Raw genomic sequence first — 69,299 nt, 5'->3', positions numbered from 1 at the left:
AAGTCTTTCTAGGGGCCGTTGTAAAAAGTTATCGACTGCTTTGCGTCAAAAGCAGAAAGATGGCTTTAGAAGTTGCAGTCCTGAGCAAATAGAAACTACAAAAGCAATAAATCACAATCATAAGTCAGCTTAAATGCCTTAACGCTAGCTACGGCCACTGGCTTCAAAACTCCGTTTCTATGAACATCTTTATTAGTATTAATGGTCAAGTTAATGCTAAAACTACTGTTTAACAATTAACTTCGTGTCTGCAGTGTGGAAACTAATTAATTCTTGAGAAAAGTAACTCCTTGACTGTGCTTCGAGAGGGCTGAGGGGGAGTCCTCCCTGCTGTACACTGTCCTGGGTGGCAGCTGAAAATGATTCCCCCCGCCGAATTTGGAGGTTTTCTTTGCTCCACTACTTATGATCACGGGTTTACAAACATGAATTCAAAGGACCGTGTAAGTAGCAGACGCTAGATTTCCTCCGGCATCCCATATATTACTTTGTTCCTGTTCCTGGACATTCAACGCTGTGTTTTATGACCTCGATGATTTGGAGACCTGAAACATTGTTTCTGGGAGAGGAAAAAAAAAAAAAAAAAAAAAAAAAGGAAAAAAAAGAAAACGTGGCGTTTCTCAGTGAGTCTGCTGCTGATTTTTCTGTGCTTTATACACATGGCTCCGAGTTGGGCTGAAATTCCAGCCTCGGTAACAACAAACAGATCTGAGTTCGTAACGTGCACTCGTTATGAGAAACCCTTTTGCCAGCTCTGGCACCAATAAACGCTCCTAGCATTAATGTGATTTAAAGTTACCTTCAGTACAAATAAATTTCGAATTTCTGCCGTCTTTCATGTTTACGTTTATGGCAGTCGTTAAGAGGTCAGGTTGTCACTCCCATGTGGAGAGGACATGGGAATCGCCGCACTACACGAGTATTTATTTCCTCGCTTCCTCGAAAGAGTTGGGATCTGCTGGGATGCGGAGCTGTTTACCTACATCTGCGAGGCTGATCGAGATAAAGTCGCCCTTTGATCACTTCGAAGCAGATAAAAAGAGCAGAGCTAGCGCCTGTGTCCTGATGGAAGCTGCCCCGAGAGGCAGCTGAGGCTGAGCGCCGGGGCACTTTAGGAATCCCAAATATCTCCGCACGAAATGCTGCGGGTGCCACAGGAGGAAGGTTCCCTCGCACCGTGTTTTCGCTTTTAAATTTCCATGAGTGGACGTTCACAGCACTTTTCTGTAGTTACGATTTAAGCAGCTCATTAAACCGACACAAAGAGCCCTTGTATTCCTGTAATTTATGACCGCTTTTAAAAGGTTGTAAAATACACTAATTGTACATCAGCGTCCAAAAATAAGCAGGTAAATCTAGCAGGAATTTACGCTAATTCTCTCTAATCCTCCCTTCTCTGCGGCTGGCAGGGGAACACGATGACTACGGAAAGCATCGCCGGCCTCTGCCAGAGCACCAGGGCTCGGGCACCAACCGCATCAGCCCACTGCCGGGGCGAGGCGGGCCGGGCCGGGCAGCTACCTGAGCTTATTGGCGGTGTGAGCATCCACGCACAGCCGTGTCCCGTGGCAGGGCATCGCCGCACGGCCCCTCCAGGAGCCGCCGACAGACCGGCAGCGATAAGAGCTCAGCCCCGCCGTGCTGCCGCTATCTCCCTCTCTCCCTTACGCCTTCGATTTTGAAAGGAGCTCACAACAGACGAAGAAATCCTCAAGCACTTTGGCTCCTCAGCCGACTTCGCATCCTTCCTGTTCCCGGCGCCTTTATATGCCTGAGCACTCGGGTCCCGCACGTCGCTTTGTCTGCCCGGACACGCGCATTCGCAGCGGCGGAAGATGAATAGAGACGAGCCACCGAGCCCCCTGCTCGGTTAAATATTTCTCACCACCCCTCTCAGGTACGAGGCCGGCACATGGCCGGTCCCGACTCTTACCTCGTTCCGCCGCCGAGGCCGGGGCCGGAGCGCTGCCGCCGCCCGGAGCGGGGCTTTTCGGGGCGCCGGGCGCTCTGCAAACAAGCGACAAACAACGCCTTAACGGGGGCAGCGGGGCCGGCGCTCGGCCGCCCGCGGGCGGGGTGGGCTGTGCCGGGACGGCCCAGCAACTCTCCGGCGGGGCGAGGAGCGCTGCTAGCTGAGAAATAAAAGCGTGGGACTCTTTTTTTCTCCCCCCCCCCCTCCCTCCCGTAGACAGCTATGCCTTCTGTCTCCAAGTGTTTGGAAATATTGTCATTCCAAACTCTTGTTACATGAATGTCTGCTTTATTTTCCTCTGGGAAACCTTTGTTTAGGATCATTTAATCAAGAACAGACATTAAACACAACCAGTGGTGTTCATCTCTGTTGAATAAAACGCGAAACGAGTTCCAGTTTCAATACGGAGAGTATTGTGGTTGGGCTCTCATTCAAACAGGGAGCGGGGCCCGATCCTGGCCCCAGTAGCGCAGGAAGAGCCTGATAATTGACTTCGCCGAAGCAACATCGGGCCCGAAAGGCTTAAGAGGGGAAAAAAAAGAAAAAAAAAAAAAGAACAACGCGAGAACACTGAAAGCCAACAGACGGGGGGAGAAAACTGGACGGCCTCTCTCCCCCTAAAATAAACAGTATTGCACAATCCAAAGAGACAATAGTCAGATTATTCGGGTGCCACTTACTGAATCACGTTTACGTATGAATTTGTCAGATGTAATAACGTGCCCCCTCTATTCATTCTCGCTAATAAAAGCCGTCTACCGCGTCTGAAAATTGTCAGTAAATGTAAATGCTAATAATTAAATAACACAGTTCTCGTAGAAGAACGTCTTCTGAGCCCTGGAAATATTAAGTCTGTCTTGGGAGAACTTTTCCAGCAGATACTTCGCGTTGGTAATTTAGTAGTCCCATAATTACTCTAATAATTTTAAATTTGGTGTTGAACTCCAGCCTACATAAAATCATGCAATAATAGCCTCCTAAGCTGTTTATTGCCGTCTCATAAATTTCAGAGCGCTGACTGCTACAATCTCCTGGCAAACACCGAAGGACTCGGCGAGTTCCGCCGCCATCCGTGCCGCGCTGCCCCCGGCGCTCCAGCCGCCCCTCTCGGAGGCGCCCCGCACCGCGGGCTCAGCCCGCACCTCCCTGCCCCGACCCCTCATCGACAGCCGCGCCACGAGCGGCCATCAGCATCGATCAAGAGAGCCGGGACCGGGCTGCCCCACTCGTGTTAAATATGGAGTGTGTATCTGCAAACGGTGCCAGCGACTTTCTGTTATTTATTTTGGAGCTATTAAGTCACACCGCCATATATTACGCTGCCACGGCCCTTTAAACTACGCTTCCTCTTGAAAGAGTTGCTAAGTAGCAATAAAGCACTTTACAAACGCTGCGACATTTTTTTTTTAATTTGTTGTTATCCCAAACTCTAATATTCATTGCGCCACTTTAAGTTCCTACATAAATCGTTCAGACTAATGAGTCATAGAGAAATTCGCCCGTGACTTTTCCTTTACAATGCTCGCCGCCTCTCCATCTCTTTTTTGGCCTCGCATTAGGAGCCGGTGATTTATTAGCGCCGGGAAAATGGAACAAAGCAGGTCCTCCTGCACGGTGGCACCCAGCCCTCCGCTGTGTGAATTAGAACATTATCAAATGTGTTCGCCTCGGTAGAGCTTAATCACCAAACGCCGTAATGTGACCACAAGGCAGAGAAAACAAAGATTCAACATTTCTAAATATTAAACTTGTTAAGCAAAGGCTCAGCAGACAAAGCAAGCACAAACAATTAAAGTCATCAAGCTAGAAAGACGCACTCCCTACTTACCAACACAGACCCTACTGCTTGCTTAAGGAGTTTAGAATCTTTCAAGATAAATCAGGTGGGTTTTTTTAAAGGGAAAAGAAAAAAAAATTGGGAAAAAAAAAAAAAAGAAAGAAAGAAAGAAAGAAAAACAAACTCCAGTAATAAGGAGTTGAGTTTCACTTGTGAGAGAATCACTCCTAGTGAGGACTGACGGCCACAGATCCATTCCTGACTATCTGCATTAATTATTTAATGAGTCACGTGACCCTAAAGATTAAAATTTCAATATCTCCCCCAGAACAGACGCAACACCTTTATCTGCGAGCGCAGGGATCCTGTACTCGGTCCCCTATCTCTGCTGCCTTTGACAGCTCCTCAGTTTCTAGGTAGAGCGCTGGGACATGAATAATATGGGCTCGTCCCGCTCCTTGGCGGGACGGGGCAGCCCCGCAGCACCCCCCCAAGCACACACACACAGCAGCCAGCCGATCCCAGAGCCTCGGTGCGCGGGGCAGTGTGCAGTAGTGTGGGGGGGATGGGGGGCTGGATGCTGCTGGCGATGGGAGTACTGGGGGGGTGTCGTCCCCCCCCGAACCCCCCGGCTACCTTCCAACGAGGGACAATCTCCCTTCGCACGGTCCCGGGCGGGGCCAGGAAGGCTCCTGGGCGCGGCGGGGGTTGAGGTGGGGGGGGATCGTGGAGCTCCCCCTACCCACGATGGGAGTCCCGGACCTCGGACCAGCGTGAGCCGGGTTAGCCCGAGGGGACGGCCCCGGGAGACCTCCGTGTGGAGCGCCGCTCCCGGGAGGTTGCGGTCCCGTCCCGCGCCCTCTCTTGCCCGAGGAGTTAAGGGGAACTGTGGGGGCAGCGGAGGGACAGAGCTGCCCGGATAGGGTCCCGGTGCGTGGCCCCGGGGGGGAGGGAGGGGGGCCGAGATCTCTCTGTCAAACCTCTGCCTGTGTGAGGGCTCCCCCCATCCCTGTACTGTTATTAACACCGAAAAACGGTCCGTTGGACGACAGCACCCTGAAAAAAATATATAGTTAAAAAATATATATATATATCACAGGATTGAGTAATCCTCCAACGCAGAATGGCTCTAGTTATTAAATACCACGAGGCGCTTGTCACAGCCGAGTTCCCCCTGTAATAAAACACCAGGTATAGCAGAGATTGCGGGAGAATGGGGAAGGAGACCTTGGCAAACTCCCATTTTTCTTGGTGGGTGGAGGGGAGGTGGGGAGCGGGGTTAACGGTGTGGTGTTCCCTGCGGCCATTAAATTGACTCCGAGGTGATTTTGTCTTTCTTTGAGATATTGACAAACTTCCACTTGCGGCGTTTTGGGCCGCTCTCGCCTTTGTGGCGAGAGCAGATAAATACGTGTGTGAGAGACAGGGGAGAGCGAGGGAGAGGGAGGGAGAGAAAGAGACATTGCGGTCCGAGCTCCGGCTTAGAAAGAATACTGTCTTTAAAGGTCAAGGGTTTGAAGGGTCAGTCTGCTCCTCTAAAAAAAACAATTAATGGGATAGAAAATTTGTCCTCTCTGTGAACTCCTGGTTGCCCTAGCAAAGGGAGCACAATGCGAGAATTTAAGGCGGACGACGTAATTTTGGAAGTTATTGTAAGCCGGGTGGGATGGAAGTGGGAGCGGAGGGCTCCCGGCCCGGCAGCATCGCGCAGCTCCCAGAGGACCGGGGGGGGCGGGGAAGGGAGAAAAAGGAAGATTTACCTTAAACGACGAAAATCGGCCGTGGGGCATTTTGCAGTCCGCCGCTCTATCTCCACCGACAGAGTGTGCATGTTTTTAGCAGACAGCCGAGATGAGGTGTCTTTACACATGACCACTCTTTTTTTTTTTTTTTTTTTTTTCTTTCCAGGAAAATCCTTTGCGTCTTCACAGACTTTTCCAAGAGAATGCCTTTCAGAACCGCTGTTGAATTACAAAGAAGTATTTATTGTAGGAGGTGATTAATGGTTCTCTCTAAAAATGCTATTTGCAGCGTGATTTCATTTCTCTTTTCAGTGGGACAAACCAGGTTTATATGCACAGGCTGCACACCAAAGCAACCCCGCGCTGCCAGTTAATACGTTTCAGCTGGAATTGTGCTCGCTTGTGCTAATTTTGGCTCGAGATACGCGAAGGGATTTGAGCAATAAACAAAACGAGGAGCTGCACGCCCGCAGATAGCGGCTGCCCGCTTCCAGCTGTATCCCTCTCCCTCTAGGAGGAGGCGGCTGCGACGTGGGGCTCAGCACACAGCGCTGAGTGGGAGCGCTCCCGGGGCCTGCTCGTTGGCCAGGCTCGGAGTCAGCAGTGTTTGCTCAGCGTGTTTACAACTCCGTATCTGCTGTGCTGAGCATACTCCCGCCAGTGAAACATTACATTTCTTACCGAGGCGCTCCGCGCTCCTCGGGCCGGCAGCAATGCTTGCGGGGTCCCACCGGTTGCACCCCCGGGCCGATGGGCACTGGCCTCTGACGGTGGGATCCCAAATCCCTGTCGGATGGATGCGGTAAGTATCTGAGGCCCGGCCTCCGGCCCTTCTTTGGGGGAGGTACAGCACTGGAGTTCCTTTCCAGACCTGTGCTACCATCTCTCGGGCTGAGAAAGCCTTCGGGGGCAGCGAGGAGCCGCCTCCCCTCGCACCCCATTTTGTCCTCGTCGTGAAGAACCTCGGTCAGATAAACATCTGAGCTGTGCCCTCTTTCGTGTCACTGGTAAGGCTCTCTCAATACAGTTCGAAACTGTCTTTAAAATGAAGAAAGAAGGAAAGAAGAAGGAAAGAAGGAAGGAAAGAAAGGAAGAAAGGAAGGAAGGAAGAAAGGAAGAAAGGGAGAAAGGGAGAAAGGAAGGAAGGAAGAAAGGAAGAAAGGAAGAAAGGAAGGAAGAAAGGAAGAAAGGGAGAAAGGAAGAGAGAAAGAGAAAGGAAGAGAAAGGAAGGGAAAGGAAGAGAAGGAGGTAGCTAGAGTAACTTTAGGTTACCGCCCATGTATTTCCCTTCAGAAGTGCTGCCAGTTGAGGAATCACAATAGGAAGAAAACGGACGAATAAATCACGGCCGGCTACAGATTTACAGTGTTATCGTGGCGAGCATGTGGGACTTCTCCTCCAGCACAGTCCGCCATGGGAGCTCATTGGCTCCCAGCAGCAGCTCAGTCCCTCTGCAGCGCGGTGCACAGAGCCCAGAGCCCAGAGCCCTGCGATGGACCGGGTCGGTTCTGCCCCGAGTTCTACAGAGAACCCGGCTCGCTGTGCGGTACAGACAGCTTTCCCCGTCCCCCAGCGCTCTCCTCGCAGACGGCAGTTGGGACGGGGGACGCTTTGCACTACATTTAAGCAACCATAACCGTATTGACAAAACGAATCCTAAGTTACACCAACAAGTTAGGCCATTGTTTTCCACTCCTGGTGCCGAGAGCGGCGGAGCACAAGGTGCACGAAACAGCACGGAGTGGACGCGTGTGTGTTTCAAGCGTTTAATTCTTTTGTACAGAATAATCTTTATTACCAGCATCTGGCACTGTATACATTACACCAAAAATCCACAAATTGTACATGGACCCAAACGATTTAGACGGTGCCAAATATGAAGACAGCCACAGCCTTTATAGCTTTTTTTTTTTTTTTTTTTTTCTTTTTTTTTCTTTTTAAATAAATGCAATTGGGAATGTGGAGAAAAACTCATATCACAGCTACTGCGGGGCTACACCGAAACCCAGCTAAGTTAGCGCCGGTACACCAACACGGCGGGAGGGGACGCTTCCCATAAGTTTCTAACCCGAGGTGAACGTGTCCGCTCTGTGCCTCGTGGGTCCGTGTTTGCCCCTCACGGCCACGCTCGTCCCACGCCACTCGAGTCACTGCCTCGGGCGGGCGTCCCCCGAGCTCCTGGCTTTGTCTGAACCGTCTTTTATTTTGTAAAGCGTTCTCTATTTAAAATTAAAAATAAAAAAAAAAAGAGTCCGTCATAGGTACGGAGAATTCGTCCGTGACAGCATCCAGCACTCTTACAGCGAGGGCAAGAGAGGGTTTCCATAAATAGAAAAAAAATGATGGGCATGGAACAATTATCTATATACAATGTAGGCAATCGTCCGGGTTTTGGTTTCAACGTGTGCCCGTCCCTGGGCACGTCTCGTCCTCCTTCCCTGCTCCTGCTTTGTTTTACACAGTTGCGTGGTCCCAAGGGCCAGCCGCCAGTGCGGGTGGCCGCACAACCCCAATAGATAGGTAAATAGAGATCTATATATTAAAAAAAACAAAAAACAAAAAAAAAAAACCGATAACCCCCTTATAGCGCAGCCGCGTTGGGCGCAGCCCCGTCGAGCGGGCGGGGGTGGCCCTGTGTCTGTGCCTTGGCCTGCTGCTGGCCGAGCGAGGGCTGGTTGGAGGAGCGCATCTTGGTGTTGGGCAGCTTGTGGTCCTTCTTCCACTTCATGCGCCGGTTCTGGAACCAGATCTTGACCTGGCGCTCGGAGAGGCACAGGGTGTGCGCGATCTCGATGCGTCGCCTCCTGGTCAGGTAGCGGTTGAAGTGGAACTCCTTCTCCAGCTCCAGGACCTGCTGTCGGGTGTAGGCGGTGCGGGACCGCTTGGGCTCCCCGCCGCTGTAGTTGGGGTTGACTGAACGGGCACCCACGGCCACGCGGAGAGGAGAGAAGGGAGGGAGCGATGGAACATCGTCATTAGAGGATAACTTGACACCGGGTTCAAATCAGATACATAACGGCAAGAAAAATTGTTTCGCAGCCTATCGGCAGCGGGGACAATCGAGGAGCAATAAAAAATGGTGATGGGCATTTGGGTTAGAAGAAAAGCTTCAAAGACACATGGCCCAGAGCCACTGAAGGGCAATTAAATTTATGGGGGCTATAATTACTGCCCTAACAGTTTGGCGTCTCGTAAATCTTTTGATAAAGGACCCCGGATACAAAAGGTTTCTCACTTTTTTTTTTTTTTTTTTTTTTTTTTTTTTTTTTTTTTTTTTAATTAGGAAACGCGGAGGGAGGAAAAAAAAAAAAAGCCACACACGCACCGACCCATCCCGGCCCCAGCAGCTCCCTCCCCCCTTCCCTCCTTGCAGGCGCATCCCGGCCTCCCCCTGCCCCGGGCGACTCACCCGTGCTCACGTGGATCTTCTTCATCCAGGGGTACACCACCGGCTCCTTCCCCTTCAGCCCGGGCAGGCTCTTGTCGGGCAGCAACGCGCAGCCCGGCCCGGTGCCGGCCCCGGCGGCGGGGGCCGCTTCGCAGCGGCGCTGCAGGGCATGGCCGGGGAGCAGGGGCTGGGTCGGCCCGGGGTGGCCCTTGGAGGGCGGCGGCGGCGGCGGAGAGGCGCCCGGGGGCGGCTGCTCGGGGCCCGGGGCTGCGCTGCCGGCGCTGCTGTAGCTGTAGGGCGCCTGGGGATAAGAGGGTGCCTGCGCCGGGTACAGCGCCTCGGGAGGCGGCCCCGGCGGCCCCGGCGGCGCGGCGGGAGCCTGGTAGCCGGGTTCCCGGCGGGGCCGCGGGAAGTACTCGGGCAGAGCGGGACCCGGGTGCGCGGCGTGCAGGTGCGGCGGCGGCGGCGGAGGCGGCGGTGGTGGGGCGTGCGGGTGCGGGTGGTGCGGGTGGTAGCTGGCGGAGCTGCCGGCGCTGCCGCTGTGCTGCGTGTACTCCTCGCAGGGAGGGAATTTGGGCTCGATGTAGTTGGAGTTTATCAAAAACGAACTCATGGTCATTAATTTGTGAAGTGCAAAAATACTAATTTTTCTCGCGTTGTCGTTTTTCTGGGCTCGGCGAGGCCCCTCCCCTTCCCCCCCCACCCCCCCCCTCCTTCCACTCCCTCCCTCTCCCCCTCCCGCCGCTGTCAAGTGCTCGCCGCTGCCAAAGTTTGGGCCTCCGGCTTCCCCCTCCCAGCCGCACTCCCCTCCCTTCCTCTCTTCCCACCCCTGGAGCGCGCACAACGCGCACACACACACACACACACACACACACACGCACGCACCCCGACACACCATCACCACCTGACCGCCAGCGCCAATTACCGCGCGGGGCCGCGGACCCCGGATCAGGAAATGGAAGGAGGGAGAGCGGCCGTAGGGCACCTCCGCGCCCACGGCCCCACCGCGGGGCCGCTCCCGGCGCCTCCTCCCCGGGCCTCGCCGCGCCCGGTGCCCGCTGCTCAACGGCATCGCCGCCTCCTCTCGCCCGGGCTGCGACCGGCACTCGCGGTGTCAAGAGCGATAAAACTAATCCAGAACTGACAGTCCTCACACTAGTCGGTTTTTTTTTTTTCTTCCTTTTTTTTTTTTTTTTTTTTTTTTTCCTTTCGTGTCAGAAAGCGGGCAGGGGAAGCAGAGCGCAGCCCGAGAAGGGAGGCAGGCGCTGAGCGGGGAGTTGCACAATAGCTCTCTACGCACCCATCATCCAACACCTTCCATCGGGGCTGCGGGGTGGAGGTCGCCTCACCCCCTCCCTTCTCTGCGACCTCTCCCCGAGCCGAGAGCCGGCAGCTCCCGTCCCCCTGCAGCCTGCTTGCCGGAGGAGCAGATCCCAAAGTTAGCGCGGACGTCGCGGGAAGGCCGAGGGGAGCCCCTCCGTGTACTGTGGGGTGCGGGGGACACGGGGAGCGGGGAATAACGGGAAGGAGAGGGAGAGCGGCGCAGTGCTATAAACGCTTCCTACCGGCTGCCGCGGGGCTCTCTGCGAACATCCCTCCCCGCAGAGCTGCGTTTTCCAGCTACGAATGTAAGACTGTCTCTTCGCTTGCCTGGTGCTGGCTCAATTTCTGAACTCTCAGTTCCAAGAGAAATCTTTGTCGCCTTCGCAGAACGCCTGGCGAGGGAGGGAAAGGGCACCCGGCCACTGCTGCGTTGCTGGAACTGAGACTGTTAACGATATTTTCAGCTCACAGGGAAAAGAGGCATCCGCCCTGACCTTAGGTAATTGAAATTTGATGGTTAAACTAATTACGCTCTTATTCTAAGGGAAAAAAATACTATCGAACGCCATCTACTCTTGCAGATAGGAAGTTAGAAGCAAACTTATCCGATTTTTTTTTTTCTTTCCCTTTACAGGAGAGCGTATATACCCACAGAAATGTTTACTGCATCCTTTGAGAATATAATTGCAGAGTGGGTAATCTCACTCTCCGGTGTGGGAAAATGCATCTAATACAGCAGGCTTAAGTACGACGCGTTTAGATCTCGCCCTCCTAAAGATAGGACATTAACAGCTACTCTGCTTGAAATTCAGATTATTGTGTTTAGCCCTTTTGTAGATAATGGGAACGTGTACTTCCACTTGAAGCTCTATTCTACCCAAGTAGGCGCACGGAGTATCGATCTGTATTTGACACACACGGACACACGCACATTGCAGGAGGATCGTAAGATGTTCGAACATTTGCAGCACTTGGGCATACTGGACTACTTATCTAAACAATCACTCATTTCCTGCTCATATATCGAATGGCTAATTTGTAAAGAGAGTTAAAACACATTTACTTACTCATTTCCAACAGAACATCTATGGAACTCTTTAACTGGGGTAATAGATAAGTTCCTCTATTTACTTTGCGTGGAGAGGAAATGCGGTTACACACGCACACAGACGCAGCCGCACACTTTGGGCAGAAACGAGGAGATTGCTTTATTAAAAATAACAACAACACGGCAACCCAGATTGGAAAATCAGAGCTTCCACCTGCATTATCTTAAAAAAAAAAAAAAAAAAAAAAAAAAAAAAAAAAAGTGAGAGAGAGAGAGAGAGTGAGAAAGAAAAAAAAGAAAGAAATAAAAAGATTGCCAAAGCCCAAAGCACGTTCCCGGCGCAGAGCTGCACGCACGCACAAATACCTGCTGGCCGCCACCAGATGCATTGCCCTGCGGTGCCGGGCACGTTATCCTCGCCATAAGGCAATTCCGGAAGCTCTACGGCTAGCTCGGAACAGCAGGCTCCGTGCTCCCGAGGCATGAGAAAACGCAACGATAACCACTGTCCCGATTTGTAGGCTCAGCCTTGTGCCGGCGAGCTGAGCTGGTTCTGCTTCCTATTATTTACCGCGACTAGATCTCGTAGATCACTCGTTTCGCTGCACCTCTCTACTGTGTGGCTCTGGCGCTGGGTAGGACGGAGAAGGATGCGGTGCTGTGTGCGACCGTAAATCTGCAAGGTGACCCGAGGTGCCGGGCTCAGCCTGTTTCTGCGGGGTTCTATCAGGCTGCGGAGATGTGCTGAGGCAGGACCTCCAAAAGGCCTGTTCCATGTCTTTGTGGTTTTGTTATCATAAACAAGAACCCAGCCAAGACCACCAAGTGTTATCTTGCACACGGCCGTTTCGACATTTTACTGCAAGATTTATGGCTGTAATAAACAATCTCTGAAACCCTTTTTTTTTTTTTTTTTTTTTTTTTTCTTTCCCTTCTTTTTTTTTTTTTTTTCCCTCCCTGGTACTTCCCTTTGCAAACTTGTAGCATCATCCTAACCTCTCAAAGAAAGAAAAGGAGAGGGAAAATAGGCCGGGTCCCTTATTTTTACAGAGGAGCCAGGGGCTCTGTTAGCTGCGGAAGGAGCCTTTAATCAGCGATGTTGAAGCTGGGGGCTCCCGGCCGAGGAGGAGATGGGGACTGCACTGGAATTAAGTTGAGAGTAAGAGAGTTAATTGCCGTGCACCGAGGAGAGAAGCTTCATGCGTACGCAAAGAAGGGGTGACTGGGTTCCCCTTTCTCTCGAGAAGCATGCAAACACCACGTTCCCCTCCGCGTCAGCGGCTAAACCGTACGGATTACAAAAGAGAAGATAAGAACGAGGAGAGTAATAATAATAACAACAACAATGATAATAATAATAGAAGACAACCTTTCGCCGTGCCCGGGCACCCACCACAGAGAAGGGCAGGAGGAGGAAGGATCGCACCCGCAGGCTGGGTTGAATTTGATTTGAACCATTTTGAATATATTTAGCCCCAGCTTTCCCCTCTTGAATGCGAGGCTGTCCCGAGTTTCAAAGTGACCGAAAAGTGACACCGTGTGCATTTTGTTTCTTATTAATCTTACACATTGACAGTCTTTGTTAAATAACAAGGCGTGCCCTTCACCAGGCGACATTTTCATATTTGTTAGACGCGGTGACCTGAAGTTCACCTCGGCCTTGGACTTAGTTTTTCTAAAAGGTCTATAACAGCGCCTTTTAGATAGCGGGGTGCTTTGCCCAGGTCACCACTTCTAAGGGAAAATTAAGAAAAAAATCGCGGGAAAATGTAAACGTTATGGAATGTATCGACTGTATTCCCCCCCTTTGTTCCCGGGGATCGCACTGCCCCGGGGCAGCCTCCGCCTTCCGCGGGCGCGCAGCTCGCTCCGCGCGGGCGCTACTGGGGGGCGAGCCCGTTGGGCCCCAAGTTCAGCGTTGTGTAGAAGCGGGGACTCCCCCGGCAGCGGCTCTGCTCCCAACAACGCCGTGTTTGGCGGCCGTGCTCGCTCTGTCCCGCCGTGGTTAAATAAACACACGTAAAACGTGATTTGCGCCCGGATTTTAAATGAATGGTCTTTGGGCCGGAGCTTCCACGCCGGAGAGCAGCGTGCTGTAAAGCAAAGAGCCGAAGGGAAGAAAGAGCTCGCCTCAAATAATTCATTTTTTTCCCCTTTTATTATATTAATTTTAAGGGAATAATTCAGACACTAATTCGAAAGATTCGGTATTTCCCGAAGCCGAAGTTTCAACTTCTTTGAAAATATTCTCAATGATATTTTTATCCTAGGCTAGACTGAAAAACATGGAATCCGAGCGGCTAATTGTTTTGGTAAGGAAGCAAACGGATTTCCGTCACCTACTCTTGAGTAACCCAGTTATAGTAGCAGCTTTCGTTCTGGGTGTATCAAAGACGCATTGTTGTTCTTGGAAACAATCTGCCCGCTATTCTTTAGCAAAATAGATATTTGGCCACGGCTTTTAGCTTGTTATCAGGCTTCTCTCTTACACCAAATAAATACTTTAGATGTGAAAGGTTAAACAATATCTGCGGTGAGGGAAGGCTCTCCAAATGGGCAGTGCCAGGGCTCGCTGTAAGGGAGCAGCAGCAGGAGCTCGGGAACAACGTCCCCACGCCGAGCAAATGCTCGCACACCTTGCTGCGCTCCGGCAGGTACAGCGGGCAAAGCCTCCAGCAATAAGTCGGGCTGATCTGAAATCTCACACCACGCGCACGTGTTCCCAAGAAATATCGTCCGGCTGCCATGATCCAGCTGTGTCCCTGGCAAATAATTCACGCTTAGCCCGTGCGTGGAGGACGGCACAGGCTCCCGCCTTTGGGCTCGAAAGGCAGCTATGCACGGATGGTGGTGAGGTGCGCTCTTCCTCTGACTTCCTTCCTCGTGGCACTGTCCCCTCCTCCATACCTTTCATAGCTGCTAGCGGATATTTCGGAACGTTCTTTCCCTCTCCCAGCCACCCCTCATCCCCATCACTGCAACCTGCCATTTGCAGTGGTCTCCTCTCCCTCCGTCCCCACATGAGATTCCGGCCCCTTCTCCTCACAGACACGCCCGGCCGAGATCTTTAGGCTAAGGCTTCGACACCGACGCGAGCGCTGAAAACAAAACAAAACGCCGGCAACGTGGAAATAACTCAGCGCAAAGAAATTCCCCTAAAATTCCACCAAATTCTTTTTTTTTTTTTTTTTTTTTTTTTTTTTTTTTTTTTTTTTTTTAAGCTGAGGAGTGAAGGCAAACCAACCCTCGCCTCTCCCCATCCCTCTGGGAAGAGACGGGTAATTCCAGAAGGCTCGGAGCTCCATCCAAATCGCGGCTCTGGCAGCCAGCACCGTATTCCAGCGGTTGCAGAAGGCGGCCCCGCAGCCCCGCGCCGTCACCGCGCTCCTGCGGCCGGAACGCTCCGCACAGCCCTCCCGCATCGGCACGGCCGCGTCCTGCCCCGGTTAAGAGCGGTTCAGATGGCGTTACAGAAACGAGAGCCAAAAACAAAGCCGCGGCGGGGATCGATACGCGCGTTAATTGCCCCGCTCCTATCTTATCTTCCTGCCGTTTGGCAAAGTGAGGAAGCTTAACGTTAAACCTCTTAAAGCAGGTTATGATATAATAAACAAGGGGAAACGTTTCGCTCCCCGGCCCCGGGAGGCGGCGGCGGCTCTGGGGTGGGGGGACACGCGTGTTTACCTGCCGCGCTGAGCCCGAGATATTCAGACACAAATGTGACCGATAATTCAAGATGAAATACAACGTGCATTACTCTTGAAAAGAGGAATTTTCTATCCTTTCCTTGGTAATTGAGGTCATTCAGCCAGTAGGGTTCACCTGGAGTCCATACTGTGATACACACGTAACTCAAAGCTATTTTATCTTTTGTGCTGATAGTCAAGATCTCGGCTATAACATTGACATCAAACTCTGTCTGGACGAATGACTAAGAGTGGTGCAAAACGTAAACTTTTGACCCTCAACTTTTTGACCTGCAGTTGTAACGCCCTTAACCACAAAGATATACAAAAGCTATGCAGCTTCTTTTAGGAGTAAGAGACTCGCAGTGTTTGTTTCAATAGTTCTGCCGTTTCCCCCCAGCTTTCTAAGCTTTTTTTTTTTTTTTTTTCCTCCTTCTTCTCGCTGATGAGAAATCGGATACTTTTGCATTTTTAATTATTGCTTTTTTTTTTTTTTCTTTCCTTCTTCTTCTTCTTCTTTAATCTGGCAGCTTTGTAAAGTGCTGTTAAATCAGTTTGCACAGCCTTTCGGCAGCGTTGGAGGGAAGCCTGTACTCTAAGGCGCTATTTGGTTACAATTGCAGGTGAAATGCTGGGTAAGTTCTGGGCGTGAGGTTGGAAGGACGTAAGGACCGGCGTTGGGGGAAAAGCTGCAGCTCTCTGCTGCGAGGGTCTTAGTCATTTCTCCTTGATTTAAGCATAAAGAAACAACTCTAATTGTTTGCGAAGCCTTGTCTAGGCAAACGAGTTGACTGTGAACTTGGTCTAAAGCGAGCTCTGCTGGTGATTCCTAGGGTGTGCAGATTTATCTTTTCTGCATTTACTTAACCTGGCAGTGAACTGCACGGGCTGCCATTTGTTATCCGCAGACAGACTTCACCTCAAGCAAGGACTGTTCCACAAAATTGCAATAATTACCCAATAACCTTCATAGCAAATATTATTATTGAAAAGCCATTTTTGGGGGGGTTGCAGGAAAGATTCCTTACGCGCGCCATAAAGTGAAATCCTCGCGAATTTTACACTCTCTTTGTATAAGATTCGATGTCGTTTGTGCGTACAGCCCCACGAGCATGTGACTGCGACGGTCCATGAGTATTTGCCTTCCAGAGAGACGTTAGCGAGGATGCTTTCATTTAAAAGGGGTAATATTTTCGAAGATGAGCAGGCGACAGTGGGAGCTGTGTTCTTTTGCGCCTATCTAACAATAAATCGGGGATATTTGGAGGGCAGGAAGGGAAAGGTGAGAAAGCGAAGCGATGGTTTCACTTGGTGAGGAGATTTACTTATGTGTGCAGCTAATGCGTTAAATCTGTATTTGCGGGGAGGGAAAAGGCATTGCTCCAGTATTCAGGGTTTGAAATCGAAACCTCCCGATCCGCCCCTCGCGATCTGTTCCATTCAATTTCCCATGGAGCAGATTGCAAACCCTTCTTTTGTCACCCTTCCACAGATACACACTTATTAACTGTAAGAAAATGGCAGAATCAAAATTTCTCTGTAATGTTCTGCAATTAGGGCGTTTGCAGGGCTTAGAAAGCGCAGCGGAGCTGTAATTTACGGATGACTTTCAAGCGAATTGTTACACTTCTGGTTTAGAGAAAGTTATGGCTTCCAAAGTCACTGGCTACCCACATTAAGAGGGTTGCCTAATCTTTAATTGGCCCTACGCTTAGACATGACACACTATACTCAAGTATTTCTTTCAAAGGCTTAAGTAAACTGTATTTCAATGCTCTGAACGCCACTTGCTGTGCCTAAACTAAAACAAACTCGCACGCATTAATCCCCAAAACACAGCGCCAAAAAAAAAAAAAAAAAAAAAAAAAAAAAAAAAAAAAAAAAGAGCAGAGAGCTCAGATAGGAGCTCTGTCTCTCGATTCCAGGCGATTATTCTCCGTGACATTTTTCACTCCGAAAACAATTAGGATCTTGGAATATTTCTGCACAGTTCGGCTGTGTGGAGTCGCTTGAGTTCCGAATCTTAAAAGCGGGTTGCAAAATCTGAACGCGCTCCTTGTTTGCAGTGACTTCAGCTCTTCTGCTTCGGACGGGGGAGGGCCGAATCTACTGAGAAGTTGTCATTTCCAGCGAAGTTTCTCTCGTTGTTAGAGAGTTTCTTGCAGTGCGGGCGGGTTTAGACGCTTATGGGCTTTTGTGATCTTTTCCTTTCCCATAGCTCTTGAATTTCTGTCCACAGCATTGCGAGAATGCGCTCTAGAAACCGCATACAGAAATGTGAAAATAACAGGAGCAAAGCTTTTCGCTGCAGACCATTACAACCCGAGATGGCATCCAGGTTCCTAAAGCAGGAGTTGAGCGGGTGTGTGCGTGGACGTGTTTGTGTGTTAACCAGGCACTTGAAGCAACACGGTGTTGTTGTGTATTGAGTAATCGGGAACGGTTTGCGCCCGGAATGGTTCCCTGTAACAAGCAAAGGTTTCTCCTACGGAAAATGACCCGCATATGAAAGGAGCACAAACTTTTAAAGCATTTGCATTCCTTTGCCTCCTACTATAAAATTTTTATGGCGTATAATATAATCTAGTGCACGCCTATCATATAAAACTTTCTGGTATTCCTATTGATGAAGCTGACAGCTAGCGAGCTATAAAATCCCCAGCTGTTTATGACGGAAATGATTTTCGAATGTGTATTTGGGTCTGTGCTTTTAAAGCCTTTCCCATTATTATTATCTTTTTTTTTAAATACAAAGTATATGCATATGTATTTGTTTAGTGCTCACAGAGCGATCCGCAGACACAAAGGCTTGGGACTTCATTTATCTTACACTGGGGGTTGACTCCAAATATTAAATATTTGTAAAACGGTGAAATCTTTTAGCTGCTGCAACCTTAGATGCGAGCGTCTCTTTAACATTTAAGGCGAATGGGTGGGAAATCAGACAGCAATGCTGGTGGTGGACCTTGGGCAGACCCTGCAGAGGTCCAGAGCGACCTGCCCCACCCGTAGCCCCGTCTTCCCTTTCGCTCGCAGTGCCACGCAGAGCCCGCATCGCACCGCACCACTCGGGCCATGGGATAGCAGGGGCAATATCAAACAAAGCCTGGCTCCCATCTCCCATCACGCCGCCCCGTTCTTCTTGAAACTCGAGTTTATGACACATCGAGGAAAACAATGCAATCTGCAGAGGGGATTGCGTTGAATCCCTACTACTCCAAACCCGAGCGGAGAACGAGGTTCTCACAGCGAAGTTGGGTACAGACGCGTTTAGGAGCTCGTTCTCAGATCTCCGCCCCGGCCCCCACCGGTCCGTCACACCCCTGAGATCACTCGTTCTGAGGGTAAGGATCAGGCCTTGCAGCTACCAAAGAGAGACAGAGCTCCTTTCACCCTTTCATTCAAGTCCTGGAAATTCAAAGACTGAAGTTAAATCCGGCCATAAAGTTTATTGCTGAGTAATCACACTCTAGTGAGAACAGTCCACTTAAATAAAAAGAATGTGGAAGTAAACACGCAGCTGGGGCCTACCCCACAATGGCAGCCAGCAATATAAGGCAGAGGGAGAGAGCAGAGCATTGGGGATATTTACAGTCTTCAATAAACCAAGCCCGTATTTCATAATTTGAAGTACTCTAATGACCTGTGGTCTCTTGTATTAATGCTACGAGTTACACTCAATTGGTTTGCTTAAAAAAAAAAAAAAAAAAAAAAAAAGGCTCTGGAACGTATATATGTGTACACACATACACACCCTTTGTACACATAAAGACACCAATAGCACAAGAACGGAGGCATGTGCTCGGATTTACACAGGGGTACACACAGATCGGAACATGCATGCATACACGCGCATCACTCGAACGCACTTATATTCTTATATTTACAGATAGAAGCTGGGGGGAAAAAAGCTAAAAAAAGAAGTTGCAGTGGAGTTATAAATGCACACCCCCGGAGCACAGCACACGCTCGCGGATGGGCTTAGCTACATAGCTAAAGCTTCCCACACGACCCAGTGCAGAAAAGAGGAATCTTAAGCACTCCAGCACGCTCCGTGCCATTTTAATACTTGCTCTGATGTGCAACACATTTCACCAATGCGAAGATGATTACCATATCATCACGCCTCCACCCCTATCGTGCCTACTGAAGGCACTGCCCAGATCGTATCAAGCCCTATCTACTTTGTTTTCTTTTTTTTTTTAATCGCCCGCAGTAAGTACTCCTTGCTAAACAAAACCTCTCCAAACTTGGAGAGTCTATTGGAGCGAAGGAAGTAATTATCTTCTGCGGTAGTCCAAGTGATTAAAGCTAGGCCCCAAAATCCATCTCTGCCAAAGTCGCTTATTGTGGTTTACTTTGATTTGATCGCTAAAATAGAGCGCTCGCAGCCGCGGGAGCGGGGCTGGGGCACTGCGCAGCACTGCGCTCAACCTGGGGCTGCGTGCGCTGCCCCGGGTGGGGGGACAGCCCCGAACCTCGGCACAGGAAGAGGGGAAGGGGAAGAGAAAGAGCGAGCAGGAGCCTCGGCTCCCCCGGCACAGAGAAACTTTAAGGAACTTGTGCACAAAACTTACCTCGATTTGCAGGGAGCCATTTTTTCACACAGTATTGAGAACTTGTGGTTTGGATACTTCTGTACCTAAAAGTGACAATGTGAATGGCCAGGAGGCACACGTAGCCTGCAAAAGAGTCAAATGAAGTCCAGCGTCAGTGAGATTATATGTTATGTGGTATATAATGTTGGATGTCAACTCCCCAAAACCATAAAACTTACTTTAATGGCACCACGTGACTTTTTATAGCCAGTGAGCCTATCTGTCTGTGCTATGGATGATTTTACGATCTAATTCATAGACAAAACCCTATTCATTTGGCACCCAAATGTCATATAGCCGGAACTGGGGCTTATAAAGTTTACTGTTTTATAACTTTTAAGGGAAGGCATCAATGTAACCGGTCAGTAAATGTGCAAATCTGTAGTTGCTCTTAGAAGCTGGGAAGAGTTAACCATTCAAGCTCTGACGGGGTAAGTAACTTCGCGCTTATAGAAAACTAACCGTAGTAGCGAAGAAAGCAAAAAAAAAATCCGTAAAGGGAGAAAAGTGGGAACGTGGCGATCGAGTGTTACTAATAGGCGCAGAGGGCTCTAACGTGGCCGCCCCGCAAAGATACTTAAGGCGACCACAGGAGAAAAGCTAGAGCGGGGCGAGCACGCCTCGGACTTAGCAGCGTGTTTTAACAAAGCACAAGTTTTGTTCAGCCATCAGCGACCGGCTAACGCTCGCTTAGCCCACAAAGGCTGTCGATCGCGGTCCTTGAGAGGCGGCTTTCCACCTTAGCGAGCGGCCATTAAAGGAGGAACTTCTGCTCCAACTTTGCAGCAGCAGCAGCACAGCAGCAGCGCTCCCGGAGCAGCGCAGCCCGGCCGCTCAGGTGAACGCGCTCAGGCGCTGCGCGCGGGCCCGTGGAGCGCGCAGAGGCAGCGCAGCTCTTTGCTTTGCACAAACCAGATCACGAAAACTTTACAATAGAAAGTTTATTATTATTATTATTATTATCATCATCAATTTTTTTTTTTTTGTCGATTTCCAGTCAGGTTTGTTGTTTTTTTTTTTTTTTTTTTCTTTTTCTTTTTTAAAAAAACAAATATTAAAAAAAAAAGAAAAAAGAAAAAAAAAAAGCTGCTCACAGTTTGCTCAAACAGCCAGACTTTGACTATATTTGTAACTCTGACCACCAAAAAAAAAACCAAAAACAAAAAAACAAAAAACAAAACAAAAAAAACAAAACCAAACATACATCACAGAAGCTGCGCTTAATAAGAGCCACTTCTAAGAGTTCGTGCAAAGAGTCATATACAAAGGCACAGCAAGGACATACTGCTTGGAATCACAGTTTTCGTCACAGATTCACTATTCACTACACGTAGGACAAGTTCAGTTGATTTCATCATTTCACCTCTACGACAGCATTAATTACACAGAAATTATATAGGTAGTTTGAATAAAAATATTTTTAACAGCTTGGAGCTATACGGACATTAACACTTGACCACACATGCACAGTTAAGCAGGTTGAGTGCAACACATAACATTTGTACTAAACCGGGGGAGGGTTTCTTTCTCTCTCTCTCTCTTTTTTTCCCTTTTTTTTTTTTTTTTTTTTTTTTGTTCTTTTTTCTTTTTCTTTTTTTTTTTAACAGTTACTTCAAGTAACACAGCTTGCTTCATATAAATAAGTTAAAACATCTATTATTTTTTCAAGACAAAGCCATTCAAGACAAAGAAATGTACGATAAAAGCAGATCTACTTATACACGCGAGAGAATGGTAATAAACAGGCTCATGATTAAAAGATGAATAAGGGCGACAAGAACAGGGTTTCTTCACAGAAGTAACACAAGGAAGTTTTAGAAAGTCAACTTAGTACTGACATGAGACGCAGGGTCAGCTAATACTGCTCAGTACTTTTAATTGATCAAATGCTTAGGGACGGAATGCCCCCCCTGCAGCTGCCATGCTCATACTTTTCAGCTTATTATCCTTTTTCCATTTCATTCTCCTGTTTTGGAACCAGATCTTTATTTGTCTCTCTGAGAGGCAAAGAGCATGTGCTATTTCAATCCTTCTTCTGCGGGTCAGGTATCTATTGAAGTGAAATTCCTTTTCCAGCTCCAAGGTCTGATACCGGGTGTAAGCAGTCCGAGCCCTTTTCCCTTCTGGTCCCCCTATGTTGTCTGGAAGAGAAAAGTACAGCGTTTAGATTCCCAGCAGCGACGTGGAGCCCTCGTGTCTCCCTGCAGCTCCGAGCCACCAGGACCGTTATCCTCAGCCCGGCTCGGTTTTGTTGCCAGGCTGGAGAAATGCTCAACAAGTTTCCCCCTCCTGCCCCTTTAGAAAAGCCTTTGGGGGAGGGGGACCTGGCGGCCGTGCTAAGTTTCCGCTCGGATTTCGGTTTCGCTCTTTCTACAAAAGGGATTTTAGCGCGTTTTCCAGGCGAATCCCCCTCTCTCCTCCCCCGGCTCGGCTCTGCGGAGGACGCCTGCGGTGCACGCCGGGCTCTCGGGGCCGCGGAGCGAGGCGGAGGCGCGCAGCCCTTTCCCACGGCGGAGCTCCGGGAGGCGGCGAACCCCCGGCGCTCCCCGGCGGGCCGGGCGCGGCAGGTAGCGGGGCCGGGGCTCTCCGCACCCCTCCGCCCGCTCCCCGCGGTCAGGGCGGTGCTCCCCCTCCTCCTCCCCTCGCCTTCCCGGCGGCGAGAGCTGCCCTCCTCGCCCCCTGCTATTCTCTTTTCAATTCGGCTCGGGAACACAAATAGGGTCGGCAGCGCCGTTCCCGGCGGAGGGTCCCCCCGGAAGGGCAAAGCCAGGAGCGGTCCCGCTCCGAGAAAGGCTCCCGCAGCCCCCCGCTCCCCGAGAGCCGGCCGGGCGCTGGGTCGGGGCCGGGCGCTGCCGCTCTCCGGGGGGAGCTCCCGTACAGGGAGCGGGGGTTGCGCGCTCCCACGCCCTCCTCTCCCCCTGTCCCCGACCTCGCTCGGCACGGACACCGGCTTTACATTCAATTCTGCTTTTCCTCCAGAGAAATAAAGAAAGAACAGGGTATTTGCTTTACCATGACTTATGTGCAGCTTTCGCATCCAAGGGTAGATCTGGGGCTGGGAAGGCTGTGCTGTGCTTTGGTCGCTCGGGGCACTTGCCTGCTCGCTGCTCGCCGGAGTGTCTTCCTCGGTGCCAGACGAGGTGCCAACCCCGTCCCTGCTGATGTGCGTGCTGCTGCTGGAATTGGACGAAGTGCTGCTGGAGTTGCCCAGGGAGTTTTTCACCCCGTGGTGACTCTCGCTGACGGGCGAAGCGGCCACGGCGGTGCAGGGCAGGGGGTCGGGGGGAGGCGAGTGGGAAGCGGCCGCGGACTGGCTGTACCTGGGCTCTGTCGAGGCAGAGGTGCTGTTGGCCGGGTAAGAGCGGGCTCTCTCGCTGGCACCAAAGTGGGTGGAAGCGGAGCGCCCGACGCTGAGGTCCATGCCATTGTAGCCGTATCCGTACCTGCCGGAGTGCATGCTGGCGGAGTCCCTGTATTGCTCGCTCACCGAGCTGTGATCTCCATAATTATGTAACTGGTAGTCCGGGCCATTTGGATAGCGACCGCAAAATGAGTTTACAAAATAAGAGCTCATTTGTTTTTTGATATGTGTGCTTGATTTGTGGCTCTTGGTCGTTTTGTGCGTCTATAGCACCCTTGCACAATTTATGATGAATTATGGAAATGACTGGGACATGTACTTGGTTCCCTCCTACGTAGGCACCCAAATATGGGGTACGGCTTCAAATCACGTGCTTTTGTTGTCCAGTCGTAAATCCTGCCTGATGACCTCTAGAGGTAAACTCGTGCACTGGTGGGGGAGCTGGGAGGGCGCGGGCGGCCCGGGGCGCGCCGCCGCCGCGCGCCACCGCCACCGCCGCCGCCCGTCCGCCGGCCTCGAGCGCCACCCGCTGGCGGCGCGGGGGATGGCGGCGCGGAGCGGGGTCGGCGCGGGGTGACGGCCCCCGACGGCGACGCGGAACGGGAGCGGAGGCAGAGGGGCGCGGGCGGGCGGCGGGGCAGCCCAGGGGCCGCGAGGGGAGCGCCTCGCCGCCTCCGCGGGGTGATGCTCGTGCGAGGCGGGCCGCGATCGCCGCGTGCTCCGTCCCCGGCGCTGGCGGCGGTCACGTCCCTCGCACGATCCGCGTTACGATATGTGTTTTTTTGTACCGTTTTCCCGCGGCGGAGGTTTCGAGAGGCGAGCGGGTCCCGCCGCTCCGCAGCGGCAGGTAGCTCTGCGGGATGAGAGCTGTGCGGCGCTTCCCTAGCTAGCGGGCGGATCGCAGGCGGTCGGTGTCGGTGCTACTTTTCTGCCTCCCAGCAAAAAAAAAAAAAAAAAAATACCATAAATCCGTTGGTGGCCATTTTGCAGTAGGATTTTGGAATCTGGCTTGTGAAATGTTGAGAGCGGTAGCCCAAATTGCGCTGCCTCCCAAACAAAAGAGCCTCGGTGCGCACACAAGTGGGTTTGTGCACAGCCTCACAGCACACTCACACGCAAACAATACAACATATAGAGATAGAACGTACATATCAACCGCTGCAATTCTGTTCCTTACACAGAACCCGAAATGGAACCGTGCTATCGCAGCTGTATCTCTTTAAAATATCTTTTTTTTTCCCTTTTTTTTTTTCCTTTTTTTTTTTTTTTTCTTTTTTTTTTCCCAGTGCTAGGAAATGCGGATGTAAATTAAGGTACCACAAAGCGGGGGAAAATATCCCCGAGATAATATGATCGACTCTTTCCTTTTAGTTCAAAAGATGGTAAGGGAAAACAAAATAAAATAAAAAAGAAAGAAAGACGGATCCAAACCCTCGAATCCCCAAGAAATGAAGTCCATAATTCAGTGCAGAGCTGAGCTCACTGAAATCTCAGTGCGAGCTCAACGGGAACCACAGAAATTCGCCCCTTCAAAGCCTCTCCTCTCTCTCGTCCTAAAGTTTGTCACCGAGCTCTTACTCGGTATCAGTAGTGCAGACTGGGGTCAGTTTAGTGGCATTTAGAAGTGTCCCTGCAATTAATTTTCGCATTATCCGCAAGCTTATACCCAAGTTTCTATACAACGATTTTTTTACAATGACTTTTTTCTGCTTTTTTTTTCTACTTAAATATCCTACAGTCGTGTAAAACTTTTTTTTTCCCTCCCCTACGGACCATAAAATCCTGAACACATCGTATCGAGGCGGCCCGATGTAGCGGGAGCAGGTAAAAAGATAAACCCGAGATTTTCTACCATCTCTCATATTTCTACAGCATGAATGTTCACAATCACACACGCACGATAATAATAACAGTCCCCCATGGGTCGGTTCTCACACAGGCACTCCAAGGACACTCTCGCGCACGCAGATAAATACCCAAATATTTTACAATCTGGGCCAGGTCTCTGAATGTTTTAAGCAACGCCATCTACTCGTGGCAGAAGCGGTTCTTATCTATGTACACGGCCGTAGCTCGAAAGCTCAGACTTGTGCATGTCTTAGAGCAAGTCCCGGCTGATCGCAGATGTTCATCAGCCTGTGGGGATTAATAGGCTGTGACAAACCTATGCGATTTTAGTAGCAGAAGGAGCACAAGGTAAATAACAATATAACAGCAAGCGCTAAGGACGGGCCTGGTAGCATTTATTAAACACGGTTCTACTCCCCTGACTTTTCCTCTGTTTCGTCGCTGCCGGGCTGTGTGGAATTTATGAATTTGTTTTCCTTTTTCCATTTCATCCGCCTGTTTTGAAACCATATTTTAATCTGGCGCTCGGTAAGGCAGAGAGCGTTCGCAATCTCAATGCGTCGTCTTCGGGTTAAGTATCTGTTAAAATGGAACTCCTTCTCTAACTCTAGCGTTTGGTAGCGGGTGTAAGTCTGCCTCCCTCGTCTCCCATGAGCTCCATATACTGTACCTGCAGAAGTAAAGACAAAACGAGCGTGTTGGACAGGGCCCAGTGCTTTCAGACCACAAAGCCGTGCCGCTTTTCGCGGGGGGGGGGGGTGGAGGGGTGGGGGTGGGGGAGTGGGAGAGGAGGGGGCCGCTGGGGCTTTTTTGTCCCCCTTTCTTCCTGCCTGAACGGCTGAGGGTGCGGACGTGCTCATGGGGTGGCTGTGATACAAAGGGGCCGTAAGGTGGGGGCGGGAGGGGGGGAGAACTGTAGGTAGCACCCTACTCGGGTGCGGAGAGGCTGCGTGCACACACACACACATACACGCACACACACGTGTGCGGGCAGGGCTGTGCGTGTGTGTGCATGTGTGTGCGTGTGTGTGCTGACACAAACACGCTCTATTGCTCTATAGCTACAGAGGAGCTGTAATTTAAGCATAATGATAGACATCAGCTAAAGATCATAGAACGGCCTTTGCCATTTGCTCCGGAATTTATTGCCCTCCAATGCAAAGCAGCATCAGAATGGTCCTGCTAAAAGTTTAACTTCCCCCCTCACCACCCCCCCCCCCCCCCCACCAAAAAAAAAGAAAAAAAAAAAAAAGAAATACAACCCATAGTCCAACGACCATAAACGTGGGAGGGGTTCTCACTCCGGGACTGATTCGCAAATAATGCAAGCAAATGTGATAATGGGATTATCAAAAATAGGTGCCTCCCCGATAGGACCCCTCCTTTCCCCAGCACCACTCCTAGCCAGAACGGTTTGATCCCATGCAGTTCACTTTGTAAGGCAGAGAAAATCTGCGATGCCATGGGAGTGCGGCCCCGAAACGTGCTCTCAATATCCAATACTAATGAGCTGGGGGAGGGGGGCGATGAGGAATGTGCCACAAATGCATTGGATCCTCAGTGCAGAGGGCATATTCCTTGCATCGCTCTCTGACAATGTAGGAGCGGAGCTTTGGGGTGGCTTTAGAAGACTGGGGAAAGGGCTTTGCTCCGTCTCTTCTATTGCCTTTAATTTTTTTGCCCATTTCACCAGGCTGGGCTCCCGGCCGCTGCTCCCAGGGTGCCAGTATGCCAGGTCCTATCCGAGCGGGTGCCTGCGGAACCATTGCCCCCCCGGCAGCCCGAGTTTACCTAAAACAAACAACCAAAACAAACAAACAAACAAAAAAATCCGGGGGAAAGAAACTTTTGGTTCCTCTTCCCTTCGGCTGCGCTCAGTCACTTACCGGCACAGGAGTTCATCCGCTGCATCCAGGGGTAAACAGGGCTCGTGTACTTCCGGTCGGTGCCCTCGTCATTCACAATTTTGCTTTGCACGCCGTTGGATTTGTATTGTTGCTCGGAAGAAAAGTGCAGATAGTCCCCGTGTCCCCTCTGCTTGCCACTGCCGGAGGGAGAGGCGCTACTAATTTCCTTGTCTGAATAGAAACAGGAGGCTCCGTACTCATAGGAAGCCCGATTGCAAGCAATGACGGTGTTGGACTGTTGGTAGAAACAAGGTGAGGTGTAGGTCTTGTCCTGCAGGCTGTTCGCCCCGTACGAAGCCGGAAAATGCCTCAGAGCATCATAGCCCGCCGGGTACAGGGGGATCTGCCCGAGGAAGGAGTCCTGGCCAGCGGGCAGGCTCCCGGGGAAAGTGGGATTCACGAAATAGGAACTCATTTGCTCTCCCCTCTCCCGGACCGTGATTTGTTGTGTATTAGTACATCTGGCTATAACTATTAGTAGTCATCGAAGTGGTTTGTTTCTGGATGGCCGAGCGCCAAAAGCGACAGCAGAAAATAGGAGCAGCTGACGGCGGGGCGGCCAATGGGAGCGCGAGCGGCGCCCGCTCCCCCGGGGCCGCCGCCACCGCGCTGCGAAGTTACCGACAGCCCCGGCCCCGCCGCGCCGCCCCGCGCCGCCCCGCGCCCACGGCCTGCGGGGACCGACCGCGCCCCCGCCCGGCGGACCGCCCCTCGGGGATCCCGCCGTGAGAACGGCGGCGCGCGGGTGACAGCGGGGGACGCGGAGCCCCCTCCTTCGGTGGTCGGAGGGAGGAAGGGGGGCCGCGGGGGGGGTGGTAGGAGAGAGGAGCCTCCCGTAAAAGTTGTCGCCGCGCAGCGCCGAGGAGGAGTGGGCGATCGCCGGGCCCCGGCCCTGGGGAGGGGGCGGGCGATGATGGATGCTGCGGAGGGAAAGTTTGGAGCGTGGAAGGGGCAGCGCGGCGCCGGAGGGGCTCTGCCGGTGGGAGAGAGACCGCACCCCGCCGCCGTCCCCACCGCGGCGCTGGGGCCGAGGCCGCCGGGCTGGAGGTGATGTGCTGAAATCCCCCCTCCGATGGGGCTTCCCGCCCAGGCGCCAGCTTTGTGTGAGGCTGCGCCTCCCGCGTGGGCCCGGTCCCGGGTGTTAATGAGCGCTCCGGCAATTAACGGCGAGCTGTGGGCCCGAGCGGGGAAATGAGGCCTGCGGGGAGGGGGTGTTCCGCCCCAGTGTCCGAGAACGGGCTGAGAAAGGACGGGCGATCCCCCGCGCACAGCCCCGATACACCTCCACGTGTCGGCCATCCTCACTCCCCACCCCGGCCGCTGCCAGGCCGAAGGAACCCAACATCCGAAACCAACAACGAGCTGGCGGGACTATCCCTAATTAATAAAGGCCTGCTAACGAGTCAATAGAAGCCAATCGCTTTCGTCGTAGCTTTAAAATAATTTGATTAAACACGGATGTGTGTCTTTAAGAGAGAGGGGAAAAAAAAAAAAAAAAAAAAAAGCCAACAACGCGAAACAAACATTTCCACGTTCATTTTTCAACATGGCAGTTACCCGTAGCGGAAATCTCACTCCCGGCCCAGGGCTGGGATAGTAACAGTGTTGATGAAATTCGCCGCGATGCGCACGGCGGAGCCGTAACCCCGCGGTTCCTGAGGAGGAGGGCACACCCCGAGCCGTGCGTGTTCCCGTTACAACACAGCCAATATCCTATTTTTAAACGCTCTCCGCCGGAAAGTGGTATTCGTGCGAGCCCCGTTTCCTAAAGCAGCTTTAACCCGAGAGTTCTGTTGTTGTCGGAGGACTATTTATCTCATTTCCGGGGGCTGATTACGATACCTATAAAACAGCAGCGAGTTAAAACGTCGCCCCACAATAGTTCGTATTGTTCGCGGCCTCAGCTGGACTTTCACATTCAGATGTTGATTGCCTCCAATTTTTTTTTTCAACTTCCTTAAACTCCCGGTGCCGGCCGACCCGCGGCCACACCTGGCAGAACGCCGGCTCTGAGCTGCGGGCTCATTGGGAAACGCGTGTTTGCCTTCCCCAGGAAAGTTTTGTGCTCTCTGCAAATAGGGCTATAAAAAGGGGGAACGGCAGCAGCCCAGCACCCAGCGCGGTGAGCACAAAGAGGTTTAAAACGAGAGGATTTCTCCCAACGTGGGGCAGAACGAAAACGCGCCATGAAACATCAATATTCGGGGCGAGCAGAGCGCAGCGGCCCTACTTTAAAAAGTTGTGCTCGGGCGGCCTTTGTGTGAATCCACCGCACGGAGACCAACGTTTAAAAAGTCGCGCAAGGCTCTCTTTTATTTACGTTTTGCAGCATTGCTTGTGCACTGATTTATCTCTCTCTCTCTCTTTTATTTATTTCTTTTGGTTTTTCCTTCTCTCCCTCGAGTTATCGCTCGCATCCAAACCGAACCGTCCACATCCCGGCCGCGGGCAGCAAAACCATTTCTTCGTTGCCCTCATAACATCCGAAGGCACTCAGCGCTCTCCTCTGTGCGGCCGGGCCGCGGTCTGAGCCGTTTCGGTGACAGCCGAACGCTCGGCGCTGCGCTCAGTGCCGCACTCATAACTGCACGTCCTCTGCGCTCCTCCCCCTGCCCTCGCGCACCCCGAATACCGGCACCCCGAGTTCTGCCTGCCCGGCCACATTCACTGCAGTTTTCCTGCAGGGAAGCAGAAGGCAGCCGCAGCATTTTGCCACAGAGCCCGCGCTTCAGCCCCCGGTATCTGCCGGCCGTGCGTTTGTTTGCAGAGCTCCCTGCATCCCGCGTACCCTTCTCTTCATCCACAGGTACAGGTGCGGGAGCACTTCCCCTCCTCACCCCAAAATCCTCCTTCTCCTCGTGCACAAAACCTCTTAGAAACCATTCTCTGCTCGGCAGCGTTCCCTTCCCCCCCCCCCCCCCCCCCCCCGCTCCCAAGCCTTTAACCAAGAGCTCGAATCCAAGCGCTCCGGGCCGGCCAAGCGGCCGCTCTGACCCGAGGGACACTTGGGGGCAGCCCGGGGGGCACAGACCGAGGGCCGCCCTCGGTTCACACACATGCACACACACACACACCGAGGGCACAGCGAAGGGAGGGGGCAGCGCAATATCGGCCCACGGGAGCGATGCTCCGTAGAGATGCGGTAGGCAGGATTTCATTGTTAAAAATATATCTCTTTTTTAATATATATATTTTTGGATGGGGGGAGGCTGGGGTTAAGCCCCTGCGCGGTGCCGGCAGCAGCGGCGCAGTCTCCCGGCGCTGCCCCGCGCCCTGTGCCCGCCTCCGCCGCTCGGCCACGCCGTGGCAGCACTGAGCACCGCCGCCCGCAATAAATAATCCGCCGCTCGCCGCAGCCCCACTCCGCCGGGTACCGCAATGCAATGCAAATGCGAGGCTTCGGCGGCACAAACAGCGCTGCGAGCCGCTCATCCGTGATGGCTGTCACCGAGGGGCGGCGGCGGGGGCCCGAGAGCTTTCCCCGGAGGTTGGGGGTTAGGGGCCCGCGCCCTCTCCCCGCTCACAGCGAGGGGAGAATGAGTTCGGCTCCGCGATCCCCGCACCGCTCCGCGCAGCCGGGCTGAGCGCTGCCGCCGCCCGAGCGCTGCGCCACGGCTCCGCGGCGACCATCCAAGAGACACAACCAAAGGCACAGCCGCGTTCAGGGCAGAACCTTCCGCCGGACACAGCAGCGTCGCGCCGTGATTCCACCCCCCCTCCTTCCCCCCTCCAAAACAGCCTTAAAATGATTACAGATAAATCACATCTAAATTTCATCTGCCGCGATGGAGCTTAAAGTTAATGCTGCGAAAGAAAAATATTGCTTTGATACACATATATAAATCATCCCCCCCCTCTCGCCCCCCCCCCCCCCCTTGTCGGCAAAAAATAATAATAATAACAGTAATCCTCCCAGACTGATGCTGTAAACCTGAATTCTTAGAAAATATTCGGAATGCCATAGCGACCCCCTGGCAAACGCCAACAGAAATAAACTTGGTGAAAAATCCACGCTTCCCGAATAAATAATAGCAAATCGGCGTTTTATTCAGCATCTCCGCATGCACAGGTTAAACCGAAAGGAACCGAGCTGCGACCGCGTCTATTTCTGGCCGCTCACATTCCCATTCGCTTTAATTGCACACGTCTAATATCTCCCCGTATTAAAGCATGTTTCCCTGCTTACGGCAGTGTCATATACATTTCTCACCTTTTAGGTTCTGGCTCACAGGAGCCCCTGCGACTTTGACAGCTGTCGCTTTGGCTGCACAGGAGACGAATCGCCCTCCTTTTGGTGCCAGAAGAAGCAGGAAATTAGCCAGGTTGCAAGTTGAAAATCTGCCACGCCAGTGCTTTGAATCCAATATGCCACACCTTCCAGCGGGGGAACTGGAAATTGCCATCCCGGATCTGTGTTCTAGGCGGCTGCTTATGCCGAACCTCCGCACACTTTGTTCACTATTGCCTTACAAAGAGCAAATGAAATGGGGATTGAAAGCCAGAGAGATCCGAAGCAGGACAGAGCTCAGCAAAAGAATGCGGCTCTATTCTCGCAAGGGAAATTATAAAAAAGTTCATGTTCACGGTTACCATCCACATGACCGACAACGACCAATGGAAAAACCGAACAACTCATAAAGTTGTATTGCAAAGTTGTAAATTTTCATAAACAACAACGGATTTATGGCCTTTTCCTCATCACTAAGAAGAGGCAGGTCTTAGAGAGGCGCCATCTTACCACAGACGCAGCCCCGGAGTTTTTTTTTTTTTTTTTTTTTTTTTTTTTTTACCAGACCTGGAGTTCGCACTAATTTTATTAAAATTGCAATTAGTCCATCGGCGGGGACCGAGCGCGGCGGTGAAGGGGAACTTCAGCTCAGACGATGCTCCCGTTCTGCTCCGCGTTCGGCCGCCCGAATAAAGGCGCTTTTCGGGTTTCTAAAAAAAATAATTTTTTTTGCTTTATTTTTTAATTTTTAATTTCCGATTTTTGATTTCTGACTTTTTTTTTTCTTTCGTCACTGAAAACACTTTCTCGCCTCGACGTCGCGTGCTACACAGCAGAATGGATCTCATTCCTAAAGCGGGGCTGTTTTTCCCCTTTTTTTAGCCCCATTCCCGTGCCCCCCGGCCCCGGAAAGCCGCCTGCCCGCAGCCGAGCGTTCACCTCGGGAAGTTTCGCCCCTCACTTTTTGCTCCTTCCTAAATCTTGTTTCCCTACGTGCCAATGGGGCTCTGTCACGGTCGCCTGGGCCGGGCTCGGGCTTTCTAGAGGAGCCCGAAGCACGGTGGAAGGAAGCCCGGCCATAAAGAAGCTTTCCGCTTTATTAATCAACCGCGCTGGAAGAAATAAATAAATTAATTTTAAAAGAGAGAGAGAGAGGAAAAAAAAAAAAAAAAGTCGAAGTCGAGGTAGAGAAATTGACTGATCGCTGGCCATTCGTCACCTCGGATTATTTTATTCCTTTCGATCATGGGGGAAAAATAATAATAATAATGTTGTCGAAATTCTTTATTTGCGCGTGTGAATTATTTTTTATTCTCCCTTCGAACTGTTTCCCTAATAAAAATAAAAGCACAATGAATTGTCAACAAGCATCTTTATTTTCCGGGTGACATAAAACACATTTATCGTGGGGGATACTTGAACACGGGATCACTTCCAAAGAGAGTTCACAGACATTTTTTTTTTCCACTTCCAATACTTACACGGCATATCCAAATGTTCACAACGAACACATCGAAACACATTGTGACATACAATTGTTTGAATAAACTTTAGCCAAACCTTCGAGACGGGTTTATACAGAGATCTGAACGATACGTCATGCGACAAAGTTTCCCAATTAATTACATACTTCCCAATTTATGACATGGTCTTACAAATGAGCTCCAAGACAAATATAAATGACAAAAAAAAAAAAAAAAAAAAAAAAATCGTTCAAATATACAATATCTGCTATCTTAGGAAAATTCACGGTATTACATATTAACACGTTGGGATCATCAGGACAAACAGATATTTGAAAGGCGATTACATGGTCATTTAAATTCGCTTTGCCAAGAACACTTTCAGCTATATTGAGTAAGATCAACCCAGGATAAGGAAACGGCCTTGAGCAGAGGCAGCCTAAGGTAGAAGCCCACGGTAGATATTAAACCGCTTTGTACAATATTGGCGTGTGCGTTCGCTCCCTCACTCCAGAGAGTAAAGGTTCGCGGACAGAGATATATTGCAGCATATGGTTTTCATTAATAATTGCTTTGGAATAAATATATTATTTTAAATTTAAATATATTCAGCCTTTACGGTACCAAATTCTATACCAAAGCTATCGATGCGTGCTTTTCGAACGACTGCGTTTATGTTTCTAAAAGCGTTTTGCAATTCACATTAGTACGTTATCTTCTTCTGACTACTAAAATACAGCATACTTTCGAAGATAGGTAGGCGGAGCAAGATATATAGGTAGTCTGAAAAATAGGTAGTACGACTCATTGCTGTGGATTGTAGTGGTTTGTGGCACATCTTTTTTTTCCCCCTCGCTTGCTGTTTTACCTTTTGTTAGTGTAGCTGTTAGTTATGGTACTTTCCTAACAATAATTAAAAGAAAAGATAAAGGAAAAAAAAATAATAATACAAAAAAAAGAAAAGTGCAGAGCTACTTATTCAAAATTAGGTAGTTTTCCTCAATACGAGCCTAATGCACTTTTCCCCTTACGACGTGATTGGGACTATTTAGTCAGGTAGTTACTTCGGAAGGTCACGGTGTACTTTATGTGCGAGCAGCAGTCCTCCCACCGAAACGTCCCCAAGAGAAACCCACCCGAGCGTGGGTGAACGAAAACTCAAATGATTGTAGGATGCTCTCAGGATATGCTACCACGGGGCGGGTTTGGGGAGGACGGGAGAGGGGAGAGAGGGCTGGAAGTCCAACCCAAGAGACGTTTTCATGTTTGCAAACGCTCGCTTGCAAGACAGAACTAAAGGGAACTGATTAACTTTTTTTTTTTTTCTTTTCTTTTTTAATAAAAACAGTGAGTGTCTCTTTCTTTTTTTTCCTTTCTCTCTTTAAAGGGAGCTTTTACAGCTGTCACGTGTGTACGTTATTCTAAGAGATTGCTTCCTCGAATGGGACTCCCTAATCCTCCTCTTCTTCATCTTCTTCCACTTTCTCCACAGACGCTGCTGCTGACGTGGGCTCGTTGGGAGCCGGAGTGCTGGAGCTCTCCTCCTTGTGCTCCTTCTTCCACTTCATCCGCCGGTTCTGGAACCAGATCTTGATCTGCCGCTCCGTCAGGCAGAGGGCATGGGCGATCTCTATCCGCCGCCTCCGAGTCAGATAGCGATTGAAGTGGAATTCCTTCTCCAGCTCCAGGGTCTGGTAGCGGGTGTAGGTCTGGCGCCCTCGCTTCCTATCGGGACCTGAAGGCAGGCAGGCAGGCACACACGCCCAGCAGTTAGGCAGGAAGAGAAGAGGAAAGTTTTATCTTTTTTATTTCATCCCCATTTTTTTTTCCAACGTAAAAAACAAACACCAAAACAAAACCGGCCCAAGCGAGAGTGAATAATCCCCTTCCCCCCTTCCCCCCCCCCCTCCCCTCACTCAACCCTCCCCCCCCATACACACACACTTTGTCCTAACAAAGACATTTCAGCGACACGACCTGTCCTGCTCGGGCAAAGCAAAAATTAAGTTGCTCGAGACATAGAAAAAGTGGAGAGAAAGCATTCAGGAGAGGAGGTGGAGGAGGAAATTGCTTTTGGGAGGAGGAACTTTCCCCCGGGCGATATATTTCCCTAAAACCTTCCAGGCTTTTGCGTTTCGCAAGGGGAAATAAAAATCTGGAAGGCCGGGCCGTATTTATTTTATTTTAATGTCTGGGGCTCCCTGCACACACACACACACACACACACCCCGCTCCCCTACCCCGCCCGGATCGTAAACAATACCCCGCGTTCAGCCCCAGAAGCGAGCTCTCGCTTTTCACACACTCTCGCCCCCAGCCCCCCCCGGCTCCCTCCCCTCCCTCCGCTTTCCTGTTCAGTCCGTTTCTATAGATTCTTATCTCCGCGGAGGGGTCAGGGGGGGAACGCGGCGCGGCGCGGCCCGGCGGAGCCCCGGCACAGCCGATCCCGCTCCCGGGCTCCCCTTCCCCCCCCGGGCGGAGCTTTTCTGCCCGACTTCGGCGGAGGGCAATGGGGACGCTCACCCGAGGGGGCTCTGCGAGCACGCAGCCAACTCTCCGCATTTCTGCAGCAAAAAGCGCGAATAAACTCAATGCTAAAATTCCATAGCAAATGGAGTTAAATAAATTTACGAGGCTAGAACCCATTAATTGGGCAATAAAAAGTTTTATGATACTCATTTACATACAATGCCACGGGCTTTCTACGCAATGGCGCCTCGGCTATAATTAAAACCATCAAGGCTGTGCTGACAGTAATTTTGGCGACACGCTTTGCCTGGCTGCCACAGCTCCAGCCCCGCTCGCCCCTACCTGAAGACCTCATCCAGGGGTATATCCGGAAATTAGCCTCAGCCTGGTTGTGCAGGTTGCTTTCCTCCGCTTTCTCACAGCTGGGTTTGGTTAGGTCATTGCAGAGGACGGGAATGTTCTGATCAAAAGAGGAACAATGCAGGTTGTAGGCATCAGAGCCCAGGCTGTATCCGGAAGAGAACGGGCTTTGATATATGGTACTGTTCACATTGTACAAGCCGGGCATGGAGGAGGCAAAGGCACCCGCGCCTGGTCCATAGCCGCTTCTCTGGGAGTTGCTTGCAAAGGAGCAAGAAGTAGGCTCAGCATTTTGGAAAAGAGAAGCCCCCGCCGTATATTTGCTAAAAAGCGCATTCACATAATACGAAGAGCTCATAATTTTGACCTGTGATTTGTTGTCCGGCAGGCTTCAGTGTCGGTTTTACGAGGTAGCGTGATATATGATAACATTACACCCCCAGATTTACACCAAACCCCATTTTCTTTTGGACTGAGCTGCCTCCAGCACGTGACCGGTCATATGACGCCGCCCGCCAATCCCCGCCCGCCTCACAGGTGGTGCCGGCCGCGGCCCGCCGGTGCCCGGCCATGGACGGGGCCGCCGGGGCCGCCGCCGCCGCCCCGCGCCGTCGAGCCGCCGCCCCTCCGCCCCCCGACGGCACCGCCGCCTCCGCCGAGCGGGGGGGGGGGAACCCGGGTCCCGCTCCGAGGAACCGCTCGGCGGCGACGGCGGAGGGAGGGGGGAAACGGGGGGGGGCGGGCACCATGTGGTCCTCGTTAGACGGGGCGGGGGGACGGGGAGGGGGGCCAAAGGGGAGAACGTTGAAAACAAAACAACTTGAAAGAAGTGAAAGCGCTCATTATTGTTATTATTGTCCGTGCTGCAAGCACACAGAGGGGTCACTGGTATACGGGGAGGGGGTTTGGGGCGCACTCGGCTACGGGGCACAACCGACCCCGTCCCGCCACTGAGGTTCCCGGAGCCCGAACCTAGCATAGGGGTGCGCGGAGCCCTCCACGAGTCGGCCCGGCCCTCCTCCCAGGGTAGAAAGGAAAATACCACCGCCCCCCGAATAAAGGCAGCGTACAACATGCTGTTGAGGGAACGTTCAACTTTCTGAGCGCCTTAAGCAAAAAGAAAACAATACGTTGCACTCAAGGAGCCGCCTGCAAATGTCTTCTGCCCTGAGCCTTATTTATTATTGTTATTTATTTATTTTTCCCAGCACCCCTTTTACCTTTCCGTTGTACATACCTTACGGCCCCGTTCTTCTCAGCTCGAGGGGAACGCAGCCGGTTTTCTAAACCCCGGCTCCCCAACAATGCGAATGGCTCTGCATTGAGGATGCTGCACCGTGCCCTTCCTTTAAACGGATCGTAAAATGAGTTTCCTTCCCTCAGACAGGGAGTCCTGGTAAAGACAGCTTTTACTGCCTGCCTGTATTGCACATCATAAACTGGAAGGAGCACAATGGAATTGCCCCGGAAATTCTCCTTTCAATTATAGTTTGGTGCCCCGTGTACAAAGACTTTCTCACCACTTAAAATTGTTCTTGGCGATATTTCGCACGGACCCTAAACTTTCCGTTTTGTAAACGTGGAACACCCTCTCCCCCCCGCACACCTCCACGCTCGCCCTTGGGGAGCCTTTATGCGCGGTTATTGCAGCCCCATGAATACAGGTTTCTGACAGAAGCGAGTAAATTCTTAGAGCGAGGTCCCCGAGATATTGCAGCCTCAGAGCATGCAAATGTGGCGGCTGCTCCTAGAGATGTGCCAAGCGCCAGGCACGTGAAAACGCGGCTGATACTCGGAGGCGCTGGGGAGAATCTGGAGAAAAGGGCTCTGCTCGAGCTTATTCCGATTTTGGCAATATCGCTGCGGTCGATGTGGGAACATTCCGGCAGAAGAGGCTGCCGGAGGGGAAGAAAGGCCCAAGAAGTTAAACGAACGCGAAGCAAACAAGACGACGACTCAGAAGATCAAAGAAGCTGAAGTAGATGACATTAGACCAATAAATTGCTCCTCTGGTGACAACATACCAAGACGCGAGGAGAAAGAAACGGCAAACATAGCCGATGTCTAGACTCTAATATTGATAACGTCGAAGCGAACGGCGGGGCTGGGCGCGTGTATTTCGGGTTCCGCGTGTCTGCAAAATAAGCGCTGCGATGCCGTTAGCTTTGCGGGGGTGTGTTGTGACCGCCGCCTTTTCTTTTATTTTGCTAGCAGCTTTTTATCTGCCAACCCACAAATAATAATAAAAACAACGTCAAAATGCCTCCCGCCAAACAAATCGTCGAAGCAGCTCCGAATTGGCCCCCACCGCCTTATGTGCGCGCCCACCCCCCGCGTATTCGCCCAACGCCGGCACGGCGCTGCTCGGAAATAGCCCCGAAATGTCTCATTCTGTCGCATGCAAACAACCTCGGACACAGCAGCCTGCAAAACGTATTCAAATGTGTATATATATGTCTATATATTACAGTCGAGGAAATAGCGAGCGAGCTGAGATTGCGAGGTTTCCATCACCGCAATCTTCTCACACGCTTTAAAAATAATCCTCCAGGCGGCATTCACTGCATTTATTTTTTACGTGGGAGAACCGGGGGTGCCTCACTGTGCGTCCCGAGCTTTTCCGGGAAGTCAAAGGTAGCGATTAAACGGTGCTCAGAAGTTACGTGCGACCTGGGAGCACTGCCCGGTTATGGCTCATGTGCCGGGAGAGATCGCGATGTGCTTCGCACTAGAGAGGATTTTTGTTGTCTTAGAATCCCGCCGTAATTTATCCCCGATTATAATGGAGCGCGCTGTGCCACGTTATTACTTCTCATGACGACGCATAAACACTTCTTAATTTCGGTGCAGTTTTACTGCCCTCGGAAAAAAAAAGAAAAAAAAAAAAGGAATTAATCATAACAAGTTTAACAACGCCTTTGTAGACAAACATTTGATAAGAAGGCTCTTATTAGAAAGCGGGGAGTGGCTGCTGCTCTCTATCCCTAGAAAGAATTAAATCTTTACAACGGGGTGGGGAAAAAATAGCACAGAGCGCGCATTCCTTTCCGATGCTGAATTTCGATGTTAAGATATTGGCTTTGATTTAAGGAAATGTAAATAAAACGCAGAGAAAGCAGTTCTGTTACACAGCGCTGTTCAGCTTTTTTTTTTTCTTTCTCTTGTCTGACTCTAAGTTGAAAAATACAACGATCTTCTAGCAGAGCACATTTTGTGCTTCCTTCCCTCCCACTTCTGTTTTCTCTCCAATTACTTTCCCCCCTTTCTTTCGGCAACATGTGAACACGAGCTACCATTCCCCACTACTTCTCATTCCAAAGACCGAAAGCCAACGAAAGCAAAATGGAGAAAAATACGAAAACGAGAGGATGAAATCAGAGTAGCGGGCCAAAAGAAGTTAGGAGTGACTTTGAGACGCGTCAAGTTTGCGGAGTACCCGACTGTTAGCATCTGTACGATGGAAATACAGCGGGTCGCAAGAAGCGGGAATTGCCGAGGACGCAGGCAGAGTTTTATTTGTACCAGAGACAGATGTTGGAAATTTCCCTTCTCCAGTAAATAATTTTCCAATTAAAGCTCCGCAGCGCTGCTTCTCCCGTCTTTGCCACGCTCTCCGAGGGCTGCCCGTGCCCACCACATGCCCCGGGCAGGGCCGGCTGGAGCCGGGAGCACCCCGATTCCCCCTGCTCTGTCCCAGCGCTGCTGTCCCCGCATTTTCTGTGTATGTCATTCCTCACCGGGAAAACGGGAGGATTTGAGCGGGATGAGGGTTGGGGAAGGAGGGGACGGGCTCGCAGCTCTGTGCCGCGGCTTTGTCAGCTGACAGGGAGCGTGGTGGATGCTTTGAGAATAATAACGCGGGACGCGGTGAGGAGCGAGCTTTTGCTGCGGCCACACATTGATGCTACCCGCACTGTACCCTAATGGCTCAGTGAGCCGGGGATAAGGAGAAGGAAAGGAAAAAAATAAAAATAAAGAAGAAGAAGAATTGGATTAAAAAAAAAAAAAAAAAAAAAAAAAAAAAGAAGAGGGAGAGAGAGAGAGAGCAGAAAATAGTGGGGGGAAAAAAAAAAAAGAACTCGGCCTTGTGTTGACGCGCAGCCCGTGGCTCCGGCCCGCGTTCTGCACCCACACCGTCGACATTTTAGGCGCTGGCGGGAGGCGACCAAGCGCTTGATGGCGGGCGGCTGCTCTTTCGCGGGCTCACAGCGCCACCTGCCGGCGAGCCTGCGCGCCGCCAGCCCGCCTCGCCCCGCGGAACTGCACCGCGCAGGCGACCCCGCTCCGGCCGCGCCCCGCAGCTCCGCGTCCGCGTCCGCGCCTGGCCCAGCCCGGCCGGGGGGGAGGCTCATAAAGGCTGTTATTTCCGTTCGCTCGCTTTATCTAAAACAGCCAGACAAAACAAATGAAAAGGCTTTTGTAGAAAATCTTAATTGTGGCTGGACAGTTGTAAACTCATTAAGGGCCGAATTCCAGACAGTTTGCAGACCCGTCATTTATTACACACTCCTAATGCTGATTCTTTGAAGTTGCCTCTGTCTGCAACAACAGAGGGCGTCCCAGCATCCCAAACACCGGCTCGGGGCTCAATTAGGGGTTTTTTGTGTGTGCACGCCAGAACGAGCTCCTTTCACTAATTAGAACTCATCAAATCTTACCCCGGATTTCTTTTATTATTATTATTATTTTTTTTTTCAAGGTGAAGCCGACAGCGTTTTCCCCCCGCAGTTCTGCACATCTGTACGCTCCGTGCCGGCTCCCTACATTCTGCCTTTCGCCCTGCAGCGTTTTACACCCCATAAACGGTTACAGCAGTCATTTTCTTTTATTGCGCTGCACGGCTCTGAATTTTCCTAACAACAACTTCTGCCAAAGACCACGAGTGCGCTCCGTCTTATTTGGCTCTCGGTACATATCTGTGCGATGGATACGCGGTAGCGGAGCGGGCTCCGCTCCCACCCTGTCGGGGTGTCGGGGCGCGCAGGGCCGCCCTCGCGGAAATATGTCCGCCCCAACGCGGCTGCAGCGCAGCGCTCGCAGACTCCGCGATTTCTTTTGTTGCAGAGCCCGGTTTGGCTCGGGGCGGCGGGGGAGGGGTGGACGAGGGGGGGGGGGGGGCGCAGAAATCTCCCGCTCCGAAGAATCTCTTTTCTCCCTTCTGTTGTTGCTGTACAGGAATAATCGGATTTTGCCTCCCCTGCTCCAGTCCTGCTCTTTCCCTCGACTGAACCAGCGAGTAAAATTGACACCATAAATTCTACCATAATTGTCAGTAAAATTTTATCTCTCTCTGTCTCTCTATATACATACATAATCTGCGGCGCTAGTAAAATGCAGCGGGTTGTTTTTATTTGCCACGGGACATTTAAAAAAGGAAAAAAAAAAAAAATCCCCTACGCGGAGGCGAAGGGAGAAAGAAATGAGGGACGTTCTCAATACCATATTTTTGCACGGGCGATTATCTCCAGAAGGGAATTTAGAATGGGCTCGGAGCGCGGGTTCCTTCCCCAGCTCGCTGCAGCACGCCGAGCTCTGGGCGCGTTATCGAGGAGCAATGAAGCGGCCCGGTCTAAATGTCGCCGTCTGCACCGATTTATGTGACGGCCCGCTCCGAGGAGAGCTGCACGTTTCGGGTCGGTCCGCACCAACCCCCGCCCCGCCGTAGAAATGGAATAAAATCGTGAGCGGGAGCCCCCGCTCCTCTTTGCAGGAGCTGCCGATCTCCATCGCTAAGAGCCGGCTTCCGAAGCGGTGTCCGGGAGGGGGGAGCTGGGCCTCACCCCCTCGGGGAACCAAAGGCATTCCGGACCCATTTAGAGCCAAAAACAGCCCAGTTTTTCCCGTGCTGGGGCTCTGCGTTTGCAGAAGAGCACACAAGAAGCCCCAGCTCGGCTTTCAGCCCCGCCACATCCGCTGGGGACTTCGGGTGGAACTCCTGCTTAAGAACCTTAAAACATCACGGAATAGAAAAGAATCAATATATTTTATTTGGCAAAAAGTTAAATATCATTTCAACACAACGATTTGGTCAGTAGGCCATGAGGTAACTATTTCAAAATAGACAGTGTACGTTCTGCATCAACATCACTTCCCGGATTTATTATTACTATGATTTTTTTTTTTTTTAATAAGCGATACAAATTTACAATAACCAAATGTAGGTTTTTATAGCGTATAATTTATTATCAATAAAATTAACCTTCATTACAACAACCATCAAATCATTTGATTAAAATTAAAACGTAAACCATAGGTAGTTACCCTTTCACATATACGTATAGCTCCGAAATCTGCTAACTGCTCACTGGTGCAAAAACAATATTAAGCTAGTCTGCTTAGTTACTTTTTCATATATAGATCATATATACAACTGACACAGACAGTACGATATATATATCAACTGTGCATACTAAAACGACTCGTTTCCATGTATTTTGAGAACCGCCATTCCCAGACATCCCGGACAAACTTTTTTTTCTACTTTTGTGTGTGTGTTTAAATTGGTATATATATATATATAATATATATTTTACAATCAAAGGTTAACTGTCTAATTATACAGAAAAGACTTAATACGCTACAGAGCTATACTCTATGCCATTTTTATAATAAACAACCTGAGTTCAAATTGAATTCTAGCTTACACAATTACATCCGGTACAGCACCCAAGCACATAAATTGAGTCACAAACATAATTACCACAATAAAACACAGTGTTCAAGTATTAGAGCAGAGGTCTCTCTGCCGCGCAAAGAGCGAATAAAATTAACTACGTCGACTAAACTATACAGTCCGTAAATAGTTGTGCATTATGAAAAGGTAGTTTTTGCTCGTCGTTCTATTTTTTTTTTCCTTTTTCCTTCTTTTTTTTCTTTTTTTTCCTCTTTTTCTTAAGTGAAGAAACAGGTAGATTTATACAAGCTAGCTCAACAGCCGTTTCGTGCTAATGCCCCCTTTTTCTTTCCTATTAGAAAATGAAAAGTCTTACTGTACCTCTCCTGGCAACTGGCCTCTCCATGCTACTGTGACAAGCAAGGTACAATCGTAATCAGAATTTGCCTTGGAAAAACAATTGAGGCCTGGACCCAGATGCATTGCATGGCAGGGCTCGAGGGGAGGGTTTTGTTGGTGTTGTTTTTATTTTTTTTTTGTTTGTTTGTTTGCTTTTTTTTTGTTTTTGTTTTACTTTATGCTTTTTTTTAATTTTTTTTTTTTTCCATTTAACCTGCGTATCTCCATCATTCATCCTTCGCTCGGTCTTTGTTGATTTTCTTCATTTTCATCCTCCTGTTCTGAAACCAGATTTTCACTTGTCTCTCGGTGAGGTTGAGGAGCCTGGCCACCTCGTACCTGCGGTCCCTGGTGAGATACATATTGAACAGAAACTCCTTCTCCAGTTCCAGCGTCTGGTGCTTGGTGTAAGGGCAGCGCTTTTTCCGGGTGGACCTCGCGTGGAGCCAGTTAGCAGCAGGGTTATCTGCGGGGGGAGCGAGAGAAGAAGTTGAGGATCAGGGGGGTGTCTTGTGGGTGTGGGGGGGTCCTGGAGTCGGGGTGCCCCTCGTCTCCGCGGTGGGCACGGAGCACCCACATCCCCACTCACGGGAGGGGTCACGGAGACCCCTGAGCCGCAGAGCCACGTCGCCCCCGCCTCCCTTTGCTTTTTTTTAGTTGTTTGTAGGATGCAGTTTGAAAACACCCGTCCTCCTGCTCTCTGCTGGCTGCCTCCTTCCTTCCTGCCCTCCCCGCAGCCGCTCCGAGTGCCAGCCCGGCCGGAGCGGCAGCTCGTCTGAATTGGTTCTCTGTTACAATTCACCCTTCTCCCGTGTCATCGCTGGCAGGACTCGGGGAGCTGACGAGCCGGCCCACGGCCGTCGTCATTACAGCCTCTGCAGCTCAGGGCCCTTATTTGCACGGCGTTATTAACAGGAGCAGCTCCGTTCCGCGGCCCCGCGGCGCCCAGCGCGGGCATTTCCGCCGGGAGGCGGAGGGGGAGGAGGGCACCGCGCAACGGCGAGGTTCCGGCTGCCGGCCCTGAGCTGCCCCCCCCCCCCCCCCCCCCGGGCCCCGCAGCTCACATTCACATCCAATGCTTCTCGGGCACCCGCTCCGTGAGTGCTGCGGGAGGATGCGAGTATGTCCTGCGAAGTTGGCTGGGGTGGCCGGGGGAGGGGGGGCGGGGAGGGCGGGAGAGATGGGATTTTTTTTCCCAATTATTTTATTTTACTTTATTTCAAGTCGCAGCCGCACAGAGGGTTTTTGTTCTCCCCTCGGCCCGTAGAGCCGCAGCCGTCCCGGATCCCGGCAGAGCCCGCGAGGGGCAGCGCGGATCTCAGCCCCCGGTGCCCGGTCAGCGCGGAGCCCCGCACCGCGCCTCCTCCTCCCCGGCCCCAGACGCGCCTCCCCGCAGCCCCACTTACTTGGATCAATGTGTGGTTTCTCTCCGTTTGCCTCACTTTCTCCATTGTTTTCAGAGAATGCGCCTTCGTGGCTTTGCTTATCCCTATCAACTGGAGGAGAACCACAAGCATAATCAGACAGAGACAAAGTGTGAGTGTCAAACGTGGTACAGTCACCCCTTCTGGCCGCCAGCGGTTCAGGTTTAATGCCGTAATGCCTGCTGGTAGGTAACCCGGGGAAGGACAAGGAGCCCGGCACAGGCTCGAGCCACGAACGCATGTACCTGCCGTCGGGCGGTGCCACGGGCGCCTGGTGGTGCGCGTAGGGGTGGTACACGGCGGGGACGCCGCTGGCGCCGGCGGGGTGCGCGGGGCTCCAGGGGGGGCCGAAGACGGGCGCCTTGGGCTGGAAGCTGCAGGGGGTCAGCTCGGGGTGCTCGGCCAGCGCCGGGCGCGGCGGCGGCCCCAGCGGCGCGGGGGCGTAGCGGGGGGCCGCCAGCTCGTCCCCCTCCGGCACCAGGAAGGAGTCCACGTAGTAGTTGCTGAGGGTCCCGGGGGCCGACATGGCGCGGCGCGGCGCGGGCGCCCGACCCGCCGCAATTCGGGGCTGCGGCTTTCACGTAACAACTTGGTGCTGGCGGAGAAGTAGAGTCAGTAATAAGTTGGGGGCAGCCCGGGCGCCCATTGGCTGCCCCGGTCACGTGGCGGGGGAGCAGAACAATAAAGTATAAATCAGTCCGCGGGCTATTAATGGGTCAGTGTTTTCCAGCCATCATTTTTATAGCGAGGCCATATGTTTTTATGCAAAGGGATATTTGAGTTATACTGCGGAGTTTGTTTTAATTGCGGCCAACTGAGATTAAAAGATCGGATTCCGCATTATGGCCCCCCCCTTCCCTTTCTTTCTCTCCTCTTCCTCTCTTCGTCCCCCTCTCTCCTTTTTATTTTTTTTTTTTCGTTTAAGCGGACTATTTTATACCGTAATTAATCATCCCATCAGTGAGTCGCGTTCCCTACGAAAAAAAAAAAAAAAAAAAAAAGGCACAAAAAAACCCACCAAACCCTTCTGGTCGGAGACCTTCACATAAAATTATACAACAATCGAAGCAATAAAAAGAAGCAAAATAGCAGTTGCGGCGTACTGTATTTAAATACATATTTATTATATTTCATAAGGAGTTATTGTTTCGGGAGCCACGGGGTTGTTATGAAGTCAGTAACTATGAGCGCGCTCATTTGCATCGCTGTGTTTCACAGCAGTAAAAATTTACGAGTGCTCGGAAAGGTTAAATTATACCATTGTGTTTCGTTTGGGAGCTCCCTGTAAATAATCCCGTTCCATTCCGCGCTAAGCGGGACCGGCAACGAAAAGTCAAACCCGACGCATCCCACGGCCGGAGCCGCTCCGAAAGGCCTTAAGAGGACCCGGGCAGGACCGGAGCACGGGGATTCGGCCCCCTCGGGCCGGACTGAGCGCGGCAGTGACCGAAGCTCCCTCCTCGCCCGGCCCTGCCCTTGGACCCCCCCCGGCAGAGGGGCCGCCGGGAGCCGGGCAGCGGCGGGCAGCGGCGTCGCTGGCTCCGATTTATTCTTAACTATGCAGCCAAGCGGCGGGGGGGGTGGGGGGGAGGAAGGGGAGAAAAAGCGCCGTGTGCCCGCTGCAGTAAGGCACCGCGCTCGGAGGGGAGGATGTAAAAGGGGCTCTCGCTTTCGGCCGCCCCGCGCCCCGCGGAACAGAGAGAAGTTATTGATTTGGCAGCAGGACGCGCTCTGGAAACCGAGCGGAGGGTTACGGTCCTCCGCGGAAGGAGGGGAGGGAGAGGGGGAAAGCAAGGCGCGGCCAGATCCAAGGCCAGTGTTAGGGATTAAACGGGGATGCGCTGCGCGCCCGCGCCGCCGCCGGTCCCCGTCCCTCCGGCGGACGCGCGGTGCTGCGGTGTGCGGGGGGAGCCCCGAAATCCCCGTAGGAGCCTCGGGGTGCTCGGGGTGTGCTGTGCTGAAAGCAGAGCCCCCTGAACGGAAGGGAAGGCCGAGTGAGAATTAAAATCACATGTAAATATCGTGCGTGCAAAAGTGTGGTTCTAATTAGTTTTACATGGCTGTGTGGGCCGCTTCTCTCCCTCTCTCTCCCCTCTCTGTTTCTCGCTTTTTCTTTTCATGTCCTCCCAACAGTTTAGTCAGAAATCGCATGGAGATCCCATTTTAACGACGCTCTCTCCCCATTCAGGATTACAAAGGCCCATAATGAAACTATTATCCCCTATTAGAGTTAGAAAATTATAAAACACTTACGGGATCCCCGCAAACGGGGAGCCCGTTAGTTTCGAACAATTCAAAAAATGTACATAAAGGTCTCCTCCGCTATTTTTTGTGGCCGTTGTATAGACGCGCCGTAATAGCGAAAAATAATTGTATTTCTTTCCTGGAAAGACGGAACTCGACGTCATTTATATTTATTATTAAGAGTCAGCTGTGGTGAAATGTGATTGTAGAACTTCCTTTTTCCATTCAGAAAAAAATAATCTTAGCTGCAGGAGTCCTGGATGTTTATATTCGAATTTGGGTTCTCAACTTGCGGCGGGTTTCAATTTTTTTGGTTCCTCACCAAAAATAATAGCAAATGAATAACAATAACAATAACGTTTAAAAGAACGCGTCTGCATTTTTATTTCCCTGTAAAATTCGGAACGCGTTCGCTGCCAACACCCGAGCGGCAGGAGAGGTTGTGCGGAAAGCGCGAGTTAAAATATGGCAAATAATTACAGGCGTTTTTCACGCGGTCACAGCGCTGCTGATAGCGCTCGAGCGCTCGCCTCCCTTTTCGACCTTTTAGGCTGTTTTCCCCAAAGTACGTTTTTCATACGAGCCACGAGAGCTCGTGGGAGGCTGCACCGGTTTCGTACCGTTTACCTTGCCGGTTACTGCGGGATTTGGGGCAGCAGATCCCGGGAAAGACCGACCGGCCATCCCACCGCGGTACGAAATTGGAATTTCCAGGCACGAGGCACCGTTCTCGTGGCCGAATAAAACCCTTCCCGGCCTCCATCCCGGCACAGCGAAACCCGCGGCGCTCCCATCCCTCTTGCTGAGGCAGGAAGCACGCCTCTGCGAGGGGCAGAGCTCCGCGGCCGCGGGCTTTGCGCGGATTTTACGCTGGAATGCCGTCTCGCCTTTTCCTGCCGCTGTGAACGATTCGGACGGAACCCACCGGCGCGGAGCGGTGCTTTGGCACAGCGGGCGGAAAGAATGACTCAGAGTTTGGGGGAAGCGGTCCAAAAGCGGAGCGATGTGAATCCAAAGAGATATAAAGCACAGAGGAAAAGCTGTGCGTGAAGGCTACAGAGGCACGCACGCACTGTAAATACACCGTCGGTATGTACACAGAACAGGGCAGCCCGACAGCAGCACGGTGCTCACAAGCAGACACGAGCAGTGCTGTCGGACTGCGGTGTACACATCTGCTCCTGGCCCGGCCGAGGCGTCTCCCGCGAAGATCCAGCTAGGGTAGGTCTGCCTCAAATCCGCTATCTAACCGCTCTCCGTTTCTGCAGCCCCGTCTGGAGCTTCAGAAAAAAAAAGTTTTTCTTTCTCTTTAAGCAGAAATAATCGATCGGTCATTTAGGGAAAAAAAAAAAAAAAAAAAAAAAAAAGGGGTGGGGGGGGGAAAAAGGAAAAAAAAATAGAAAGCCAAACCCAACCCCACAGGAATGCCTTTCCCTGCCCGTTCCCGTGCCCGCCTTTCCGCTGCGGGGCAGCCGGTTCAGACCGCGCTGGCCGCCCTGTGCTGCGGGCGCAGAGCCCGGCGGGAGGCCGCCCCCGCCGCGGGCGCCGCGGACACAAAAGGCGGCGGGCGCAGCGCGGAGGAGCGGCGGCGGCGGCGGAGGGCCCGGAGAGGTCGCTGTTGCCCGTTCCGCCGCCGCGGAGAGCGGCTCCGGGCACGCTGCAATCGTGATCGTAACCGAGGCCTTGTGGGCCGCGTGGCGATGAGCCCGGGGGAGCGGGCCCGATGTCGAGGGCTCGGGGTTCCGAGGTCACCCCTCGGGAACCGAGTGGCGAGAGCGGGCTCGGCGGGGCGGGCGGCCCGGGGCCCCGTGTGTCGGTACGCCCCTGGAAAAGGGGCTGCCCGGCTCCGTCTCTCCCCTCCCCCGGGCGGCCGAGAGCTTTTCGTCCTCCGTTTTTGAATAAATCCAGACGGAAAAAAAATATAAGCGCTCCCCGCCCTCGCCCCCCTTCCGATCCCTCCGCCCGAGCTCTACCCACGCCGAGCGGAATGCAAAAACGCACCTGACCTTGAATGCAGCCTACGAGAGATATGAAAATCCCGCAAGCAGGCAGGGACTCGCTTAGGAGCTAGCTAACCTTGAAGAACTTGTCAAGCTTCCCCCCTCGGCTGCCGTGTTTATCTGAGGAATCAGAGGAGCCTCCGTTGCAGATGGGGAACAATGGCATTGGGACTTGACGCCTACAGATAACTTCGGCGCTAAGATTTCTTCGGGCACAAAGGACCCTCGCACCAAGCATACCTGGTGATGATATCAGCTGAAGTAATTAAGGCAGTTTCGTGCTGTAGAGAGAAAGGTGGAGCCCCAACAACATGAAACTACCTAAACCACAGAGCAGTTCTCAGGCGCTAATAGTTACTTTCCCCATAGCCGTGGTCTTTAACTCAAGGATCCCGCTACGGAAATAAAACCAGAAACGTGACCCCGCAGTCCCTCTCGCTCCCCACGCACCCCGCCGGGCCCCCCGCGCCCCCCAGCCGGGTTCAGGGAAACAGAGAAATAGCATCAGAGCCCCCCCCTCCCCCCCCCCGAGGGCGGCTTTCGCCTCTCCATGCAGATGGGAAGGCCGTCCGCTGCGATGTTACATCATAAAAAGCTAACGGCTCCCTCTAAGCCCGGGTTCAAAGTCTCTCCCCCTCCTCCCAGCACACACATACCCGGGAAGAAAGCTGGAGCTGTCGCTCCTCTGCCAGCCCTCGTTGTGCCTTCCCTTTGTGCGAGCTCCCGCTAGCTAAGCATGCAGCGAAGGAGGGAGGATGCAAAGGCGGCCCGGGGGGAATAAGCGCTCCCGCATGCAGCCAGGTAGGGAACGGCCCTGTGCGAGGGGGCCCGGTGACACGGAGGCGGCTCTCACCTCCCCCCTCCCCATGCGCTCACCTTCACGGTTTCTTCCGAGCCCTGAGATAAAGCTACGGTTTGTCACCGTCCTCGGCAGCTAAAGATCTCTGCACCCTCGAAGGTGTGTGATTAAAAGGGGGTGGGGGTGGGGGGGTGGGTGAGAAAATAAAAATCTCTTCCCTACCCTCAAGAAATTGTAATTTGCTTCCTCAGTCTGTGCAGCTCCTCAGTCAACTGAAACCACTCGTTCAAGACAGCAACAATCCAGATATACTAGCAAGTCATAAAACTGAACAAAAGCCGACAAACCTTAGAGCACCATCGCTATATGGCCCAGACAAATTACGACTGTCTAGGTAATATTTAAATAGATTCCTAAAGTAATTGCAGGGGGTTTAGGCAACTATTCCTGTTGTAAAAGTTCTCGAAGACATAAAGTAGAACCTGAGGATAAACAGTCACAAAAAGAGGTAAAATTAAAAGGATTCATTCCACTTTTTTTATTCTTCTATGAGAACATAAACATCGTCTTTTTCACGCACAGCAGCATTACAATATTAATTTATTCCGATTTAAGGTAAGAACTAGATATAGCTAGAACTAACATTTATAATAACGATAGAATGCATTTGCTTAAAACGGTATCGGCGTTTTAATAATAATAGACATTTATACATATCTGTACTTATAGTTTTTCCCCTTCTTTCTTTCTCCTTTTTAAAATCTTTTTCTAATCTTTTTCACCTATAAGCTTGACCCTTTGATGCACGTAACTTCACAGTATAAAGGAAGACGGACGAACTCTCCCTCGCTATCTCAGGCTCTGGCTCAGAAAGTCCTTTTGATGTTCAGGATGTACACTTTGCAGTGAAATTAGTGAGGAAAAAGTGACGGCTTTTTTTTTTTTTTTTTTTTTTTTTTTTTTTCCTCTCTCAAGGGGGAATCGTTGTGTGCTTATCCCGTGTTACCAACGGTAACGCTATTTATCGACCAAAAAAAAAAAAAAAAAATCACTAATTCCACATCTTTAAGCAAAACTACGTTACGTAAATATCTACAACCAGAAAGAGAGAGAGAAATTCAGAGGTAAGTGTCATAATTTAGTCCATGAGCGAGACGAACTTTTTTTTATATCTTTAAAGAGAAGAGATTTCATTTTCCTGGCCAATTTCAAAGCCGTAATATTGACTTTCAAGGTAAAGAACAAAAAATTGCTCTTAACGCTAGTTCCCATGAAGTCCTTTTAAAGGATGCCTGCATTTCATTATTGCAAGTCCTGCTTTGGGAAGGATAAAGGGGGAGGGGGGAGACAGGGAAAGCAGAGGGAGAAAAAGCTGAGCTCCTAATATATAGAAATATGGCACGGCTTAAATAATTCATTCCGAAGCTACTTACAGTCCGAGTTACACCGCCTATATTTTAAAAGAATGCTCCTTTACTTTTCGGAGAGACATAGGGTTGGGAGAAGGGGGGAGGGGGGGGGTAATGTTTGCAGCTCCTGAAATCCTATTTCTGGGCTTTCAAAGCTTGAAAGAGCAAAGCGGGCCCGGGGAAGGCTGCAGGAACCGAGGAGGCTCACACATGGCCCTCAGCGTTAGCATGGCTTTCTTCCGCTCCCCCCGCAGCCCCGAAGCAGCCATTAAGACTTTAAGGACATACTGAGAACGTCTAAAATCGTTAATCCATACAGGTGCGGATGACTACAGCCTAGGAAAATGATACTGGCTCTTTAAACCATAAAGATGTGTTTATAGGTTCATCAAGAGAAATTAAAGTTGGCTGTGAGCTCCCGAATCCTATTCTCTCTGTTCATTTTCTTCAGTTTCATTCTGCGGTTTTGAAACCAGATTTTAACTTGTCTGTCTGTGAGATGGACTGTGCGGCTGATCTCTAGGCGACGCTCACGAGTCAGGTACATATTGAACAGAAACTCCTTTTCCAGCTCGAGAGTTTGATGCTTGGTATAGGGGCACCGTTTCTTTCGGCCACTTTTTGCGGTTAGCCAGTTTGCTGCATTTTCTCCTTTTGAATTGCCTAGTTTTGAGAAAGTAAAAGAGGGACATTACCAGCGGGTAGGAAGCAAACAGCTGGAGGAGAGGGTGGAAAGCGTGTGTGGGTGTGTGCGCATACAGGGGCTCGCTCCTCCAGTGCTGGGATGTGGTGGCCTTCCGAAAGCTCCCGAGCGCTCTCCTAAAGGCCCTGGGGCTGCCATGGGGCAGCCTTTCCTCTGCTAGGATGCTCGGAGGGGAGTCCAGCTCCGACCCCCCGAAACGGGCTTCTCCCCGCTCCGACCCCGCCGTTCCTGGGGGGCGGCTCGGTGAGGAGCCTGAAGCCTTTCGGCCCTCCCGAGACACCTGCTTCCAAAAACAAAAGCCGCCCGAAACGGGAGGATCTGAGCTTCATAAGTGTGCTCTGGGGGCTGAAAACAAGGTGAGCTGCAGGGCCCTAGCTCCCTGCCTCCCGGGCTGCCTCGCCATGGCCCTTTGCTCTCCCACGAATCGGCGAAAGAAAAAAAAATAATAATAAAAGAAAGGGGGGAAAAAATCACCCCCTTTCAGGGCGGGAAGTCCTATCGCTGGAACCGTATGGGAAAGAAGTAACACCGATCCCTCGATGGCTCGGAGTGGCTCGCAGGCGTGGGGCTGGCTCTCTAGGAGCTTTCCTTTGCTTGCCTTTCGTTTTGATCTTTAAATTATTTTTAATTATTATTATTCTCCAACGGGGCGCCTGGAGGAATAACAGGGCGTCTGAAATGCAGCCAGAGAGGAGTGCCTAGAAAGTCTGCGGCCCACGGAAGGGGAGCTAGGCTTTCGCCATGGGGACCGGAGAGGGAAATAAATAGGCGAATGAATAAATAACAACCCTGTTATCTAGTGTAGACGCTGAAGGATATTCGCGGTGCATTCATCAGTCTAATTTGATAGCAGTTCATAGATGGCACATTTCAGCGCGGCTGTTATTCCGAAAAGCATTCTGGATCGTAAAATATAACTTACCGCGTTAATAGGTTTATTTATTGGCACTGCCTATTGCTTATTTTGGATGCCATACAAACATCTCTGTTATCTGGTAGGCACCTTCCCATCGCAGGGGAAAGACTGAGCTCGTTTTTCTATACGTTTAAGCCGCACGCAGGCGAAAGTTGCCCAGAGCGGAGGCTCTCGAGGTTTTAAGCTATAGGACGGACGTTAATTTTTACGGCAACCCCGTGCCCGAATATTACAAAGTTCAGAAGGTCACCGCGAGCAGCGCTTCTTGGCAGCCCTGCGGGGCAGCCAGGATCCTCCTTTCGCGTCGTGACGCTCCTCGCCCGCGTTTCCTTTTTAATTACCGTTAATCACCGTTTCCTAAGCCTCACCCCGCCGTGCTTCGCTTACCTACGGACTCCTTCTCGGGAGAGGCCTTGCTGCCCTCCGACGGCGCGGGGGAGAGCTCCTCGGCGGTGGACGACGAAGCGCGGGTCTCGTCCTCCCGCTGGGAGCCGCACGCCGAGGGGCTGGGGGAGCGCTCCTCGTCCTCCCTCCTGCCCGCCTCCGGCACGGGCGGCCCCGACGGCGGCGGCTGGAAGCGGCCGGGGGGCTGCGGAGCGAAGGGGGCCGCCCCGGCTGGCCCCGCGCCGTAGCCCTTGGAGGTGCCGTAAGCCTGGGAGAGGCGGAAGTAGCCCGGGACCGGCACCCCGGTGCCGTTGGCGGAGGGGCTGACCTCGGCGCTCAGCCGCGGGAAGGGAGCGAGGTCGGCGGCGGCCGAGCCCTTGGGGCATTTCTCTGAGTCATAGAGGCAGTAGGAGCTCTCCTCCTTAATGTTTTGAGCGAAGGAGCACGAGGTGGCCTGCTGGCTCTCCGGCTCTTCCATGCGACAGGAGCGGGGCGGGTCTAGCCACACTTCCATCCCCGACACGTAGGGGTGCGTGCTGGGGACCATGCTTTGCGAAGTACCTTCATTGCGTTTGCCCAGGACGGGGAACAGTCCGCAGCCCTGCAGCCCGTAGGACAGCTCGGACGCCTGTGGCAGGTAGAGCCCGCTGCCCGGGTAGTAGCCGCCTCCTCCTCCGCCTCCGCCTCCTGCTCCCGCCGCGTCCCCTCTGCCCGCGCTGATCAACGAGTCCACCAGGAAAGAGTTTGCAGCCGGGCTCTCGGAGCATGACATTGTCGTGGAATAATTTGGCGAAGGGAGCGGATAGCCCTTCCTGGCTGACATTTCTTGTGCAAAACATGCTGAATATGATTAGAGATACCCCCGCACCGCGGCGAACGCTTGCAGCCAATGGAAGCCCGGGCCTCCCCAGCAACCCCTCCCCGTCTGGTTTCGTATGCACCGAGCTTGCTCTCAGGTCGACCTCTGAATTTGGGATATGGATGGATATTAATGTGCGATATGGATTTCCAGCCACACGCACACGTGCGGAGCGGCGCGGCGGGGCAGGGCCGGAGCGGGGCAGGCGGCGGCTCCCGGCTCTCTCCGCTCTGCCCCACGCACCGCTCTGCGCGGTGGTGTTTATGACACCCCGGCTGCGGCCGCGGCCAGATGAAGCTTTTATTATCGCTCCTCTCTCCCCGCGGTCGGGCTCTCCGGAAGCGATCCGTGCTCACCTCCCCGAGCAGCCCGTGTGTGTGTCACGAAATTAATAAAGCCGCTGCTCTCCCTGTGTTTTATGCTCGGGCTCTGCTCGTTTTATTTGATTGTCTCTTTTTTTTTTCTTCTTTTTTTTTTCTTTTTTTTTTTTTTTTAGAATGAGAGACGTGTTATTGTTTATCACAATCGTCGGGAACTGTAAAGGGCCCTGGTGTCTCCTGCGTTCGAAACCCTGAAAGGGAGGGAGTCCTTTCAGCCCCATATCACCCCCAGCTAACATTTCCAAGAGATAAAGAGCTGGCTGCTGCGCTTAGGAATCTCGGAGGGAGCAGTGCCACTCCGGAGGATTAATTGTGCGGTTGCAGCTTCTAATGCTGTAGTTAACGCTGGATTCTTCCCGAGGTCTGATTGCCATTTAAAATCCAAAGCCAGACATATGCCACAGAAAGAATCCAGACGTGAGCAGCTCAGATGGATGCTCGCACGATGCTGCGCACCCTGTTTATTGGCGTGTTTATATTTGGGCGATCATTTTTATTTCCCCCCCCGCTCCAGTTCCTCCCCCCCACCCCCCCTCCCCCCCCTTTTGGGTCATTCACTCTTCTCCTCTCCAGAAGCACCGTCTCTGTCGCAAGCGCTGCATTAAATAATAGAGAGAAGGATACGCAGATGAATCCTGAGATAGGAGACAGCTCTGTCCTGCCAATTTGTAATTGTGGCGGAGGGAGCAGACAGATAGCAGACAGACAGGCACGCAGACAGAGAGACACATAGATTTTTTAATGAATCGCTTAATGATCGCTTGCTTTCACTTCCATCATCTTTCGCTTAGGCCATTTTGAAGTCGCCTGCCTGCCTGGCCAGAGGAATTAAGGCTTCTCCAGCCCGAGCGGAGCCTGGGACTACTCGAGGTTTTCCAGCTCTCGCTGCCCACCCGAGAGCAGCAGAGCTCGCTCCTCTTTCCCGCGGCATCTCCTCCCGGGAAGAGCCGGCGGCCCCGCTCCCGGGGGGCCGGAAGAGATGCGGCCGCTCTGCCCGCTGCCCTCGCCAGAGCCGCGCAGAGTGCCGCGTCCCGGCCCTACCCTTGGCGTTCAGAGAGCCCCGGAGGGAAGCGCTGTCCCCCCACCCCCGGCTCTGACACGCCTCACGTGGTCTCCGGGGTGAGCGGTCGCCTACGAGAGGGAAATTACTATTTTATTTTTTCTCCCCAGTTTTGCCATTGCTCCGGACGGGTAGTTCTGGGGCAGCGGGACACAAGTGAGCAAGCCGCTCTGCTGGGGCCCTCCCGAGGCTCCGTCTTCGTCAACTAGAAGGCTGCGGCAGGGAGAGGTCGTTACAACTTCACAGTCGCCATAAAACCTTGATGGAAAGGCGCCCTATATTCCCAGCGTTCTCGGGCTTACCCTTGAGTGCCGAGCGGGATCTCCTGTCGGATGGGGGATAGGAGGGGGCCCGACACCCTGCGGAAACCCTCCGAGGTTGTCCCTGCGTTTCCTCCCGTAATACCGTTTGTGTTTCCCAAATGCGAGATGTGTTAATGCGTGATGGACAAACCCTTATCAGATTCCTCTGAGGGCCGTATCACCGCTAACAAAATTAATACCGTGCAAGGAACCATTTTATTGGTTCCTATACAGGAAGGCTATTATCAATAGGCTTAGCGTTATAAATGCAGATCTAAATAAAGTGAAACGTGAGCCCCAGCTCCACGCTCCCAATACATTTCTCTGCACAAGTCAGGTATAAAAATTACTCTGGGGAAGTCCGCTCTTGCGGTATGTTTGTTTTGCATTTGCCAAATTAAATAGGAATGGATTGCAAACCTAAAAACCGTACGGAATCGAGGAGTAACGCTTGAAATCCTTCCAAAGCTGTTTTTAAAATAAGCAGCTCCCTTTTAAAAATTGGATTAAAGCGAGGAAAGGCCCTTAAAAGGACATAGAGATTCTCCTGAATAAAAGGGGCCCAAAACGCATCACAACAAACGCGAGTTGGCCGCTTCCACCTTCTCGACTGCTAACGCAGACTACATCAGACAAAAGGCGCGGAGGACAGAGATGATTCAGAAGAAGAAAACCAGATTTTAGCCTCATTTCTCTTCCTCCCCTCACTCAGGCCCCCGAGGGTTCGACGGCGCAGGGGCCGTGGCTCGGCTCTCGGTGGCTGTGCCCGAAGGCAGAGCTCCGATCGTGCGGGATCTGCCGTCGGGAACGCCGGTCGGGGCCGCTCGTTTGGTCCTCAGCCCTACGCCGGGTGGCTGCCGGGGCACCCCGCCTCGATCGTGAACTCCGCTCGGAGCTGCATTATCTCCGCTTTCTTTAATCGCTAACAAGGCCAAGGCAAATAGTAACCGGCATCATCAAACCCACTGAAGTAAAACTAATAACGCGCGCTTGGTTCTTAACTATAAAAGATAATGGTCAATTCCGACTAAACTGAGCTAATTTGGCATGCGTTGGGTGTAGCTACCGCATTGCCGGCGCTTAACAACGTGTCCCTCGGAGCTTAACCCCCGTTTAAAAGAAATTTTAAAGAATATTGTGGACGCCAGGGGACGAGAAACGCTTTCTTTCTAATTCCGCTTCCGTAAGGAAAGCCGTCCCAGGGTCCATAAAACCGAGCAAATAAAATTCTGATAAATATCAAAGCCGGCTAGTGGGTGATTTCGTGGAGAATCTGAATTCGCGGCGTGCGTAGACAACGCTATCAAAATAAAACTTTATTGATCTAAGAAAAATATAATAGATGCATTAATAGCGTCGTTAAGCCGTTTTATTGGTTGGCCTAAAATTAAAAACAAAAAGGGAATAAATAAAACCCGACAGCTCAGCCTCAGCGAACTCCTGACTGGAAATTTCAAAACGCGTCACGTTAAACCGTGATTTATCTTTTTTATTATTAGCCCGTATAAAGCAAAAGATCAGCGCCGTTAATCCGGAGACCCGTTTTGCGAGCTAATTAAAATATGTTTTTATTTGTAGACACGGGGAAAAGTGCAACGTGCGGAGAGGCGGAGGGCCTCGCAGCGCGCCGCGGAGTGCATGCGCCGCCTGGCTGAGGACAGAGCGCGCAGTGCGTCGTGTGCCTTTCCCCAAATTAATGCAATCAGGGTATAGTTCTTTAATATTGGAACTGTCAGTCGTCAGCAACGTGCGTGTGTGTGCGCGCCAGATTCCTCCTTTATTTATTTATTTACCCTCCCTTCTTCCCCCTCCCACCCCCTCTTTTTGCTGGAATTGCTCCAAAGGAGGCGGATTTCAAACAGGAGGTTTAGGAACTGCGGCCGTGCCAAGTTAGGTGACAAATGACGGCCTCACTAATTTTATCTTGCCTAGAAATACTTTCACGCTGAGGGTTGGGGTGGGCGAGGGGGAGGGGGGGCTTGGCTTGTTGTGGCGGATTATGCTGTTAAAAATGAGGGTGAGATTCAATTTTATTCCGCCATCCGGGGGCTCGTTCTCCTAAATATGTTTCGGCGGCTGCGCGGATCGGTTTACTCGTTTGGATTAGGAACATATTTTGCGAATGAGTCTGACGAGCTCCGAATTCTGGCGTGCGGTGGAACAAAACGCGCCCCGACCGATTCATTCCGGCTCCATCCCATCGCCATTCCCCGGCCCCGCTCCGAACAAGGGGGTCCTATTGTCTGCTGAGCCCCAACACCGCGAGGAAGTACCAGCGGTATCGGGTTATGCGGCCGTCGGTAGAACCGTAAACATACAAATCCGCCTTTTTAAGTGCACCCTTTATATTGAGAGAGATGGGCCGCGCAGCTGTAACGGAGCGTTTGAAACTGTATCCCCTCTCCCCTTTTTGTAACTGCCCATAAGATCTGGGTGCTCATACAAATATCTTTCTGCTTGCGGTGCAGCGCTCACACACACACACGTTGGCCCGACGCTTTGATTCGGGGCGTTTAATGAAAAGATTATGACACACCCCCCCCCACACACACACACACACACACACACAAAAAAAAAAAAGACGGCGACAAAACACAAACCCAAAGAGCTCATGAAAAAGCCTCCCAGGGGTTTGGATGTGGTATGTGCACTGAAGTCGAGTACACGATTAATTAAACACAGTGTAGACACTGAGTTGGCTTCGCCTCTTCCATCCGAAACACGCAAACCCAAATCATGTGAAATAATAAACAGTTATTGTAAGAAACGAGCTTGTTTTTTTTAAATATTATCCTATGACCGCGGCCGTCAGTAAACAATTCGTAACCAGAGGGCGCTTTAACTGCTGCTGGGGTCCCTTTGATTTATTCAGCGGAGTATTGAATGGAGCAGGGAAACAACAAGGGGAAAAATAAATATTTGATCAAATATGCTGAGTTTAACTCGGCTGGTGTAAAACGAAACGTTTCAAAGGGACCCTCAGCGACTGCCCCGCTCCTCCTCGGGACGTGACTTCTTAGGGCCCGACGTTTCCGAGGGGAGGTCAGAAGAGATCGGGTCCCGAGCTTTTAATGGAGCATCTTTGATGAAATCGATAGGTTCCGATAATCATCTGAGAAATGCTCTCTGCCGGCTCAACATGTGCTTTTAACTAGGCTTGCAACAGCTCCCCAGGAGCACTGTTTTAAAGGCCGCTGTCTTTAAAATAGAGGCAACTCGCATTAGTTTACATACAAAGACTCTTGGGGGAGCAAAGACAACACAATTATAATTTTTTTTTTTTCCCTGAGATAGCTATTTAAATAGAGTATGCCCTCTGTTAATATACAAGCGGGCTGAAATATGTAGCCAAACCAGTATCTCCATACAATACCGCATTTCCTCTCCCCCTGCCCCCCCGCCCCTTCTCAAATGGAGACATAACAAAAACATGTGAAACTTTTATGGGCGAGAAAAGTAACCTGGAGTTAGGATACTCATAGCCGGGATAGAGTTTCAAAGCTACAACCCCGAGCAGCCCTGAGCACATGAGAATGTGAGACTGCTGGTTGTTTATGGCCCATGTTCTAGATTGGATAGATAGATGGACAGATAGATAGGTGGATGGATGGATGGGTGGATGGATGGATGGATGGATGGGTGGGTGGACGGCCGGCCAATCTGGTCCTTCATGCATGCTGACTTAATGTGCAACAGCATGCTTAGTTTTGAGCATAAGTGTGTCAAAACTTGTTTACCACAGGCTGCATCCAGCTGCGAGGAAGCAGGCTCTCCTTTTAAGTTACCAAGCGACCCTAACTAAACTACAGTTCAAGTCCAATAAGATCGTCAGAATTGTCTGTCATTTGTAGTCTGGGTTGCCATAGATCTAGTTGATTGAAGACACCTACTGTTCCCCACATAAATGTCAAGTTTCATAATATTTCCAGCGCTACAATTTTTATAACTGGAAGAAATCTACGAGTTTCTCTGCAAAAAGAAGTATTTCCAGATACCGTGGATTTTCCACGCCGCCGGCCAAAACTTTACCAAGAAACAGAAAAAGGTCAGCAGCGCCTCAGAAAGCCCCTGCGACGTTCATTCACCACTTTAATCACCAACTTTCGAGCTCCGCTTCCACTGCCGGTGCCGAGGCCGGCCCTCCCCGCGCCCCGCGTTGGCACCGCACCCGCCGTCCCCTCTGGCCGCGGGGCACGCACAGAGCACTTACCTCCGCGCATCGCCTACGCCGGAGCCCCGCGGCCGGGTCCCTCGCGCTAATTGAGCGTGCGGCCGCGAAGTGAACAAAGGCCAAGATTCCGCCGGGCTGCTCTCCTCGGCCGGCGGCTTTGACATTGATCTGACGATCGCCATCTGGCGGCCGCGCCGTCCCGCGCAGCCCCGGGCCCCGCCGCGGGCCGCCGGCCGCTCACCTCCCGCTCCGCCCGGCGCGGCAGCCGCCGCCTTTATAGCGGTGCATTCCGCCTCTGCGAGCGGACAAGTCACGGACACTTTTTATGGCCGCATTGTCACAGCAACACAGAGGATGCGATTTTATTGGGCTAGGAAATCAAACCCCGAGCGGAGAAACTCCGTAGTTTAACTGTCTCTGGGATTGGCCGTGAATGCCAGTTAATTTTTAACAGGGAAAGGAAGCTTTCTCGCTAAACTTTCATTGCCCGTCCGCTCCCCATCCGTCCCTCTCTCCCTGCCTGCCGCCCGTCCGTCCGCCCGTCCGTCCGTCCCCTCTCGGCTCGCCTTCCCCGCGGACAGACAGACGAACAAACAAACAAACAAACACCAGAGCCTCCCTTCCCTTCGTTTTTCAGCGCTCCCTCCGCCGAGGCGCTGTCTGGCCGGCGGTGGTTGTCAGCAAGGCCCGCGTCAGTGGGAGTGCTTCACCTCAAGGTTATGGGTGATGTCCAAGCAATACAGAAGTTCAAAGCCAGCAAACAATGTGAAAACAGAATGTACTTTCTTCTCCCGATCAGGACCGGGGTCAACACTCAACATTCAGCTGCTCTTCCCAAAACACGTTCCCATCCCATCCATTGTTTTGGTTTGGTCCTCCCCCCCATCTATTTTCTCCCTGCAGCCCTCCCCCCGCCCCATCCCACCCCTCCCTGCCCTGGAGATCAAGGACAACCCCAGCCGGCCCATTTCCACCGCGCTGCCAGGCGCGTTTTTTCTCGAAGGAGGCAATGGTTTTCTTAGGGCCCTCATTCTCCTGAGCCCTCCATCCACAGAGGGCTCGTCCGTCCCTTTTCTTTAGGGACGGGTCTCTAAAATGAGTCTCAAGCACTCCCAGCACCGCTTACGCTGCCACACGTGGCGGAGCACACTGCGGTGTCACATGCCGGTGTGACAAGGGACCTCACCCCACAGCACAAGGACACGGCCTAACGAGGAGCCTTCTCCACCTTCCTTTCCTAACCAGACCACGTCTGCTTGGCCACACCAAGGCAGAAGACTTAACAGCCGAGCTCTACAAAAGGACAATCGTTTCTCCCCAAATGACCCCACAAGGTCATGAGGAATTTCGGGTGCCAAAGCCACATCAGGCAAAGCGACATGCAGGAACGCGACGCCAGAATGAAAAAGAGAAAGTTTCCATTGTTTTTATTTGCCTTGTGCGCTGTTCCACTGTATACATGCAACCAAGTACTTTCAGATATTAAAAGAAAACGGTATATACACATAGTCGATACATATGGAAAACAGTGATGGCATATAAAGATACTGCGTTTGGTGAACCGTGACAAAGAACTTACATCCATTTGGTAAATTTACTCATCAAAAAACTTCCTTATCACCACTTTGTTGCACATGTAAAGAAACCCCACACCCTTCAGCCCCGTAGGAGAAAAAAAAAATGAGGAAAAAAAAAAAAGGCGTTCGAATAAAATAGGTCATGGGTTCCTCTTTTTTATTATTTACAAGTCTTGTAAAACATCGCTCCTGTATGAAATATACATTCAGATATTCTCATCAGCAAATTACCTTAACGATAGAACTCCGTAGCCTTTGTAAACCGATATAGAATTTTAAATATTTTCCTTTTTTTCCCTCTTTTTCTTTTTAAAATTGCTTTTTTTCTTTCTTTTTTTTTTTTTTTCTTTTTTTTTTTTTTTCCACGCTTTGGTTCCTGCAGGGAAATATATATATTTATAGATACTTAAAATAACTCCGAACAACTCTCCATTCTTTGCATCCGTCGGCTGGGCGACAAAGTAGAGCTCGTGACATTTAAAGTAGACGACAACAAAATGACCGTATTTACACTGTTTGGCTTCTGATTAAACTCCTCACTGGTCACCTTTACAAGAGCATGCAATTGAGTTATTTTAATGATCCAACGTTAGCGCATTGCACAACTCCAAGTTTCAATTAAGTGTTGTGTGGTATTTGCTAAACTGTCGTTCTCCACAGGTATTTCCTGAAGAAAGTTTGCGAGCCAGAAGCCAGAAGGTCAGTTTCCTCTCCGTATTTCTTTTTTTTTTTCTTTTAAAACGCTGAAATTCACGCTTTTTAGAAAATGGTTTATTTTTAGCATTTTAATATGATTTGTCTCCGAAAAGGTGGCAACGCACAGGCCGTTGTCATAAATAAAATGAGTGCTAGTTATAATTTGAGAAATCTTTGCTTTGTTTTGTTTTGTTTCCTTTTTCCTTTTTCTTTTCAGTGATTGTTTCTTTGCGATGTATGGCAAATTTATACCTGATTTTTCTTTTTAAAGTAAATATTTCAGTCTTTCATTTCTTTCTCTTCCCACCCCCATCCCCGCTTCCTCCCACCCCAAAGGAAACACTATTGTACCCATCCTACATCCGTGTTACAACTGCTCGTGGTCAGACTCGTGAAGGTGTAGGCATGTCACCCCCCCTCTTTCCCCCCTTTTACTTCTCTCCCCCCTCCCTTAATTCCCCTCTCAAACCCATGGGCAATGGCGCACTGCCTCAACCACAGACATTTTCCTTCCGGGAAGGACGAGAGATCATTTCCCAAAGTTTGCGTCCTGGCTGCGGCCGCTCGCGGTGCCGGTGCCCACGCCACGCTCCGAGGGGGCAGCGGGACACGGGGACAGCCCTGTCCCCTCCCGGATCTGCCCAACGCGGTGCGGGAAGGTGAGAGGCGTGGGCCTGGCGCTCGGAGGTGACGCGCGCGGTGGAAATGGATGGACGCCACGTGTGGCAAAATCAAACCGATTCCAGTTGGAACGTAAATATATAGACAAAACAATAAACCGTCATGGAAGGTCCAGAGCAGATTTACATGTATGGAAAACCTCGGGTTCTTCGAGTCCCGTCAGATACACACCTCCTTCCTCCACGTAACCTCGTGGCTTGACCTTGTCAAGGGCAAAATCTGAATTTAATCTCGTCTTGAAAAACGCTACGAGTTTTAGAGTAGTGGATTAGCTGAGTAATATTGTAATCGGTCCCTGTTAATTTTTTTTTCTTTCATTCTTCTGTTTTGAAACCATATTTTTACTTGGCGGTCGGTCAGATTGAGCATTCGGGAGAGCTGGAGGCGTTTCTCTTTGTTTATGTAGACACTGAAGAAGAATTCCCTTTCTAGCTCTCTAATCTGATATTTGGTGTAGGGGCATCTCTTTTTACGGGTCCGTTGTCCACCTGTGGAGCGAGAAAAGGCAGAAGGGTTTGTCACGGCGGGGCCGGGGGGGAACAGAGGGGCAAAGCACCTCGACACGCTACAACGCTCATTCCGCCCGATCCGCGGCCGCCCTGGGCAGCCGCAGGACTGAGCGCACGGAGAGCTGCGGGGAGCCGGGACCCACCGGGACGCCTCCGGCCCCGGGCAGGGCGGAACCCCGCCGGGAAGCGGGGCTGAGGCCTCGCTCCGCGGGAGGAAGGGGAGAGAGGCAGGGAGGAAGCCCCCGGAGGCGGCTTGGCCGGAGCCGGGCGAGCTGAGATCGGGCAGCGGCCGCCCCCCGCCGCCCCCGCAGCAGCCGGGCACCCCGCGGAGCTCCGCTCCCCGCTCCGGAGGCCGAGAGCGACCGCGCGGCCCCGGCACGGCGCAGCCCCGCGCCCACGGCAGCCGCACGCTCTGCCGGCAGCTTTCCAGCACGCTCGGCCACCATCTCGGGGTGTTCTCCTCGCGCTTAGCCGCCGCGGTTTTAAAGTTCATTAAGCGCAATAGAAAAGGGCTCGAGGCTCAGAAGCCCTTTGCATTCAATCTAGCCGCTACCCCTTTAAAAACTTCCTTTTCTGGTACAGTTCATTGTCGAGGTATTTTTCCCCGAGCTGTATACTGGCGTTGCCTTTTAAAAAGCCCACATAAAAAAATCAGCCTTTGACAGATTGAATAACAATTGTAAGTAACAAACTGTTGGACAGAAGGCAACGCGTAATTGCCACAGCGCCCGGGTAAAATGGCTTCCTTTAGACAAAAAGGCCAGCTTTAGGTTAATTTGTTTCTTTTAATATATTGCTACAGTTCAGGCGGCTACTTTATCTGCTCAACGCGGCTCGAGCGCAATCGTTAAAGCGGCGATGGCTTTGAATGCGGCTCCTAACTAGGCTCCCGGTGCAACACATGGCTTTTATAAAATCACGGGATTACATCGGTATCAAAGGAGCCGGGATCGCCCTTCTCTGCCGAATTTACAGGCGCCCGACGCACGTTATTATATTTTCGAGAGCCGACCGCAGAGCCCCCCTTTATTACGATTCCCGAAAAAAAAAAAAGAAAAGAAAGAAAGAAAAAAAAAAAAAAAAGAAAAAGAGGAAGGAGAAAGAAAAATTTTTAAAGGCATCCGTCGCCCGGTGGGTATTTCACGGCCAATTTCAGCACTAAACACGTGATCTCGCCTTTTATAACAAAGTTTTGTTGGGGGAAATCTAAAGGCCCTTCATAAACCTTATATGCTTATAAAACAGCATATAAAAATTTAACAGCGGCGGTGCGCTACATTTCCAAGTCCCTCTCCGAAAGCGCTCGGGCGCTGCCTTTATACGTACTGGAGCTGCCGGATTTCTCCTCATTGTTGCCGGAAGATGACTCGGGGCTGCTGCCGCTCTCCGGCCGCCTCCGCCTCTCCTTCCCCGCCGCCGCCGCCCCGCCGCAGCCGCCCTCCGAACTTGAAGTTGCCGCCGTCGCCCCGGCGGCCGTGGGCGCCTTCTCGCCGCTCTTGTCCGGCGGATAGTCCGCGGAGGACGGGTTCTCCGCCGTGCCGTACGCCGTCTCGAAAAACTGGTCGAAAGCCTGCGGCAGGACCCCGTTCCTGCCCACCGTGCTATAGAAATTGGAGGAGACGTTGGCGCTGGGGTGGTGGTAGACGTTCGCGGTGCTTTTGCCGAACACCTCGCCCATGCTGGCGGTGGTGGTGGAAGGCAAGCAGTCTCTGTGCATGATCTCCTCTGCGGAGTAGCAGTGGGGCAGGTTGTTCCGGGGGTGCCATTTACTGGAGGGATCAATGGCATATTCCCTGAAGGTCACTTCTCTCACGGGTTGGACCTGGGGCAGGTTGGAGGAGTAGGAGTATGTCATAGGGCGAGAAGACGGGGTCTGGGGCAGAAAAGAAGGGAGGCTGGAGAAATCAGGACCCGAGACGTAGTACGTACAACTTGGCAAATACATGTTAGAGGAACAAGGAACACGCTCATCAAAATCCATCATTAGGGCTACCTCGGCTTCTCCGCATTAGCTGAGCTTAACATGATTCTCTAGCGCAGCTGCCCCTTTGAAGCAGATCCGTGAAGTAAGAAATTGGGAGACGTAAGCTGACGTGGAGAGCCTCCGGCCTCGGCGGGGAGGTGCGGCCACGTGACGCGCCGTGCAAATTGACAAGCGGCGGCTGCGGGCCCGCGCCTCTTTGTAGCCATCTCGGGGGAAGCAACAGATCGGCGCGGCGCAGCGCAGCGCGGCCCCGCACAGCACCGCACCCGCACCGCGCGGCCCCGCACCCGCACCGCACGGCCCCGCGCCGCCCGCCCCCGCCGCCCTCCCAGCCCAGCGCAGCACCGCGCAGCACCGCGCAGGTTGGCCCCGGTACAGTGCAGGATACAAAGGCACCGCTCGGCACTGCCCCACACTTAGCGCCCGGCCCCTCGCACCCCCTGGCTCTGCAGCACTTAGCAATGCCCACAGGGCTAGGTGAGAGCTCTCTGTTTGTTTGTTCGCTTGCTGGGGTGTGTGGCGGCTCGTTGGCAGGCTCCGAAAGGAAGGGAGCAGGAGAAATGAAGCAACGACTCCTTCTAGAAAGCTGCTTCCTAGCAGGAAGCGCTCTTTGGGAAAGCGGTCAGTTTAGGGTTGATGGCTTCCTCCCCTTTTATTTTTTTCCTTATTTATTTATTTTTTGTACATTTGCCTTGGTTGGGTCTTCAGGTTCACCCCATGCCCCCCACCTCCCCACCCCCCACAAAAAAAATTATATATATATTTAAAGCCCCCTCGCCCTGCAGGGTTTTGCTGGAAACCTTCCTAGCAAGAATGTGCCTGGGTCAAGTCTGCACTGATTTTCATGGTGAATAGATTACATGCTTGCATTCATGTTCACTTCCGAAGCGCTTAGTGTCTTCCTTCCCTCCCTTACATATTAACCTCAAATACCCCGTGCGGCTCCAGCCAAGCCTCACCAGAGGTACTTAGCAGTATTGGATTCCCAGAACGCAGGTTCGCTTTCCTCACCGCCACCCCCACCTCCCCGAACCATCCCCTGCCTATTTGCCACGCCAGAAAAGCCTTTTAAACTGCAGAGCACTGGGCTAAAAAGTGTTTGCTGATCTCTTCGCGTCCGCACCGCCTCTAACCGCTCGGAAAACCGGTGGATGTAGGGCTGCCCCGCTTCGACAAATACTCCGGCTTTAATTGCCAGAAGCCCAGTTAAAATTATTTGACATACTGTTAACCCCTAGGAACAAACTCGCCGTCCCGAGATCCTTTCCTTTCTGCCTCGTACCGTCGCCGAAGGCTGAGACCCGGGGAGACCTATTTTAAAAACGTGGTTAAATTTTTACTATTGTTGCATGAAAGGGATGATATAGAAAGCGGATTGTACAGGGCAGAGACTAAAAAGTACTTCTCTGCCAATAAAAAATGCACACCCCACCGAACGAGCGCAGCCAAAGAAAACAGAGAAATACGCCAAAGAATACAGCACCTTTTGAGGCATGGACATCCCTCGGCTGTTGGGAAAAATAATAAAAGTTTTTTTTTGCTGTTCTGATGCTCGATTTCAGAAAAGAAACATTTGGGTTCCGGCTGGATTTAATCATAACAGAAAAATAGAGCGGCAAAAGGCTGTTGTGGTGTCGGTGCTCTGATGAAATCAGATGGAGCTCGAGGTCTGTGCCCCAGTGGACAGGGGAGACTGATGGAAAGGAGACCGAAATGCTGGAGAAATAATATTTGGATTCCCCCCCCCCCCCCCCCCCCCCCTTTCTCTCTGCAGCATTGTGGAAGTATTTATATATCCGGAGAAAGTTCTATAGTAAATTCTGGAGATCTTCGGTATTTAAATATCAACATCGATTTGTTTATTTATTGCTCAGCTTATCATAACCGACTCGATAACAAATCTAATCATGTTGCTTGCAAAAAAAAAAAAAATTCTCATTATGTATTTTCTCTACGTTATAGTTAACTGATGCATTTGAATTCGAGCTGTAAATTCAATATTATCAAGTAATTACTTTGTAGTGGAGTAAACTAATTTATTAGCATTAATGTTTATATGCCGTTTTCTTATTTTACAAGGGTTACCGTTCACAAATCAAACGCTCCGGACGTATCCCCGTAATGAACTCTTTATTTTGGTTTGCTGCGAGAACTTATGCTCGCTGCGTGTCTGCGAGCTGAACTTGAAATTAGTGAATTAATCTTCAGGCTTGACGTGTTTGCTAGAAAGTGGATGGAAAGGGATCGCATGTCGTCAAAACCGCTAGCAGAAGACTGCGTTGTCGTTTGGGGATTGTAAAAACGCTTGGGGATTCTCCCTCTCCCTCTCTCCCCCCTCCTCTAACTTGGGGTGGGGGGTGCAAGAGCTCTGGTTGGCTTTTTCTTTAACGCATCTCATTTCTATCCCGGTTCTTCGGCTAGGAAGGCGGGGGGTCGAGGGGTGGGAGCCCTCTTTGGGCACCCGGCACGGACCGTGCCCCCCCCGTCCCCCCGCACTGCCGCCCCTCCCCGCGCACAGAGAGGCAGCGTTGGGATTTCGGTGACTTTGAGATAACAAAGGCGCCACCATTGCAGAGCCTCGCCCCGCCTCTGGGTGATGGCAAACAAATTCTTGCACTTGTATTACGGCTTTTAAGGCTATAATTGAACGCGGCGCGTCTAGGAGAACCGAAAACAGTTCTAGACTGACCTGCGGTTTTATAGCACTTTGGCAGTCAACTTCAGCTTGTGTCAGAGCAGACACGACAGGGCTGCCCGGCCCCGGGACGCCACCTACTTGGCCCGGCTGCGCCCCCCTCCCCCCCCCCCCCCCCCGTTCACCCCGTGGCAGAGCCGGGGCAGCGCTGGCACAAGGCTGTACGTGCCCGAGGTGGGGGCAGCTCCTGCACACAAAGGGAAATCGAGGCAAGGGGGAGGCGTTGGGGGGGGGTGAGGGGTACCGGGGGAGGCTGCAGCCCGGCCACCCTCTGCGAACCGGGCGTGTGCGTGCGCGGGCACAGCGCGCACACGTGCGGCCCCGATGCCTACTTTGAGACTGCTCCTCCCCGCTGCTCGCTCCCAAAAGTAAAAATAAGAATAATAATAAAAACCCGACACCCCCTCAAGCAGCATATTGGTTTCATCCACTTTTCAAGGCGGGGGGACCCCAAAACGCCTTTCCCAGCCATCGGGAGAGTTCCGGGGAAGGCAGGGAGCGAGAAAACACGCCCGGCATGGACTGTTCTCTGCTTTATTTGCTGTTAAGTGAAACAGAGATAATGTTCGCTTAAAGCCTCGGAATGTGTGGGTAATTGCAGGGAGCCTGCTGTTAGGTTGCTGCGCTCAGCACAATTATCAATGTCGATTATTTGGTCTAACGTTGAATTGCTCTTTTAATACAGTAATTGGGACTTCCGTGTCGAGGAAGGGGGAAAATCGAGCCTTCCCTTTCCTAAGCCCGACGAAAACAACATCAACAAAGGGAGGCATTGCGTTTGGAGAAGCAAAATGCATTCGTTCCGCCTCCCCGAGTATTTCAGCCGGATTAGGGAGACTCAAAACGCTGCGAGTTTTGCAGCTCTGCTGCTGCAGAACGTTTTGCAAAGGACGGACGTGGCCAAGAGGCAGAGAGGCTGGGAGCACGGTCACCCGGTTAGCTAAGCTAAACAAAGCGGGGGAAAGCTACAGCTCTTCTTTGGAGGAATATAAACAGAGCCGGGACGCCTCGATAGCGCGGCTCTATGTATACACATCGCGTGCAAAGGGGACTGTTTAACTTACTGCCGCTGTTCTCCGAAAGGTCAAGTTCTATAGTATCCAAATTGTTGTCTTTTTTTTTTTTTCTTTCTTTCTTTTTTCTTTTTTTACCTCTTTCTTTCCTTTTCCTTTTTTTCCTTTTTTTTTTTTTTTTTTTTTTTTTTTTTCCCCCTCGGCTCTGTTTTGTTTTAAAAATGCGGTAAGCCGAGCGTTTACCTTTGCCGGTAGGGTGGGTGCCTGCAATTAACAGCAGCAACGTGTGCTAAAAGGCAATCGTTGTCGGGTAGAGCTAATTGAAATATTCCCGATTGCCGGTTTGAGTCTCGTAGGCTCTTCTCGTAGGCGCTTTGTAAGCGTGCAGGCTGATGACAGCCTACGAAGTCTTATTAGAAAAACGTAGGATGAGGGAATTCACGGCTCTCTCGCCACCTTCCCTCTTTTCCAATGAAAATAATGCCAGAAGGCGATAATTCTTCTCAAAATTGGCCAGGAATGCAGCTTCAGAAAAGCGTGGTTATTGTTTGGATTTAAAGCATTTCGAGCTCAGAAGGTCTTAACAGGCGCTTGTTCTTTTCTGTTTGCCTTTTGTCCGTTAGGGAAAGCGCGTATCCTTCTGTTAAAATCAAACCAAAACACCACCACCAAAAATCTAAATTCTCTTTAACGCCGTGATGGAGGGAAGTGCTACAATACTTCGATACGATTTTTCAAATACTGGTTTACCCCATAATCTGAAGTAATTTTTGATAGCGGCGAGAAGGAAGCCCCATGCTGTGACACAGAGCAGCTATTTGTGTCCCGAACCCGAGCTGTATGGTTGTGATTTTGCGTAGGGAACTGCAGACTATGTGGAACGAGAAAGGGCAGAGGTAAACCGGACCCGAGGCAAGGTGATTCTGCCTTGTTTGTTGCGTTGAATCTCACTGCGTTATTTTGGAGACCTGAACTTCTCGAAGGGCTGTGCTCATCTGGGCGCAGAAAAATTTAGATCGATTTTTAATATCAATTACCGAGATTCTTTCCTTTGCTCTGTCACGTTCTCTTTTTAGTTGCAGAGATCGAAAAGTTGCAGGGAGGTATTTTTTTCCACCTCTCAGCTTGAGCTCCGGACCTAAAGAGATCTGCCCGTCTCTGGCCACCAAACACGACATTTTGCATCCCTCTGCGAGGATGGATCGCTCCTTCTGAACTCACCCTGCCTCCTACTGTATCAGCAAGCACAAACACTGAGCGCAGTTTTCAGAACAGGAAGCTTATTGCGGCAAGAAGGCTTTCCTTTCCCCA

General features: G+C 51.6%; 7 protein-coding genes across 7 annotated transcripts; all 7 read right to left on the bottom strand.

Moving 5' to 3' along the window:
- Positions 1 to 8,072: 8,072 nt before the first annotated feature.
- On the bottom strand, positions 8,073 to 9,613 carry HOXA4 (homeobox A4; the record flags this gene model as incomplete). Its single annotated transcript, XM_079538375.1, has 2 exons — positions 8,901 to 9,613; positions 8,073 to 8,404 (listed from the first exon to the last, which is right to left on the bottom strand). Exons 1-2 carry the CDS (start codon positions 9,496 to 9,498, stop codon positions 8,073 to 8,075), a joined length of 930 nt encoding a protein of 309 aa, XP_079394501.1. The 5' UTR covers positions 9,499 to 9,613.
- Positions 9,614 to 21,424: 11,811 nt separating this feature from the next.
- Positions 21,425 to 23,108, bottom strand: HOXA5 (homeobox A5; the record flags this gene model as incomplete). Its single annotated transcript, XM_079538325.1, has 2 exons — positions 21,425 to 21,675; positions 22,547 to 23,108. The coding sequence occupies 2 exons, from the start codon at positions 23,106 to 23,108 to the stop codon at positions 21,425 to 21,427; spliced, it is 813 nt and encodes a 270-aa protein (XP_079394451.1).
- Positions 23,109 to 25,153: 2,045 nt separating this feature from the next.
- Positions 25,154 to 31,053, bottom strand: HOXA6 (homeobox A6; the record flags this gene model as incomplete). Its single annotated transcript, XM_079538008.1, has 3 exons — positions 25,154 to 25,413; positions 26,630 to 26,887; positions 30,861 to 31,053. 3 exons carry the CDS (start codon positions 31,051 to 31,053, stop codon positions 25,154 to 25,156), a joined length of 711 nt encoding a protein of 236 aa, XP_079394134.1.
- Positions 31,054 to 33,792: 2,739 nt separating this feature from the next.
- On the bottom strand, positions 33,793 to 35,629 carry HOXA7 (homeobox A7; the record flags this gene model as incomplete). The annotated part of the gene is made up of 2 exons (XM_079538524.1): positions 35,153 to 35,629; positions 33,793 to 34,076 (listed from the first exon to the last, which is right to left on the bottom strand). The coding sequence occupies exons 1-2, from the start codon at positions 35,526 to 35,528 to the stop codon at positions 33,793 to 33,795; spliced, it is 660 nt and encodes a 219-aa protein (XP_079394650.1). The 5' UTR covers positions 35,529 to 35,629.
- Positions 35,630 to 42,112: 6,483 nt separating this feature from the next.
- Positions 42,113 to 44,132, bottom strand: HOXA9 (homeobox A9; the record flags this gene model as incomplete). The annotated part of the gene is made up of 2 exons (XM_079538610.1): positions 42,113 to 42,648; positions 43,589 to 44,132. 2 exons carry the CDS (start codon positions 44,130 to 44,132, stop codon positions 42,410 to 42,412), a joined length of 783 nt encoding a protein of 260 aa, XP_079394736.1. The 3' UTR covers positions 42,113 to 42,409.
- Positions 44,133 to 50,446: 6,314 nt separating this feature from the next.
- Positions 50,447 to 52,884, bottom strand: HOXA10 (homeobox A10; the record flags this gene model as incomplete). The annotated part of the gene is made up of 2 exons (XM_079538298.1): positions 50,447 to 50,721; positions 52,065 to 52,884. 2 exons carry the CDS (start codon positions 52,882 to 52,884, stop codon positions 50,447 to 50,449), a joined length of 1,095 nt encoding a protein of 364 aa, XP_079394424.1.
- Positions 52,885 to 62,042: 9,158 nt separating this feature from the next.
- On the bottom strand, positions 62,043 to 64,305 carry HOXA11 (homeobox A11; the record flags this gene model as incomplete). Its single annotated transcript, XM_079538431.1, has 2 exons — positions 63,623 to 64,305; positions 62,043 to 62,275 (listed from the first exon to the last, which is right to left on the bottom strand). The coding sequence occupies exons 1-2, from the start codon at positions 64,278 to 64,280 to the stop codon at positions 62,043 to 62,045; spliced, it is 891 nt and encodes a 296-aa protein (XP_079394557.1). The 5' UTR covers positions 64,281 to 64,305.
- Between the last annotated feature and the right edge of the window lie 4,994 nt (positions 64,306 to 69,299).

Source organism: Tetrao urogallus, assembly GCF_951394365.1.
Source record: "Tetrao urogallus genome assembly, chromosome: 7".
NCBI lineage: Eukaryota > Metazoa > Chordata > Aves > Galliformes > Phasianidae > Tetrao > Tetrao urogallus.
This window is presented reverse-complemented; position numbering and strand designations above follow the sequence as displayed.